The sequence below is a fragment of the Cibotium barometz genome, chromosome 36 (assembly GCF_041138505.1).
Source record: "Cibotium barometz isolate CiBa-2024 chromosome 36, ASM4113850v1, whole genome shotgun sequence".
Taxonomy (NCBI): Eukaryota; Viridiplantae; Streptophyta; class Polypodiopsida; order Cyatheales; family Cibotiaceae; genus Cibotium; species Cibotium barometz.
Genome location: NC_141081.1, coordinates 3679032 through 3751120, shown reverse-complemented (window position 1 = coordinate 3751120; position 72089 = coordinate 3679032). Strand labels below are relative to the sequence as shown.

Here is a 72089-nt window from a genome sequence, read left to right as displayed (position 1 = left end):
GAGAAGGAGGTAAGCCTTATATAGCCCCAAGATGAGCTGGCCGACTTGCTCCAGAAAAGTCTCACGACTGGACAAAAATAAACATGTGATAATGGGTGGCCAACCCTACAACCAAGGGCCTAAACATGAGGAAAAAATAAGGTGCTGCTCGGGATAAATCTGGGCACCCCTGATACACAACTTGGGCACACTACCAGGAGATAAGGGCCTAAACATGAGGAAAAAATAAGGTGCTGCCCGGGATAAATCTGGGCACCCCTGATACACAACTTGGGCACACTACCAGGAGATGAATAATGCTAACATCCCCTCTCAGATTCTGGGAGTGAAGCCGGTCCAAGGAGCTGGAAAAGGAAACCTCCAAAGCAAGTCGAAAAGTCGATTTGCTCCCGCCTCTGCCACTTGCTCCAAGAAACTGCTCCCGATCGAGAAGGCCAACAAAATCCAAAGAATGAACCACCAGATGTCCATATCTCCAACCCAATCTATATTACACCTGTCACACAATGTGCTCCCTCTTCAGCCCAAGAAAGGATGTCGTCCTCTCTACCTCCAAGAAAAAACTGCTCCTTAGAGAACACCGCCAAACTGTCTCCCTGTTGGCACCCCCTCCCCCAGCCACTCAGAATCATTTTTGATGCATTTATAATCAAGTTGAGTACATTGATTATGAGAAACAGTAATTTACAAGATAAAAATACCTTTGATCATGTGTAAAAATACATTATTTATTATCCAATGCATCAAAATTGCTCCTGAAGGGCTGGGGAAGCTGTTTTGGCACTACTCCCCCAGGCTCCCAGGGTCATTTCTGATGCATTCACAAAAACATTGATGGTACAAACTTTAAAAAAAATGATATACTTGATGAAAATAAGTTTGCAGCAAAAATTGTATTGTATTCATAATAAGAAATGATACATCATCTTTACAAAAGCTTTCTTACAATATTGAGCTTCCTTCTCTTGTTATTGGGTGTGAGAGTAGAAGGGAGTGAGCGCGAGAGAGGAGAGCAAGAACACACAATGGTGGGTGTGTAAAATGAGAGTGGAGTGTTACGTTCCACAACCCCTCATGTTTTATATTAGAAAGGTACAAAACCCTAAGTACAAGTATGTACACACATAAGGGTGTCATAGGGGTCTAGGCATAAATGGGCCTTTACCCCCAACAATCTCCCACTTAAAGGCCAATGTGCCTAAAAGTGATGTATAAAAAACAACAATGTACATGCCAAAAGAAAAGACAAATGGCCTATCCGACACCCATGAGTTTGATACAATGTGCATGCTTCTCTGAGGGCAGACTCTTTGTCGAGTTATCATCTGTGTGCACTTTGACAAGCTCAAGTAGCTTACCATCAAGCACTTCACGGATAAAATGATACTTCACATCAATGTGCTTAGTCTTGGCATGAAACACAGGGTTCCTAGCCAACATGATAGCACTTTGACTGTCACAGTGCAACACTGGAATCCCTCCTGAAATACCCAAAGCTCCCACTAGACGAGAAAGCCATAAAGCCTCCTTGCATGCCTCAGCGGCTGCAACATACTCTGCCTCAGTGGTAGACAAGGCAATGCATTTCTGCATACGAGAAATCCAAGAGATTGCACCACCAGTGAATGTAAAAACATAACCCATGGTAGACCGTCTGCTGTCTGCACAACCTACATAGTCTGCATCCACAAAACCTTGGATAGATGCATCTGACTTACAATAGCATATGCACACATCTTGAGTACCCTTCAAGTACCTCATTACACCCTGCACTGCATCCCAATGTTTTTTGCCAGGGTTGGCCATAAACCTGCTAATAACTCCCATTGCAAATGCAATATCTGGTCGTGTAGCAACCATAGCATACATAAGACTACCAACTGCGGAAGCATAAGGGATCTTGGCCATGGCAGCCCGCTCGTCATCTGACTTAGGGCTGTCATCCTATGAAAGTTTCACATATGGAGGTAAAGGAGTAGAGCGACTCTTCGCCTCATCCATGCTGAAACGTTTCAACACCTTCCCAATGTATTCTTTCTGAGACAAGTAGAGAGTTCTCTTACCCCTGTCCCTAAGAATACGCATGCCAAGTATATGATTGGCATTACCAAGATCTGTCATCTCAAAAGTCTTATGCAGCTCCTTCTTTAGTGCAACCAATTCCTGAGTGCAACTCCCTACAATAAGCATGTCATCCACATACAAAATGAGGATGAGAAGACTCCCATCTGAAGCCTTCTTGGTGTATAGGCAGTGATCCTCCTTACTTCTTTTGTACCCCTGAGAATTCATGAAAGCATCAAACTTATGATACCATTCCCTGGGTGCCTGCTTCAAGCCATAGAGACTGTTTTGGAGCTTACAGACGAGACCCTCTTTCCCTTTGACTGCAAAACCCTCTGGCTGCTGCATATAAATCTCCTCGTGGAGATCCCCGTGAAGAAAAGTTGTCTTCACGTTCATCTGGAATAAGTCCATATCATCATGTGCAACCAAAGCAAGAACAGCCCTCAATGTAGTCATTTTGATCACAGGTGAGAAGATCTCATCAAAATCAATCCCCTTCTCTTGCTTGAAACCCTTTGCAACCAACCATGCCTTATACTTAGGTGAGGAGTCTGCAAGTGCTACCTTAAGCTTGTAAACCCATTTGCACGGCAATACCTTCATCCCTGCAGGCAAAGACACCAAGTCCCATGTTGCATTCTTTTTCAGAGAGGCCATTTCAGATTGCATGGCTTTCTCCCACTTCAAATGATCATCCCTCTGCATAGCCTCCTTAAAGCATGAGGGCTCTCCACAATCTGTAAGCAATACAAAGTCAACCCCAGGAACAAACCTGTCTGGAGGATGAGTTGGTCGGGTAGATTTTCTGACCCATGGAGCACCTGGAGCTGGCTGTCCAGCCTACTCTTGTGGAAAAATAGATGGTTGTACCACCTCTTCCTGCTGTATTTCCATGTTCTGTTGCTCAATATTTTGTGGCTGAATTTGAGGCAACACTACTGCCACCTCTTGAGGTTCAACATGAGCCTCTTCTGCAGCATTTCGGGGCTGTTCCTGGGGCTGTATTTGCTGCTGTACAGCCCTTGGATTTTGCTGTCTATGATGCACATTATCTTCATCAATAACCCTTCTGACTTCCTGAGTCTTCAACGACATCTGAAGCTATAAGATGATACAAAGTGTCAATCTTCGGTCCTTTGGCATATACCATTTGACCCTTCTTGATTTTCCACTGTTTCCCACCAAAAGTAGTGTAGAAATCTGCATCATCAAGCTGCCCTGTACTTATCAAATTCTTTTTTAGCATAGGAACATGTCTGACATCCTTGAGCACAAAGTGATTACCATCTGCAAAAGCAAGCTGAATATCACCAATTCCAGTGATCTGACAAGCATGGTTGTCCCCCAAATAAACACATCCATAATTCCCACTGGAATACGTAACAAAACTCTCCTCAAAAGGAGTCACATGAAAGGATGCGCCTGAGTCAACAATCCAATCCAGCTTGTCTGCTAAATCACCGGCAATGAGTGAGTGTGCATTCACATTAGACACGAAAAGCACATCAAGGAATGATATAACCTCAGGAACATGAGGTTCAGGAACATAAGGTACAATAGCACCATCTGTCACTGCATTAAGCTCTTCTATCTTCACACTACTCTTGCCTTTGCCTTTTACATCTTTTGCATTTGCATCTTCACCTTTGCTCTCTACCTTGCCTGCCTTCTTGTCCGCTTTCCATTTGAAGCAAAACTTTTGAATGTGTCCCTTTTTGCCACAATAAAAGCATTCCATATCTTTCTTTGAGCGGGACTTGCTCCTTGACTTACCATTGTTGCCTCTTCCCCTTGATTGAGATCTCCCACGTGCATTCAAAGCACTAGAGGCTTTGCCACTTTGATTGTTCCTGCGGTTCATCTCCTCAGTGAGAAGAGAACAGTGTATGACAAGCCTGTAAAAGCAGGAGCACTGTTACTCACTCCTGTCTTGAAAGTATCCCAACTTTCGGGAAGCGTGCAAAGCAATAGAACAGCCTTCATATCCTCATCAATGTTCATCTTTTGAGCAATAAGTTTGCTCACAAGGCCGTTGAACTCATTGAGATGAGTTCCCATTGGTGTACCCTCTTTCATCTTCATTTCAAAGATCTTTTTCATCAAGTACACCCTGTTGCTTGCACTTTCCTTTGCATAAAGACTGCTTCAGCTTTGGCCAAACTCCACACGCGGTAGTCTCACCTGCCACATTGAAGTAGACATTCTTTGACACGGACAACAAAATTGTATACTTGGCAAGATCATCAAGTTCCAGCCATGCATCATCATCCATATCATTGGGTTGAACGCCTTGTAGCCTGATTGGCTTGATAAGCTTTTTGATGACCAACACACCATATATTTGCTCCTTCCAATAGTTGAAGTTCAATTGGCCCTCCAACTTTTCAATGGTGTAGCTCCCGCCTTGAGAAGTCTCAACTTGGGAGGATGAAGCCATTGCTTTAGTTGAAAGAAGACTCTTGCAAAAAAAGTCTCGCAAAATAGTACTCCCTGAGCGGAAGCACTCCCACTTAACGTGATCTGTCAAAGACCACTTTGCATCCACAAAACACCTTGCTGGAATTTCTGTCCAGCTCTGTATTTTACTGTTTTTCTTCACTTTTCCTCAACAAAGAGATGTCAAAACTGTCCCAAAACTGTCCTAAAACAGTAATGAACAGATCGGGCCTAATTTTTGGCACTTTCACCAAATTTTCAAAGCTCAACAGAGCTTCCAAGACTGTATATCTTCCCCCCAACTGAGTTACACAGTTCTAAAACGAAATTGGCCACCAAAAGCCCTTTGATTTCACCTCAAAAATAGAGGGATTTGGGAAGATTCCAGCAAGCATAAACTCCACCAACGCTTCTGAAGCAAAATTTCCAGAAAGCCCTTTGATTTGTGACTGCAATGTCACTCCAAATGCATTCCCGGGCACCAATTACAGCATGTCAAGTGCGCCAAAAGCATGTAAACCTCCAAAAGGCAAAAGTCCTTTGTTTCAACCGCCAAATGTAGCACAAAGGCCACACAATCCACTGCCGAAGTGACGATGTACCTGCGAACCACGACGCCCCGACCGACTATAGTCACAGAGGGAGTCGTAGAAAGAAATACCTCGAGTAAAATAGGCTCAAGGTGAGCACGGTAGAGAATAGAATGTCCGCCGAGAAAGAGGCACTCGGGCCTTCCCACGAGCAAAGAACTGCCGAAAATGGTGAGGAGAGACCAAAATAGAGCTGGCCTACTCCAAGAACACCGAGGGGCTGATCTAGATTGAAGTCTTGGTGGTGGGTTACATTGAGTTCCAGAGGAATGCAGAGCTGGACCCCGAGAAGCGTCTGTACCCTGGTGGCAAGTACTTCGACCCACTGGGTCTTGCTCTGCAGACCCCGAGAAAAAGGAAGCCCAAAACAGTTCTACCACTTCCCCGCGATAGTACGCACCTACGTCCACCCTCCAGACACAATTCCGGAGGCTGTTTCTGGCCTCCATCGACGTCCCGAACATTCTCCGACGCTGCCCCGGTATTTGGATAGTTGTTTGCCCCGCTGATTTCGCAGTCCGTTGAGCTCTTTTCGCAGCCCCGAGCTGCCCGAACTCTTTCTCGAAGTGCTGGAACTGTTTGGTACAGTTTTCAGGCTGAAAGAACCTCGAACGGAAGAAAGTGTCCGCGAGCGAAAGAGGCGACAGAGAGACGGAGAGGATGCGAGGGTGGGAGAGGATCTCACGCAGAGCCAAAGCTCTGATACCACATGTGAGAGTAGAAGGGAGTGAGCGCGAGAGAGAGTGAGAGCAAGAACACACTATGGTGGGTGTGTAAAATGAGAGTGGAGTGTTACATTCCACAACCCCTCATGTTTTATATTAGAAAGGTACAAAACCCTAAGTACAAGTATGTACACACATAAGGGTGTCATAGGGATCTAGGCATAAATGGGCCTTTACCCCCAACATTGGGCAGAGTGTGCTCAAGGAGTGATTGGGCTATTTCTTGAGGATCCTCTATGCCTATGCTTTTATCTATACCTATACGAGCAAGAAGCTTACCCCTAAATCCAGAACCAAAAACATCGAAGGCAAGGGATTTTTTAATTAGAACTATACATTTGGTGCTCTGTGCCATAGAGGCTACACATAGCACCTTAGAGAGGGCTTTCAAAAAGAAGAGAGTGAAGGCAGATTGAGGGGTGTAGTCCCTATGGATAATGGCGATGCCATCCACAGGAAGTCAACCAAGATAATGCGCCAACGCAACATCATGTCCATGGACCTTGGCCTGGTCTATGCTGCTACCGCTGCCTCTCCCAGCAAATGCGTCAATTTCAACCACCCTCTGCAATCAAAGGAAAAATCAAAATATTTTCCTATACATAATTACAAATGTTTCTAGGTTGTAAAAGGTCGATTATTACCTCTTGCTCAATGTCTTCTTTTGCCAAAGTGCTGGTGGGGCGGAGAGGTCAATGGAGGACTTAGCCTCACCCTTTTTTGGTGCTTTGGTCTCCTCCATTGCTCTAGCAGCAAGGGTATCCTTTTCAGCCTCTAGCTTGACTTGTAAGGTTGTGAATTCCTCCTCTGGAACTAGGGCTTGCTCCGCAGTCTCAATCACAGTTTCCTTGACCAAAGCAACTGTCTCTGCGATAGATTCTCCATGGGGTAATATAACACTATCTAGGTGAGGACCGAGGTTGGACGTATCAAGGTCCACCTCACATCGTGTGCATATAATGCCCAAGCATTCATCCATTCTCAAGCCAGCTGTCTTTTCAAGGTCATGAAGAAATAAGTATTCTTCACCTTCCACCACAATGGTGCTCAAGAGATTGATCTCAAGCTCTGGCAGCACCTTGCTCTCCTGGTGTGGGGAAGATGGCCTCGCATCTTCTACTACAGTGAGCTGTTCAACTGCAGATTGTGCACCCTCTAGAAAGTGCTCTAATGCAACATGCTCTTCTATACCAGCACTCGTTCCTACTACCTTCACTTCCTTGGCATCCCTCAAATACCCTGCCAACTACAATGCAGGCATCTCTACCTCCTCATCCGAATCCGCTGATGAGGAATGCAAAAGTGGTAAGCCACAAGAGGAAGCTAGTTCCTAAATTGCCCTTCCCCAACCTCTTCACCTTCTGCTTATTAAAGGTACAGTAAGCTCCTGCGGGGATGCAGATGTCGATGAAGCGTTCAAGGCACTGGATGTAGGGGCGGGCATATTGTTGAATGTACTTAAGCAGCTCAACAGGCACCCATCGATCATTGGGGCAATGGGGAAAGGAGATGGAGTGGGGAGCCAAGTATTGCTCCATGTATGCAATTTGCATCTCATAATGTTGGGGCGCAAGGGCGACTTTTCAATATCGATTTCACGAGAGAACATGACAAAGAGCTCGCTCTTGCCCGCCCACGGGGTGGTGGAGAGGAACAGAAGTTGTCAAAGTGGGTAGCCATGTGAATGCAAAGAGTTAGTGTGAGCTCGTACTTGGTTTCTATCGCGTGAAAATGAGAAAGAAGGCACCTTTGGCTATTTATAGTTAAAATTTAAAGTTTGGCCTTTTCACACTAGACCGCTAGACAAAAAATTTACAGTTTGCAAAAATATTAAGATTTTAATTAAATAAATATTGGTTAAAAAAGAGCCTGCTACAAAATTACAAGCATGTCATCTAATCTAAAATTGTTATAATGTCTTCATTTTTTGCCCCTCTTGTGACATTTGCTTCATGTTGATCTCCATCTCCTTGTTGACTTGAAAGCTTGTCATTGCCTTCACCTCGATCCTGAAACTCTTGCCCCTCACGTGCATCAGAACAGAGGCTATTTTCCCATATACTCAGTTCATCTTCAAGCTCTTCCACATGCCTACTATGTGTTGGTAGGGCTATGCACCTTGCTGCTGAAAATTCAAGGTCCCCCATTTACCATGATTCTGAGACCATGGTTGTCCCCTCCTTACACTTCCCAATCTGTAAAAATATAGAAAGTGACACAATAACTAGAAAGTGTAAGGGTTAACTCTAGACATGTAGTGGAATCAGATATATCTTTCTTCTCATCAACTTGAAACTTGGCTCTTCCACATTGTCAAAGCCCATGATGCTAAAGTGTTGACGTAGGTCTGCTAGGCTCCAATGCTTGCTTGCTGCCACTCGCTCAATCCATCCATTTTGCATCATCACAGCTACCTCAATAGGTATAATTTCTTCTTCTGAGGCTTGAAGTGGGATCCATGTCCCGTGCTTTTGCATCCATCTTTGGTAGTGCAGATGCATGTACAAAATAGAGCGTGCCTTCAAGAACCTGAAAGACACTGTAGAATCTACTACTTTGCACTTGTACACATCACCTTGATGTGACCCCTCATTAACCTCCCAACCCTCTCCTAGTAATCCTTGAATAAGGTCAGACCGTACCTCCTTACAAATATACATTATTTTTGTTTGGTGCATTGGCATGGAATTGAACATGTGCACAAAAACATGCAAAGGACAAAACCAAATTATCCCTACTGACCTAGATGCCTTTGAAAACTTGAGTGATGTCTTGATATCACTTACCATCTTAAACTTTAAGCATAAGATGGTCCAAGCATCAGGTTTAGGCCATTCGGGATTGTTAAGAGGGGGATTGGGGATCTCTTCTAGCTTGCCAAATAAACCTGGTTTTTTATCTACAAAATATGAGTGAGAAAAGAAAAAGATATTATTTTGTAGTACAAGATCACTTGGGCTTTGAGATACAAACATTGCCTCTCCAATGGATGCATGCATAGCATAGAAAACTCCAGGGAGGCTTTGTAGTGGTTGTTCCTCAACATAATTAGAGGGAAAAATATCTGTAGAGAGACATAAGAAAATGGAGAATCATAAGAAAATTTGAAACAAAAAATCCAATATTAGCATGTTGTTAAAGCTGTGTTTATGTTACACTGGAAACCTTGGTTGTTGGCCTTGAATGTACAGGTCTCCAAGGGTATACACATGTTGCACTATGGCAACCAGTCCTTCCTTCTTAGTATGCTTGAAGCCTTGTAGCCGCCCCTTCCAATGATGTAGCATATCCCCAGTTGACGCACTCGATGTGGTCCCTTAGAGCTTGGCTGCATGTAGACCCAAGCTCCAACCCTAAATCTTGTTGGAGCCCAAACTCCATTCTCATCTCTTGTGTTATGCAGCACAAGCTCTTCCACCTTCTCCCTAGGTCTTCTCACATTACTGGAAGAGGCCATGGTGGTAAGAAAAGAGAAGAAGGAAAAAGAAAAGCTTGTTTTACAACAGAAGAGTGGTGAGAGAAGAGAAAGTTTAGGGTTTTCAATGCAGCAAAATGGAAAGCTTAAAAGAGGGTTAGAGTTTAAGAATAGCATAGAAACATGGGACGGGGAACGAGGACGGGGACGGGGACGGGGAACGGGACGGGGACGGGGCAAAAGGCCGTCCCGGGGACGGTGGAAAAAACGGCAATCTGAAAACGATTGTTTTTTTGCAAATTTTTTTAACGCACTTGATTTACACTTAGAAACCAAGACATTAAGCACAAAATTGCACCAAAAAGAGGACAAATGCATAGTCGTATTAGCAAAAAACTATAATGGGGCACCGATGGCGTGATAAACAAAAGTGAGTGTACAATGATCAATCTAAACAAAAATGCCAAATGGCATAATGAAAGGCCCAAGGAGGGTGTACACTCAAGGCAAAATGACTAAGTGCCAAGATACAAGACTCAAGAGACTAGGCAAGAGGCTGAAAAGGGTGAAGATCAATCGTGACCTCCTCGGTGAAGTCCTCCATAGGCTGGTCCTCAAGTGGGAGGGGAGGGGGAGGTGGGGGGGACAATGCCTCGGGCACAACCTCAAGCTCCTCTAAAATCTCGGCCCTCTGCTGATCAGAGAGATGTGGGTCCTGCTGTGCCTGCTCCCATTCGGTGAAAGGATCTGCCTTCTTTGTCAAGCCCTTGCAAAGCATTCGCAAGTTGGCACTGACAAACACCAAATCATTTGCACGCTGTACACCAAGGCGGTTCCTCTTCTTAGAGGCAATGTGGCTATAAACTGACCAGAGTTGCTCTAGGCAACTGCTACTGCAAGCCTGTGAGAGTACGCGCATAGCAAATTCCTGCAACTTTGGAGTTTCCCCACCATAATCCTCCCACCAAAGTGCAGACCCTACCTTGAAGCAGTCCGCCTGTGCATCTGCCAAACCAAAAGCCCCCCGCTTCTCTCTATAAATCTGCAATTGGTCCTTGATTGTGCGGCGATCCTCCTCACTAGTGTAAAGGCGATCCAAGGTTTGTCGAAGGCCTTTGCTCACCTCTTTGTCCTTGTGTTGCCCTTTGCCTTGAAACTCAGGATCAACAATGTAGGCAGCAGCATGGAGGGGAGAGTGGTAGGCTTGCCACCTTTTCAAACATAGGGATTTGACCTGTTTATAGCGAGGCTTGACTTTGAACATTGCTTTTAGCTTCTCTGTCATGCGATCCATTGCCTCGTACACTTTGCCAATGCATGGTTGAGTGGAATCCACCACCCTAAGGAGATCAATAATCGGTTGCACCATCTCCACAAGCGCCTTGGCCTCCTCCCACCATGCCGCATCATCCGCCCTTTCCCTGCAAAATTTGCCGACCGTCGTGGAAGCCTCTGAAGTGCGTGCAAACTCATCACTGAGGAAGAGTCCCCTCAATGCCCCGCTACATGTACACAAGCGGCCTAGCATGAGAAAGTTGAATGCAAACCTCGTCTCGGAATACTTAAGAAGAGAGAGGCTTGACTTCTTGGAAAACTCGTGCTGCACCCTGTGATGGTTGAGGACAAAGGTCACTATTTTGTTGGCACCCTCAATGACAGGTGCAACCCAATCCAAGGCCCCTATGTCTTTGATAAGGTTGTTGAGGCAATGGGCCATGCAAAAGCACACGGTGATGCGAGGATAAGTTGCTTGGAGAATTGTCCCCGCCGCCCTATTTGCCGGTTCTCCATCCGCACATATGGCAATGACATTCTCCGCCCCCACCGTCTCTAGTGTTGTTGCCCACTCCGCAGCAAGTATCTCGGCACTCTTCCCCGTCCCGGAAGCTTCATGGGAGTCGACAAAGTATGTCTCCCCTCGTGAGTAGGCAACAACTCCATGGATGGAGCGCTTTCTAGTGTCACTCCACCCATCAACGACGAGGGTAACACCATTTTCAGCCCATTGCTCTTTCATGTGGTTGGCCGCCACCTCCATGCTTGCCTTCTCCTTGTCAAGGAGAGAGGTGCGGATGGTCTCCGAAGAGGGGGGAACATAAGAGGGTCCATACTCCGCTATCAATTTGCACATGGCCCGAAAGTATGGAGATCTATCCAAAACACCATATGCAAAACACAAACAAAATTCAGATTTTTACCATCATTTAGTCTTTTAAGTTTTAGTCTTTAAAGTTTAGAGCATGATATTTGAATTTTGAATAGTACATACTACATGAGCATAGTGCCAAGGACTTACCGTGCCGCCCGAAATGCTATGTGGTCATGAAAGAAGAATCGTGCCACCGCCATGTCAACCTCCTCTTTCAATTGAGGGTTCCAATTCTCATCAAGAGTACTTTGGCGTCCCCGGGAAGCGGATGCCTCTCTTGATGAACGAGGTACATGCGGCGTTGATGTCCTCACAAAGGATGTGGGGTCGACGGCCACTTGAGAATTGCGTTTTGCCAACTCGGCCGCCTCATAAACCACAAGCTTTTCAAGGAGCTCCTTCTTCTTCTCGGCCAAAACCTCCTTGCAAAATTGCACTTCGTTGCCGGGCTCATGCAAGAAGTGAGCACGCACTTTGTGGGCACCGCCGGTTCGCTTGTAGCCGCAAAGCTTACATACCCATGGTCTTGAACCACCCCCTTGACCGTATTGCAAGCACTCTACCTCATCCCACCAACTCCATCGATGTACGGCGGGCCTCCTTCTTCGTGATGGAGCGGGTGTTGAAGTGGTGGAGGCGGCGGCGGACCCGGGTTGAGGAGAGGAAGGGGTTTGAGAAGAGGATGCCATAGTGATAGAGACTAGAGTAGAGCTTGAGATGGATGGTAGAGCTTGAGAAAGAGTCAAGATGGAGAATTGGGATGGAGATGTTGGAGAAGGAGAGCTTGGACAATGGAGAGGGTGAGCTTGGAGAGGGAGAGCTTGGATGTTGAGAAGGAGCGCTTGAAGAGGGTGAGCTTGGAGAGGGAGAGCTTGGATGTTGAAGAAGGAGAGCTTGGAGAGGGAGAGCTTGAGCCTTGGGTCTTGGAGAGGGAGAGCTTGGAGAGGAGATGGCTTGAGGAGAGCATGGAGGTCTCTTATATAGAAGATGGGGAGCCATTTGGGAGAGAGAGACTCAAGGAAGAAGCCTTGGAGGAGTTGCGCATCACCAAACGGCTAGGAGAGATAGCCGTTGAAGCCCCGCCAACGGTCAAAAACTGCCGCCAACGGTCAGTTTGACCGTCCCCGTACGGACAGGGAACGCCGTTCCCGGAACGCGTTCCCGGCGTCCCCGTTTCGCAGTCTGGCTGCCGTCCCCGTCCCTCCGTCCCGCGGACGTCCCACCCCCCTCCCAGGCGTTCCCCGTCCCTAGGGTCCGTTCCCCCCGTCCCATGTCACTATGAAGAATAGGCTTCCTAAACCTAGGGTAGACTAAAGAGAGATAGAGTTTCTGCAGCAATGGAGAGGGAGGGAGATTGAGAGAGAGAAAGAAAGAAAGAAAGAAATCAATAGGCATAATTTCTTCTTCTGAGGCTTGACTGTGCTTTTGCATCCATCTTTGGTAGTGCAAATGCATGTACAAAATAGAGCGTGCCTTCAAGAACCTGAAAGACACTGTAGAATCTACTACTTTGCACTTGTACACATCACCTTGATGTGACCCCTCATTAACCTCCCAACCCTCTCCTAGTAATCCTTGAATAAGGTCAGACCGTACCTCCTTACAAATATACATTATTTTTGTTTGGTGCATTGGCATGGAATTGAACATGTGCACAAAAACATGTAAAGGACAAAACCAAATTATCCCTACTGACCTAGATGCCTTTGAAAACTTGAGTGATGTCTTGATATCACTTACCATCTTAAACTTTAAGCATAAGATGGTCCAAGCATCAGGTTTGGGCCATTCGGGATTGTTAAGAGGGGGATTGGGGATCTCTTCTAGCTTGCCAAATAAACCTGGTTTTTTATCTACAAAATATCAGTGAGAAAAGAAAAAGATATTGTTTTGTAGTACAAGATCACTTGGGCTTTGAGATACAAACATTGCCTCTCCAATGGATGCATGCATAGCATAGAAAACTCCAGTGAGGCTTTGTAGTGGTTGTTCCTCAACATAATTAGAGGGAAAAATATCTGTAGAGAGACATAAGAAAATGGAGAATCATAAGAAAATTTGAAACAAAAAATCCAATATTAGCATGTTATTAAAGCTGTGTTTATGTTACACTGGAAACCTTGGTCGTTGGCCTTGAATGTACAGGTCTCCAAGGGTATACACATGTTGCACTATGGCAACCAGTCCTTCCTTCTTAGTATGCTTGAAGCCTTGTAGCCGCCCCTTCCAATGATGTAGCATATCCCCAGTTGACGCACTCGATGTGGTCCCTTAGAGCTTGGCTGCATGTAGACCCAAGCCCCAACCCTGAATCTTGTTGGAGCCCAAACTCCATTCTCATCTCTTGTGTTATGCAGCACAAGCTCTTCCACCTTCTCCCTAGGTCTTCTCACATTACTGGAAGAGGCCATGGTGGTAAGAAAAGAGAAGAAGGGAAAAGAAAAGCTTGTTTTACAACAGAAGAGTGGTGAGAGGAGAGAAAGTTTAGGGTTTTCAATGCAGCAAAATGGAAAGCTTAAAAGAGGGTTAGAGTTTAAGAATAGGCTTCCTAAACCTAGGGTAGACTAAAGAGGGATAGAGTTTCTGCAGCAATGGAGAGGGAGGGAGATTGAGAGAGAGAAAGAAAGAAAGAAAGAAAAAAAGAAAGATATATTAACGTCTACGAGAGGCCAAAGTCAGCCTATGAGACAAAAAATAATACAACTGTGTTCTTCCGGTCATCGGAATAAAAGAAACAAAAGAGAAAGTGTGCATGTGTCTGGATACAACTGTGAATCATCATGGATCGGTGGAGCCCATATACAAACAATATAAGGGGGGTGGGGATGTGGATGGAGTGCTAAGGCAAGATGCATCTCTATATGCTGAAGGGGTAGTACAAGCATGCTATGCAGATCTATGTCTAACTCCATCCAGTGCCATAAGAGGGATATAAGATATCATACATCGCCGATGCTGAGGCTGTGAAAACATGTACCCTGAGTCTGAATGAAAGCGAGCTAGCCTCTCCTGTGTCTCCATCTGGTGTCTCATTCGGATAGCTGCTATCTCTCGGTGACGGAGTCGGGGTGCTCTATGTCCGGTCTATCTAGGTCTCCTCCTGGCTCTCAATTCCTCTGCTCTCTGTGCGGTCACCCCACGTGGTACATCAGCTGGCACTGGCATAGCTCTCTGGAAGAAATCTGTGAGTTGGGACTGTCTCCCACCCCTAGTGGGAGTGGGTGTCTGGAGGAGTCTCTCTCGAGAACTATGAAGCTCTAGTAGTAGTCTGCCAAGCTGTCGCGCTGGTCCGAGGCCTCCATCAACTGATGTAGTGAAGAGTGCTCCTCAAACAATCCTGCATATCTATCTCTGACCCCCTGGTGGACTCTACATCTACATACAAAGTGATCCTCAGTCTCCACCTCCTCGCGGCACAATCTGCATATCCGCTCAGCTCTAGGAACCCGTGCCGCTCTCCCAGCCTCTATCTCTAGCTGATGTGACGAGACTCGTAGCTGTCCAATAGCAACGCGAGAGCTGTGTGGCATGTATACATCCATGTACCGCGGTCGATGTATAAACCCATCCCCTGAGATGCTCATAAAGTGGTCTCTGTAATACAGCATCTTCGGTGGTAGTGGGCTCTCTGGTGCTGTCCATGTCTCCTGTATGTAGTGCTGCCATATGTCCTGTCTCATCACTCTATTCCTCTCATTGAGAGAGAGGTAACCCCGTGGAGCAAACTGATCATACTGAAAAGGTGGCAACCGCTCAATGTCTATACCATGATGTGAGAACCACTGTAGCATCTGTGCATACCAAGATCCAGTGTGTCGAGCCTCGGCCAGCTGTCTGGATGCCTCAAAAGCTCGGCGGGCTAATCTCTCCATGGGCATCTCCCTCATCCTGTATATAGAGGAGATTGTCTGGAACAATTCCTCCACTGCCATAGGTGGTGCAGCAAACTCAGCTCGAACAATGTCGTGCGGGACGGATGGTTTGCTGCGTATCATCCTCGAGAGCATCAAGATCTGTGGTCTCTCCAGCTGTACCCATGTGGAGGCTGCAAGACCTGGTGCCCAAACCGCTGATGCATACATCAAGGCTGGTGTCACTAATGTATCAAAGAGCCACCCCTTCGTGCAGGGTTCCTGAAAATGTGCCTGATGACACTAACGCTCAAGGCCAGCAAGAGCTGCATACCCCCGGGTCACTCTATCTCGGACTGCCTGAGCCATGGAGAAGCGTCCAGCTAAGCTAGTAAATGTGATGCCAAGGTAAACATAAGAGCTCACCACCTCGACCCGCCCTCCTGCTAATGTGAGAGTAGTGTGGCTCCTGACTGCGGGTGAAGTGTGGAAGATCATAACCTTGGTTTTCCCAAGGTTCACTGTTGTGAGCCCCTGCTGTGCGCAGAAGTCATCAAGAGCCACAAGGTGTCTTTGAAGCCCAACCTGCGTGTCGGATACCAAGACGATGTCATCAGCATAAAGCATAACATGGACAGTAATACCTGATAGCTCAACCCCAGAGCCTCCTCCCTGTGTGATGTAATCGACCACCTCATCAATATAGAGCCCAAAGAGCGTGGGGGAGAGCGGGCACCCCTGCTTCACACCAATGGTGCTAGCAACTGTGTCGGACAAGCCTCCTGGGCATCGGACTCTCCCAAAGACCTGCTCATATAGCAGGTATATACCCCACATCATGTCGGAAGGTATGCCTAGTGTCTGTAGTCGCCGAAAGAGGCGCTCTCTGGGCACAGTATCAAATGCCTTGCGGAAATCCACAAAGCAACAATAGAGCCGTTGCCTCCGTGCCTTGGCCTGATCAATCAGGCACCATGGTCGAGAAGGCTCAACGGAAGCCTGCCTGGCCTACTGCTCTCAATCCCCCAACCTCTGCATGAGTGCTCAGCTCTGCCTCCAAAATTGCCCCATATAGTTTGGCCAATATATGGCCAATCATGATGGTCCTGTAGTTCCCGGGGTCTAGTACATCTCCCGCTTTATGGATCGGCACAATAGTGTGCATCGTCCACTCAGCCGGAAACCCCTCTGACGACACAGCTCTGTTGAAGAGATGAGCAAGAAATGGTGACAATGTATCAATAGCATAGATGAGATGCTCTCCCTGTAATCCTCTATGATCTGTCGCCTGTCCATGTTGGAGTCGGCATATGGCCCTCCTAACCATAGGTGGGGTGAAGAAGGTGGAGACTGTGGAGCATGGCTCTGTGGGCTGTGGTATAGGGGGCTGTGCAGGCACATCATAAAGTCTCTCTGCATATGTCTGCCAGGTCTGAGGATCAGCAATAGGTGTGGGAGGACGGGGCTCTCTGAGTCTCCTCCAAGCAACAGCAGCATCTCTGCTCATGAGCATGTGATATGTGTACCAATACTGAGCATCCTCATAAGCTCGCCGCTTATGGCGGGTGAGAGTATGCATCCTCGTGCCTGCCTGCCTCCGGGTGATCTCCCCGCGAGCCCTCTGCACTCCGAGACTGCGATAAAGGTTTCTGCACTCATCATCATACCATCGGTTCTGGGGCATGCTCCCAGATGTAGGTGGCCATCCTGTCTGTATGTGGTATGGGAAACTCCTCGTGGCTGCGGAGTCATGTGAGAGCTGGGAGGTGAGCATGGCCATGGGTGCCGATGGATCTAAGGCAAATAGCTGATCATGAACATGATAGTCGTACACCTCGGCTAGGTCCTGAGTGAAGTGAAAAATAGTGCGTGGTGGCTGTATGATGGGTGGGTGGGTCTCCAATAAGCTCCTGAAAGTGAGGGATAGGTATGTATGATCCGCCCCAATGGGGCATAGTGGTACGGTGAAGTGAGACACCATATCTGCTGCCTCCCAGGATCCCATCACATAATCCACTGTACTACTGCCGCCCCCACTGGAAAGCAAGTCAACCCACCTGAATCTGGCCACTGAGTCATCCCGTTATAAACAACGAGATGGTGTCGGGCCCCAAGCTCCAGCAAATGTTGCCCATATCTAGTGCTGTTAGCTCCTCCATCAGCGGCGGAGAGAGGGAGGGAGATTGAGAGGGAGGGAGCTTGAGAAGGAGGGAGAGCTTGAGAGGGATGGAGTTTCTGCAGCAATGGAGAGCTTAGAAAAGGAAGAAAGAGGGAGAGGGAGCTTGAGACTGAGGGAGCTTGACAAGGAGGGAGAGCTTGAGAGGTATGGAGTTTCTGCACCAATGGAGAGCTTAGAAGAGGAAGAAAGAGGTTCAAAAAAAGCTTTCCAAACCTAGAGTATGTTGAGGGGAAGTTTGAGAGGGAAAACACACTTTTGGGAAAAAAATTTAAAAATTTTCAATTTTTAGGGTTTTTCATCTACGCGATTCTAGGTGGGGGGGACCTCTAAGTTTGGGCCCAAGAGGTAGGGGGACGAGTAGTAATTAGGCCCCATTAGCAAACCAAAGCCTAGGCTCCCTAGGGTCAAAGAAGTCAAAAATGTGCACCCAACCCTCTTCCTATTGATCCATTCCTAATCAAAAGTTAATCCAAGAGACCCTCTTTGGGTCCAAAAAAATCCCTAATGGGAAACAGGAAGTTTAAACCTACTCCAATCACGGGGTAAGGAACCAAAATTGGTTATGGGAAGACGTGAGAGAGAAATTCCAAACTTGGAACCCATAAATGAGGAGCCCCAAGCTGAGGAAGGGTTTACAACCATAGAAGAAGAGGATAACCTAGCAAGAGTGGCGAGCGAAGTGGAGGACCGTTTGTACACCAAAAAGGATATTGAGCAGATGATCAATCATACTACGTTCCTACAGGACATGGAACTTCTGATTCTGCAAAGGCATACGGAGGCGACTAATGATGAGCCACTCCAAGGTCACAGGACCATCCCATGGACCAGAGATACCTAGAAGAGCCAATATAAGAAGGGGACGAGGTCTAGGAAGGGGGGGGAGCAATTTCTCAAAGTCCAAGGATGGAACCAACCATTGACCTTAATGCAACCACAAGGATAGATCTACTAAATATAGCGGTGGAGATGGGCCGAGGAATGGTCAGAGAGCTAGGCACTGCTCTAGAATCCCGATCCTCCTAGATGAAGCCACATATCATTTCCAAACTCGTCCAAAAATTCTCTAGGGACAGATATCCTATCCAACATGTAGAGATTTTAAATCCACATGTGAAACCTGCGGGCCTGTCAGTGATGTGACAGCAGTGATTCATGCCTTCTCACTAACCTGGGAAGGAAAAGCACATCAATGGTTCCGAACTCTCAAGCTCGAGGATAAGGTTAACTTCACAAGACTCAAGAATGTTTTTGTGCCCAGCTTTGCCCGAAGTGGTGATAGATGGAGCCCTGTGGCACAACTATATAATATCAAACAAAAGGAAGTTAAGTCGATGAAAGACTATGTGTCTCGACTTAAGCACTTAAATTCAAGGTACAAACTACAGGAGAGGTTAACTGCTATTATGTCTCACCCTAACTCTCCTTGAAACACATCCAAAAAGATATTACCTAGTGAAACCGCAACTGTTTATGAGGATCTTTCCAATGGCCAAGCTCGTAACCCTTGAGGTCTATAAGCTCTACAACTCCTTGAGAAGCAATTCCACCTCGTCTCGCGAGCATTGTCACACCACCGCGTTGCACTACGGGTCCTCGTCCCTTCTCTCACCTCACTTCACTCACACACACTCACTAGCATGCATTAGGGAGAGAGATTACCAAGAGGATTAGCAAGAGCAAGACTCAATTGCACAATGGGAGAGTGTGTTGTATTATGAGAGAAATTCACTTATATATATGGCCATAAGTGTTCACACTCACTTAAACTAGGGCCGGCCGGGCACTTTAGGCTTATATGAGGCGTAATGCTATTACAATGACTGTTCTCATAATATATCCATGAAGTACATCACTTGGACTTCATCCTATCTTGCTACCACATGCTCTTGAAGCCGGAATTGCCATAAATACTTTGTCATACCATTACGGGTGCCCATCCAAGTTGTAGCTTTGGACACTATTGCTTCATATCATAAATGTATGACCCTTTGGTGTATCTATCGTGACTCCTTGATGTAAGATAATGGCGGTAGCTCTTGTTAATCCTAGAATTGGATTAACATTCCCCCCTTCCTGCTGATGGCGATCGCATCTGAGTGATCGCGTTGAAGACCTTTGTGTGGGGTGAATGAACAAGCTTTGTCGATGGCTTTGATGCTGAATGACGTTCAATGGTCTTTGTTCTCTAGAAGGAATAAGAAAATATAGTTAATGAATGAAGAGGTTAGTGGTGTATTGGGAATTCCTAACGAAGCGGGGGGTTTTGCGAATGATTGCATTTTTATATTTTGTGAGTTTTTTTTTTGGCGCGCTTTGTTTTTGGCAATCATCGGCAAGGTTACATGTGATTTTTATTAGTGGGGACACTAAGAGATGTTAATAATAGGAGAGAAGAGAGAGAAGGATCCGGAGGAACGTAGATTAAATCATCATAATGAGATAATGATTCTCAGTTCCTCATTTGATTCATTGAAGCGACATTCATCATTTGAAGTATTTGGCTTGTGATGATGTCCCTTTGTGTGGCATTATTCTTGTCAAATTTTGTTGAGTAGGACCTAATCCTGTCTTCTTCTATCCATGTGCTTTTTATGTTTTTATGTATATTTAAGTGCTCTTATGAAGTAGATTTACATGAAGTACGAAAATTGAGTCATATAGACTCTTATTGGACTGCTCTGTGTTTGAAGTAGCCACTTGTTGGTGAGGATTGAAAGAATTATGTCGACTTGTGAGGCTAATATAGAGATCTTCACTAGGGATTGAAAATCATTGAGTTGTGAAGATTGTGGCATCATTTGGAGAGGTTTGTAATTTGAAGAAAATTTCCAGGCGATGGGTTGTACCATTGACCTGGCTTTCGCTCACCATGGACTCCCCATTCAAAGATGTACTTGGAAGTTGTCGATGGTGAGGCTTTGGTGCAAATGTTCTCCGGTACATGAGTATGGATATGTACTCATGGAGCAACTGCTACATTAATTTAGCCAAAAGAATAGTAAGCAATAAGCTTAACAAATATATAGTGGCTATTGTGTGATATGGCTTAATCCATATGATGAGGCTTAAATCGTGCAAGTGTAGGTTCAATACTTCACGAAACCTGAACGGTTCACGAAACCTAACCAGTTCACGGAACCTCACTGTTTCACGGAACCTAACTTCACGGCCTGCAAATTCACGAAACCACTCTAACCTTGCACCTTCATGCCACAGCCTTCACTTAACACACCCTATGATTGCTCCTACACTAACACACTCCTCAATTCAGCTAACCGATTACCCATTAACCCAAAAAAAAAAAGAGAGAAGAAAAGATGGTAACAACCCTACCAGTCGTTCGGAAGACTGATGTACTGTTCATGTATAGATGTCGGCCTCACAGTCGGAAGCTCTCGAGACCCCAACTGCAACTCAAGACAGCACCACTGGATCCCTAGCAAGAGTAAGAAAAAGAGGCCAGTGCGGGTCCCGAAGTTGAACTTTTTGGGCCCTTACGCCCAGGCCTCACGGCCCATGGAAAGGTAGGCCTACATTACCACAGTCCAGAATGCCTCCAAATTCTGGAGGAGGCCGAAGTCAAAGCAAAGCTAGACAAGGTTGGTTTGGGGAAAATGGCACAGATACTCCCAAGAAGTATTGACATAGAACTCTGCGTCAAATACCTCAAGACCTAGACAAGGGTACCAAAAGGGGAACTATCACCAAGGCTGATGGCACTACTAAGCAACTCCTCATCACAGAAGAGCTCATACGGGATGCTCTGTAGCTCCCGACCGCAGTCAAGGTCCATGCCCACGCCATCGACACAAAATGCCTATGGACGCGATGCTCAAGAAAAGTTCTTATAACTCAAATGGGGTCGAGTACGAAAACATTCATGATGAGGCTACGGAAAAAGCTTGCAGGGCCATGTCCTTAATGATGCAGGTGAAGCCCGTGGACAGATATAACATTGTGCCCTTGAATATAATTGCAAAGGCACATGAGGAGAAAGAGGAGGATTGGGCCTACTATGTCCATAGAGAGACAGAGAACTACTTAAAGGCCCACCAATCCAAAATTCGTAACCCGTACCTACTCCACAAGTTCTAAATCACGTAGCAAAAAGGCCTCTCCCATAGCCTGAACCAATGGAGCACTTGCAGCTGGCACTGCTACCAGGACAACCCACACTAACAACTGAAGATACACAAGAGGGGCAGGTTGTCTTGATGGAGACCCGGGCAATCATGAAGAAAATCAAGAAGGGAAGAAAGAAGAAGACAGATAAGAAGATGAGGGGAGTAATTCCAAATACAGCTACTGAATCACAAAGATTAGAGGCCAAAGTGGCCAAGGAAATCTGAACATACCAAGAGGCATTACAAGAGACCGCTATCAGCTAAGCCACACAAGGCCCCTGCAACAATTTACTCCTCCAACAAGCCCGTCTCAAAACTGATATTTATAGATATATCCCCCCTCAAAGAATCAGCTCTGGCAAAGGCTGAAAGCTGACTCTTAGAATGCGGAAAGCTGAAGGTTGAAAGCTGACTATTGAACGTTGAAAGCCAAGAGTTGAAAGCTGCTAAAAACAAAAAGCCGAGCAGTGAAAGGCTGACGAAGCAAAACTGATGAATGTAGCCGAATAGCTAATCAAGCAAAACTGAACCTGAATGCTAAATGTGTGAATGTTGAATGAGGAAAGCCAAAGATTGTGAACTGCTAACCACACAAAGATGATGGATGCAGCTAACCAAGAAAAATCGAAAGATGCAAAAGTCCAATGCCGAAAGGAATGCTGAATGGCTGACCAAGAAAAATTGACGGGCGCAAAAGTCCGATGCCAAAAGTTGAAAGGCACAGTACTCAGATAGCAGCAAGAGTAGAAACAACAAAAATTGGCAGATACTAAAATTCGATGCCGAAAGCATCTGAAATGTGTGTGTAGTGATAGTGTGCAAGGATGCTCAGAATGTACGGCAATATAAATGAATGACATTAATGTACAGAAGGAGCTAAATGAAGTAATGAATCTCAGAGTATGTTCAAGGCATGCGCCTGCATATCTTTAGAATCCCATCTGCCAGCACAAAACAGGCCGAAAGCAGCCCCAATTGCTCACGACCAGAAAAAACATAGTCGGCCAGCACTGAAAAAAGTAGGGTAGCAACACGTCCAGTCCGCCAGCAGAAGACAACAGCCGACAGCAAAAAACAGCCCTTCCACATCCAGCGAAACTGGGAAAACACCATGGAAAGTGGGGAAAAATGGAGAGACACCTAACTGGGCGAGCACACCCACAACAGAGGCCCTAGTGTGTAATGTACAGACAGGAGATGACTGCTAACACCCCCTCTCAGCTCCTAGATGTGGAACCAGCCCCAGTAAGCTGGAGTACTGCCAAAGCATAGCCTCAGGTAAAGACTTCGTGAAGAGGTCCGCCGCATTGTCCTCCATCGAACAATAAACAAGCAACATTGTTTTGTTGTATAGGAGGAACAGGTGTAGGCAGTACACTTCCATTGGAACCACTCCCTAGTTCTGACACATGGATCCACTTGACATGTTGACAGCGGATGATGCAAGCCCAACAGGCCTTAAGTCAGCACTAGATACATACACCCACAAGTTCTTTGCCACTAGTACACATGCCTTATCATATATTCCCACATGGGATAGTTGGTGCCATCCAACTTGTCCTCAATGGAAAACATGCCAAACAAATCACTAGTGTTTTTGAACATTTTACATAGCATAATTGACACAAATAGTAGCTTCAAGTAACTCAAAGTACCTCAAGTGTCTGCTCAATGCATGTGCAAACTTACCAAATCAGCAATTTATAGGTCGGAAGATGTAGGCAAAATCGATGGGACACGGAATCGATGGGGTGGAATCAGCTAACGTGGAATTAATAAGTCAAAATCTCACATGGAAACAGCGGGTCAGAAGCTGATGTTGTAGAATCAGCAAATCGGAAGCTGATGTGATATCGGCAGGTCGGAATATAACGTGCCATCAGTAGGGCAGAAGTTGATGTGGAATCAGTAGGTCAAAAGTTGACGTGGCATTAGCAAGGCAAAATTTGATGTGACATCAGCATGTCGAAAGCTGATGTAGCATCAACAGGTTTAAAGCTGACGTGGAATCAACATGGCGGAATGGGCTAACATGGATTCTACAGAGGCAAAAGAGAGCGCTAAATCTACAAATCAGAATCAGGCGAAAGAGGCATACTAAATCTACAACCCAAATCCAAACACCAAAGGCCGTAGGCGGAATGCCGAATGTAGAAATTTAAAATCTCAGTGCCGAACGCAGAGTGCCAAAGAGGAAGGCCAAACGTAAAAAGCCGACTACTGAATGTGAAAAGCTGAACACTCTAGGCCGTCGACCACCCTTGGCTAAACTCCGCCAAGAAAGTAAACACGGCCAACTGCTAAATGCGAAAAGTTGAAGGCTAAAAGCTGACTATCGAATGCGGAAAGCTAAAGGTTGAAAGCTGACTATTGCACGTTGCAAGCCAAGAGTTGAAAGCTGCTAAAAGCAAAAAGCCAAGCAGTGAAAGGCTAACCGAGAAAAGCTGATGAATGCTGATCGGGCAAAACTGAACCTGAATGCTAAATGTGTGAATGTTGAATGAGAAAAGCCAAAGATTGTGAACTGCTGACCACGCAAAGATGATGGATGCAACTGACCAAGAAAAATCGAAGGATGCCGAAAGTTGAAAGCCAGTACTCAGACAGCAACAAGAGCAGAAACAACAAACATTGGCGAATACTAAAATCTGATGCCAAAAGTTCCTAAAAGGTGTGTGTAGTGATAGTGTGCAAGGATGCTCAGAATGTACGGCAGTATAAATGAATGACATTAATGTATAGAAGGGGCTAAATGAAGTAATGAATCTTAGAGCATGTTTAAGACATGAACCTGCATATCTTTAGAATCCCATATGAGTTGTTCTGTTGTAGGAGGAATAGGTGCAGGCAGTACACTTCCATTGGAACCACTCACTGGTTCCGACATGGATCCACTTGACATGTTGACAATGGATGCAGGCCCAACAGGCCTTAAGTCAACACTAGATACATACACCCACAAGTTATTTGCCACTAGTACACATGCCTTATCATATATGCCCACATGGGATAGTTGGTGCCATCCAACTTGTCCTCAATGGAAAACATTCCAAACAAATTACTAGTGTTTCCGGACATTTTACATAGCAGAGGAATATGCAAATTGAAGTATAACTGACACAAATAGTAGCTTCAAGTAACTCAAAGTACCTCAAATGTCTACTCACTTACCAAATCAGCAATTTGTAGGTCGGAAGATGTAGGCAGAATCGATGGACACGGAATCGATGGGGCGGAATCAGCTAATGTGGAATTAACAGGACAGAAGCTCATAGCAGGTCGGAAGCTGATGTAGAATCAGCAAATCGGAAGCTGATGTGGCATCGACAGGTCGGAATCTAGCGTGGCATCAGTAGGGCAAAAGCTGACGTGGAATCAGCAGGTCGAAAGTTGACATGGCATTAGCAAGGAAGAATCTGATGTGACATCAGCATGTCGGAAGCTAATGTAGCATCAGCAGGTTTAAAGCTGACGTGGAATCAGCATGGTGGAATGGGCTAACGTGGATTCTGCAAAGGTAGAAGCGACTAACACTAAATTTACAAATCAGAATCAAGCAAAAGAGGCACCCTAAATCTATAACCCAAATTCAAACACCGAAGGCCGAGCGGAATGCCGAATGTAGAAATCTAAAATCCGAGTGCCGAATGTAGAGTGCCAAAGAGGAAGGCCAAACACAAAAAGCCGACTGCTAAATGTGAAAAGCTGAACACTCTAGGTAGTCGACCACCCTTGGCTAAACTCGGCCAAGAAAGTAAACCTGACTAAGTGCTGAATGCGAAAAGCTGAAGGCTTAAAGCTGACTGTTGAATGCGGAAAGCTGAAAGTTGAAAGCTAACTATTGAATGTTGAAAGCCAAGAGTTGAAACCTACTAAAAGCAAAAAACCGAGTAGTGAAAGGCTGACCAAGCAAAACTGATGAATGTAGCTGAATAGCTGATCGAGCAAAACTGAACCTGAATGTGAATGTGTGAATGTTGAATGAGGAAAGCCAAAGATTGTGAACTGTTGACCATGCAAAGATGATGGATACAGCTGACCAAGAAAAATCGAAGGATGCAGAAGTCCAATACCGAAAGGAATGTTGAATGGGTAACTGAGAAAAATTGACGGGTGCAAAAGTCCGATGCGGAAAGTTGAAAGCCAGTATTCAGACATCAGCAATAGCAGAAACAACAAAAATTGGTGGATACTAAAATCCGATGCAAAAAGCTTCTGAAAGGTGTGTGTAGTGATAGTGTGCAAGGATGCTCAGAATGTACAGCAGTAAAAATGAATGACACTAATGTACAGAAGGAGGTAGAAACCCTAGATCTATGGAAAGTGCGAGAGCGCTTACCCAAAATGTACTGTGGCGAAGATTAATGACACCAGCGAAATACAGAAGGGCATGAGCATACCCAAGATGTACATCAACGTAGATTAATGAACCATGACAGAGAATACCGACGTAGAGCTATTGGCTTTAAAACCAAGCTTTGAAACTAGGCTCTAAAACACCACTTTGATACCAATGTTGGATAAGGGAGTAGAAGCTATGCACGCGCGCGTGCGCGTAGATAGTCACACAAACACTTGTATAGAGCTCAGAGAGCGAGAGAGATGAGATGTGATAACGAAAAGTACTCGATAGAATGATAATGAAAGTGTGGAGTACAAAGTACTAGGAGCTCTAGCCCTAGGGCTAACATGGCTAACACACTAGAGTGTGTTCACATGAGGAAAAAACCCCTACTAGCATAGGGTAAAAAGTGTTGGTGTGTAGGGCTATTCTCACCAGGATTTCCAAGGAAAACACACTCAATTTGGATGCCCCATCGATCTAGGTAGTGATAGAGGTAAGCACTTCGTCAATGAGATAATTGACACCTTGTTAGCTCTTTACCATATCTTACTCTTCATCTTATGCATACTACCCCAAGCCACTGGTGCGCAAGTGGCCAGCACTAACAAAGTGTTGTGCAAATTTTTACTTTAAGTGGCCAAGAAGCACTCTCACTAGTGAAACCAAGCCTTGTTAGGGGAACTTTGGGCCTATTGCTGCACTGCCCACAAAGCCACAACATAACACACCCATTTTTAGCATTGCTTTTGGCCTAGAGGTTGTGTTGCCTTTTGAATTTAATGGAGGATCTGCTAGAGTGGAAAAGCCTAAAGACCCAAGCTTGAAGTAGCCTATACGGCTTGACATATGTAGCTAGAAGTATTAGAAGAGACCCTTGTAGCTCGCCCGCATGGCTACCAAAGTGGAGAAATACCACCGCAATGCTTTGGCATGCCACCTTCCTGGCCATAGTTCAAAGAAAGTTACTTTACCTTGGTTTACAATTCTAAGTATCTTAAAAAGGCTAAAAAATTGGTGTATACCTAGTAAGGGACCTTCAAGGTGATGGAAATCCTTCCTATGGGTGCAGTGCAGTTAGTGACTCTTGCATTATTTTCATTGGTCAATGGGTGTGAAAAGGTATTGGCCCCAGGTAGAGTAAAGAGCAAGTCTTGGTGGTGTATAACTTCCTTTTTTATTGTTTTGGATAATTGCAATCTTGTTTATGTTTTTTTTCCTAATATTTCCCAAGCCACCATTAACTCAAGAGCTCGAGAATGTTTGGAGGCTCCAATGGCTCCGAGTGCCAGAGGTCTTGGGCCCTCCCTTTTTGGTCTCTTTTGTTGATTTTTCTTTTGCTTCCTTCACTAGGCCAGTTTTGAGCCCTAGAGCTTCAAAGCTCTAGCGCTCCGGAGGGCTAGGAGGCCATGTGGCTCCAATGCCCCGATAAGACTCTAGCCCCCCTTGCGTTTCACTTTTTGACTTGGGTTACACCCCACCCCCACCAACCCTTCCCCATCTCTCCCTTTTATTTCTCCCTTCTCTCCCTCAACATCCTCCTTATCTTTCCCTATCTCTTCCCACCAAATGCTCCCCTACACTTGCTCCCCCTCTCCCCTTTCCCCGTAGCCTAGCCCACAGTGTCATGTCCTCTTGCTCTCCCTTTTCTCCATAGCCTAACCCAGGTCCCGTGTGTCCTCTCCCCTTGTTCTCCCCTCCAGCCTCCCCTTTTTTCTTTCTTATCTTTCAATTTTCCATCTTCTTATCGATATTTTTTTTTATCCCTTTTCCCCCTTGTTTCTATTACAAAACACAATTTCAAAAAACAAAGAAAGAAAGAAAGAGAAAAAAAAAACAAAAAGCTAACCGACACCCCCCAATCCTTATCCCCTCACCCCACCCCACCAACACCCACCCACCCCCATCCCTTATCCCCTCACCCCTCCCTCTCTTTCTTACCCCAAAGATTTACAAACAACAAGAATGAAAAATTAAAACAAAATATTGAAAGTGCATTATATATTAAAAGAGAGAGGAGGAAAGAGCATGTACCTTTTCTTGAGAGAGAGGAGGAAGGAGCACTAACCTTTTCTTGAGAAAGAGAAGAAGTACATGTTCAAAAGGCGGCAACATTCAAAAGAAAGAGCTCTAAGAAAACCCTTCCGAATTTGATGCAGTGGTCTGAAATTGTTTTTCCCAGATGTTATATGTCGTGATGCTATATGTCGTGAAATGGCAACAGAAATATACTTTTTCTAGATTCGTTTGTAATTTCGCCATAATATTTTGCTACTAAGCCCTCACTATCTTGTAGTGTATATATGAGGTAGACCAAAGCTATAGATATGTTCAACACTTAAAGCGATATATATGTTTTTCAAATATTTAAGCCTTGATTTTGTGAGTCTTGATTATGAGGTAGACCAAAACTATAGATATGTTGTCGAGACTCAAAGCTATATATATATATATATGTGTGTTTTTCAAAGATTTAAAGCCTTGACTACTAAGAAATGATGACAATAAGTTGGTTTGATAGCTCACAACCTTCCTTTGCTATTTGCACTCTTGGGGTCATGCTTTGACTAATGTAAGATCAACTCCCATAGGAGAAGGTTAATTTGTAAGAAAAAAATATAATTCTCTCTTATAAGATAACGAAAAAGAATCATGCGCGAATATAACCTTAGTTTTTAGCCCTTTTGAGATTTTTTTATTTTTTTATTTTTTTATTTTTTTATTTTTTTTAGTGGTTGGGTGTAACTCATTGTAACTCATTGGTTGGATCAAGTCATTTTAATTGTTCACTAAATATCACCTACATATCTCTTACTTGCTTTATACAGACATTATGCTCAAATTCGTATGCCTTAAATGCCAAGTGGAATCCAACTAGTTGACTGAAAGAAAGTATTGAAATAAATTCACTTGGATAAATAGTGAACGGTGAGAAATTTAAACGTACCTTAATATGGAAGAAATTAGTGGGGTTTGGTACATTGAGAGACAAAATATTGGGGTTTGGCACATTGAGAAGCAAATTAGTGGGGTTTGGTACATTGAGAAGAAAAATAGTGGGGTTTGGTAAATTGAGAAGTAAATATCATCACAGTATATCTGAAGCAATATGCAAAGTATTGAAGGATATATCCCATCATTTTTTATTTGTAATCTTTTTACAAAATTTATTTTTAAAGAACGAGATAAAGATTACACCATAGTAGTGAGCATGAATCCCATAGGGATATTATAGCATTGCATTTTGATGTCTCTTCCTAGTTTGCATACACACAGTGTCAATGATCTAAAGGTTCGAGTTTATGGTCTCTGGATGAGAAAAAACTAGATTTTGGAGGTTGAGCCACATTCAAGGTATAAATTTTGGAAAGTAATGAATTTATCCTTTGTATAATATGTAAAGTAATCACTTCTTTTAGACAAAATTCTCCATGGTGAGGGATACATTCATAACATTTTTATTTAATATTACTAGAGTATGTGCTAAATATATTAGTGGAGTATATGCTAAATATATGTTTGGGAAGACTAAGACTAAGATCAAGGGGCAAATTTATGATCCAAAATTCTCCATGGTGAGGGATACATTCATAACATTTTTATTTAATATTAGGGGAGTATGTGCTAAATATATGTTTGGGAAGACTAAGACTAAGATCAAGGGGCAAATTTATGATCTAATAAGATTGAACTTTAATGGTATACTTGTTTATTGAATTCTCCACACATATTCTATCAAGACCTTTACGACACTTGGAGAAGATATTCTAATTCTCAAGCACAAAAATTAGAGCAAAGCATAGACTTGCATAAATATAAAGTTTAAACCTTAATAACCAAATTAAATAAATAAGAGAGCTAGAGAATAGGGAAGAGATCACCATCAACACAAGATTGATTTGAATCTCCCGTGGATGAGTGTGGCCCCTTATACTACTCGCCCATATTTATATGTATTAAAAGATTGCTTTTCAAAAAGAAAATTTCAAAAACAAAGCACAAGTGCCTTTGAGTTTTTGAGCATAAAAGCTCTTACAAAAATATAGCAAGTTATAAATATAAAGTCTTGGGCCTACCAAAAGTATAAAATACTAATTTGTATATACAAAGGTTTGAGGCCTTAGCCTTACAAAAATACTAATGTCAAAATATGAAACCATAATGGGTGTTCACGTCTTCAAAATATCTCATAGTGGTCCAACACATGTTCCACCCATGATTAACACACATAATCCATTACTCATTCATCGCCTACATCTAAAATAATATTAGTCAGCGCACATAGCTCATTAAACACATTAGTCCTTACTATATAATACTAGTGCACACAGCTGATTAAACACATTAATCCTGGAAAATGATATAAATAAAAGGTGCATCTAAAATAAAATAATGGGCATCTCCATAGAGGATCTGACTAACATATTTCTGATGGGTTCTATACATGTGGTCAATATGCTAGCACACATAATGTTATTCTTAACATATGCTTAAGGAAGCATTGGTAATCCATCTAAACTCATTCTTATGGGCTTTGAATATTCCCATGATATAAGGGAGAGTGAGACAACAAAAATTGATTCAAGGAACAAGTTGGTTTATGACATGTGAGAGTTTAGCATGGAACTTTCCCTATGAAGAGTTGTATGGGAAAGTCATTACCATTGAATCTTTCTTTAGCTTTCATCGTGATGATTTTTTTTAATAAACAAAGAGGGGTTATTTAAGGCTTTGTCTAAGCCACAAATAAATAAATTATCAAGAAGAAAAGTTAAGTTATTTTCTTACATTTGGATAGTCAAAAACCTATCTATAATTAAAAGGAGAAGGTGGAAAGAGATTATTGATCTTGGAAGTTATTAAACTTTTGAATTCAAATTCAAAAGTTTTTTTCATTTCACTTAGTTACAAGAAATAAAGAGAGGAGCACTTGATGCCAATTATAACAAAGAGAGATAGAGGCTTGATGTTTGTTGAACACACACACACACACACACACTTTTTATAGCCATTTTTAAGGTTATAACTTAGGCTTTGTGGATAACAAAAAATTAGACCTCACTTACATTGTGCTAGCAAAAATGTCACCTTGAGGGTGATAAAAAGGATCGGCTCATTTCAATTGTCAATGAAGATCGCCTATACATGTCTGCTACGCATTTCACACAGAGATATTATGCTCAAATTTGTATGCCTTCAAATCGTGTGTGTACATGCACATGCTTGTTCACTCATGCATTCATACACCTATACATGTGTGTGTGCGTGCATACGTGCGTGCATGCGTGCGTGCGTGTGTGTGTGTGTGTGTGTGTGCACGTACATGTATGCATGCCTCTGTGTGTACATACAAACATGCATGTGTATGTTCGGGCGTAGTGTGTAACGCGCATGTTTTTTCATGTGTGTCTTTTTTTTCTGTGAGTGTGCATGTGCATGTGCACGTGTGTGTGTGTACATGTATGCAGTACATGCGTGTGTGCATATATGCAAGCATGTGGCATATGTGCACGTGCATGTGCATGTGTGCATGCATGCATGAATGTGTGTGTGCATATGTGTACTAGAAAATAAATACAACCCCAAAGTGCCATAATTTAGTAAAATAATGGATTAAGAAAATTAATCAGCATGAAAAAGAGTAGGAAATATGATTAGTCAAATATTTTAATAGCAAGGAATAATAATATATACTTACTAGAAGTCTCCATTTTTTATAAGTAGAATAGTATGGATATTTAAGAATCAGGAAAAAAACAAGCTTTAATGTGTTGTATGAGGAGAACTCAATGTTTTTTATGTAAGGCATGGACTATGAGAAATAACCACTAGAGCTAAAAATCATCCACCCCCAACAGCATGCATGTCATGAGTTATGCATGCACTTCTTTAATTGTTATTTAGCTTATAAGTATACTTAGGAAGAAACTAAAGTTCATTAGGAGGAGTTATAGTATTAGAAACACATTTTTTAAGGGGATATGATATGTTACACACACACACGCATGCACACACACGTACATACAAACATGTGTGTGTGTGCGTGCACGCGCACGCATGTGCAAGCACACAGATATATATATATATATATATATATATATATATATATATATATATAGCATCTACTAAAGACAAAATGGGTCTATTAGACCAAAGTGATACAATAATGTTATCTCATCAAGGAACAAAAAGTAAAATAGAACAAATCAAAACTATCTCAGAGCACGAAACATGAAACATGAGAGGAGGCATCAACCCTCAATAGATGGTATACCACTCTCCATAATATCAAGCATGGGCTAATGAGTATGGCGATGGTGGCGATGGAGCATGTCTTTGATATAGAGTAGATGAGGGATTTTTTTTTATTTTTTAGTTTTTATTTTATTTGGGGGGGTAAACAAGAAGCAAGTATTTCCTAAATCCATGAATGCTCCAAGTGCTAATCCAAGCATAGGTGATAGGGTAGCTCTCATAGTCCAAGGGAGAGCCTCCATTTTATCATCTTGAATGATTAGGGATAATTAGTGTGTAAAAGTGAGACAAGTGGGAGAATTAGTTTGGAAGAGCTTCTATTGAGGGAAATTCTTCAAGTTTCGTAAAGTTCTATTTAACATAAAGGATCTACAATGAGGAATGTATGCCTTGCATACCCCCCCCCCTCGGGCCAAACACCCACACACACACCCATCTCCAAAGACCTCTCGTTGTCTTTGATGGTTTTAAGTATCAAGGGTGTGAGGTGCTCAAACGTGATTCACATTCTAGAGTTGCAAGAGCTTTTACACCATAGTAAAATTGACAAAGGTGGAAATTTGTTGAATGGAAAGGGATTCATGTCCTTGGAGAGGCGAAAATGATTTTATAAAATCCACCAAATATCAATGTCAACCTAAGGAGGCCTGACAACGTATTTACACCAAACTTCTGATACATTTATGCATATCATGCAGCTCAAGGTGGGACTAAGGTTGATATGATAGAATTTTAGATAACCTTAGTCCCCTTATTATTAGTTTATCTAAGGTGGAAAATTTTATATGTAGTAGCATCCAAGTAGATGAGGGATTTTGGGGCCTGCATGGGGGGAGTGAAGGGAGGGGGTGGTAAACAAGAAGCAAGTATTTCCTAAATCCATGAATGCTCCAAGTGCTAATCCAAGAATAGGTTATAGGGTAGCTCTCTTAGTCCAAGGGAGCCTCTATTTTATCCTCTTGAATGGTTAGGGATAATTAGTGTAAAAGTGAGACAAGTGGGAGAATTAGTTTGGAAGAGCTAATGAGGGAAATTCTTCAAGCTTCCTAAAGTTCTATTTGACATGAAGGATCTAGAATGAGGAATGTATACCTTGCATTATCCCCCCCTCGCCCCGGGGGCTAAACACACACATACCCACCTCTAAAGACCTCTCATTCTCTTTGATGGTTTTAAGTATCAAGGGTTTGAGGTGCTCACACATGAGTCAAATTGTAGAGTTGGAAGAGATTTTACACCACTGTAAAATTGACAAAGATGGAAATTTGTTGAATGGAAAGGGATTCATGTCCTTGGAGAGGAGGAAACGATTTTATAAAAACCACCAAACATCAATGTCAAACTAAGGAGGCTCGACAACATATTGACACCAAACATCTGATACATTTATGCATGTCGTGCAACTCAGGGTGGGACTAAGGTTGATATGATAGACTTTTAAATAACCATAGTCCCCTTATTATTAGTTTATCTAAGGTAAAAAATTTTATATGTAGTAGATCCAAGTGGTATCACTAAAAAATAATTTATGACCACATGTGAGTGCACCCTTCTTTAATCAGGTCTACTTACATCCCTTGCATTTAAATTTGTATGAATGCTTAAATTTGTATGCCTTAAATTTGTGTGTGTACATGCACATGCTTGTTCGCTCATGCATTAATACATATGTACATGTGTGTGTGTGTGTGTGTGTGTGTGTGCGCGCGCGCGCGCGTGCGTGTGTGCACGGCGCGCGTGCATGTGCACGTGCGCTCGCGCGTCTGTGTGCATACAAACATGCATGTGTGTACGCACCCGTAGTGTGCAACGCGCATGTTTTTTCATGTGTGCCTGTGTGCACGTGCACATGCGTGTGTGCATGTGTGCGCGTGTGTGCATGTGTGCGCGTGTGTGCGTGTGCATATATTCAAGCATGTGTGTATGCACACGTGTGCATGTGCATGTGCATGTGTGCATGCGGGTGTATGTGTGTGTGCGTGTGTGCACGTGCATGTGTGCATGTGTTTGTGTGCGCATGTGTAAATGGGATTAAGAGAATTGATTAGCATAAAAAAAGACTAGGAAATATGACTAGCCAAATATTTTAGTAGCAAGGAATATTAATAATAATAATCTGTACTTACTAGAAGTCTCCTTTTTTGAAAAGTAGAATAGTATGGATATTTAAGAATCATGAAAAAAATGAACTTTAACGTGTTGTATGAGGAGAACTCCATGTTTTTAATGCAAGGCATGGACTATGAGTAATAACCACTAGCTAAAAATCATCCATCCCCAACAAATATATTAGAGCATGCATGTCATGAGTTATGCATGCACTTCTTTAATTGTATCCTCATCACCATGATATAACGAAACTAAGACCTATATTACACAACAAAAAATATGTTGAACTTAATACAATAAAATTATACATTTAGGATATAGTTAGTGACTTATGACTTATAAGAAATACTAGTTCTAGATAACAAATATTCGACTAAAGCTTGAGTTGAAAAAGATCACAGGAAAATTTGAGTTAGCATATAAGAATATTTAAGAAGAAACTAAAGTTCATTAGGAGGGGTTATAGTATTAGACGCACTTTTTTGAAGGGGATATGATATATTACACACACACACACACTGTGTGTGTGTGTGTGTGTGTGTGTGTGTGTGTGTGTGTGTGCAGGCACACATGTATGCAAGATATATATATATATATATATATATATATATAAAGCATCTACTAAAGACCCAATGAGCCTACATGAGACCAAAGTGATACAATAATGTTATCTCATTATGGAATGCAAAATAAAATAGAACAAATCAAAACTATTTCACTAGAGTGATACAAAACAGTCCATTGAAATCTAATGATGGAATACCAAGAGCATGAAATATGAAATATGAGAGGAGCATCAACCCTCAATAGATGGTATACCACTCTCCAGAATATCAAGCATGGGCTAATGAGTATGGTTGAGAGGTCTGTCTCAACCACGTCAGGTGGAGAGTTAGGGAGTAGATGAGGGATTTGGAGGGGTGGGGGGGGGGAGGGAGGAGGGGGTGGTAAACAAGAAGCAAGTATTCCCTAAATGTATGAATGCTCCAAGTGCTAATCCAAGCATAGGTGATAGGATAGCTCTCATAGTCCAAGGAAGCCTCCATTTTATACAGTTATATCCTCAGTATATATGGGTAGTCACACGATCCTTGGAATTATAAGGTAAATACCATCATGTCTAGGCCTCAAGCAAGTCACGGATTCCATGCAATTGCGGTACTTCCATTTGAAGACCCAATTACTGATTTATGAATTTCATTTTGAATAACAATTAGTATAAAAGTGAGACAAGTAGGAGAATTAGTTTGGAAGAGCTTCTATTTTGGGGAAATTCTTCATGTTTCCTAAAGTTCTATTTGACATGAAGGATCTAGAATGAGGAATGTATGCCTGGCATACCATAATAGATCAAGGGAACATGGGCCTTGTAAAGGTCAAATTTGAGTACCCAAGCCATAATGCCAACTCCAACTTTGCTATAGTAACTCCTCCCTACCCCCTCCCACCCACCCAGGGCCAAACACCCACACACACCCACCCACCTCCAAAGGCCTTCCCTTGTCTTTGATGGTTTTAAGTATCAAGGGCGTGAGGTGCTCAAACCACATTGTAGAGTTGGAAGAGATTTTACAACCACATTAAAATTCACCAAGATGAAAATTTATTGGATGGAAAGGGATTCATGTCCTTGGATGGGAGGAAACGATCTTATAAAACCACCAAACATTAATGTCAAACTAAGGAGGCCCGGCACCATATTTACACCAAACATGTTATACATTTATGCATATCTTGCACAGTCGCTCAAGGTGGGACTAAGGTAAATATGAAAGAATTTTAGATAACCTTAGTGCCCTATCCAAGTGGTAGAAAATTTTATGTGAGTGCACGATATACCTTTCTTTAATCAGGTCTACTTACAACCCTTGCATTTACAAGATGTTCATCATCTATTATTATTGACTTACAATAGCAGTGTTCAATATTCATATGTATACATACACGAAATTATATTCACAATAAGCATTATACACACACCTTATCTTCACTTTCCCCTTTTGCCCTTCCATACACAAGATAAGAGCATGGGTGCAAACCTCTCATTGAGAGGTGGAGCTTCTTATCTAGATTATTATATAGATGTTACCTCTCCCACTTAAAGTTTTATCCATTGCTTAACTGTATTCTGTCAAATCAAAATGAACTCATGGCCTTGAAGGAGATGAACACCTTTTTAATTAAATGAGCAGATCCCGTGCAAGGTTATTTTACATTTTCTGTAGTGTGTGTGGATCAAAGTGGACTAAGGTGTTTATATGTTAGAATGTTTACATAACCTTAGGTAATATTTCCCCTTGTTAGTTTTTCAAGTGAAATCATGCAGTAACAACCAAGGGGGTGCCATTGAAAAACATGTATGATTTCATGTGTGCATGAGAAAATTTTTCGACTCGGTCTACTTATATGGGGGACACCACCTCATTTTCTCTCTCTCTCTCTCTCTCTCTCTCTCCCAAATTGGTGTATGCATACACGTACATGTATATGCACACCTTAATGGAAAGTTCAGGTTGTATATACCATTGGTGTGTGTGCACACGCCAATAAAAAGTCCAGGCTGCAATGTGTCTACACACAGCTTCAAATCATCAACTCATGCATAGTAAAGACTACATCAACAACCAAGAGATACAGGTTAATGTATAAAGATACATCACCTTAGAAGATAAATCTTCAAAGATCAACCATCCAATAGCTCTCTCTCTCTCTCTCTCTCTCTCTCTCTCTCTCTCTCACACACACACACACACACACACACACACACACACACACCCCTTAGAAGATAATCTTTACAGATAAACCATCCAATAGAGAGAATCATGAAAAGCTTATTTGATTCGTGCAAGCCTTTGACTGCACATGTATCACACTGGATTGTGATGTTCCCTCGTGAGAGCAAAAGGCCAAATAAAGTTGGGAGATGCACACGAAAACAAGGACAGATATTTTCCATCATAAGATCACAACTTTAAAATCTTTGACTCACTAACCAACTTCAGAATGACAATCTTTTGGCTTAAATTTTACATCTTACAGCACATACAGTTACAATATATGCTCCAGCTTGAATGAACAGCAGCACCCCATTCTAGATCTCAGATTGCAATGTTACCTGCTCCTAATCTGAAAGAGCACCCCAAGTGGAAGACCCAGTTTTACACCAACACGAGAGTGTATCTGGAGATGATACTAAACCAAATATCTTGGACTTAGCTTACAGCTCAGAGCCAAGGCTGAAAGAAGTTTCTTTGTTCTTATATATACATCGAACACCAGATATCAGGTGTCTCTGGAGGTCAGTTCTTATTTCTAGTGAACAATGTTGTAAAATAACCCTCACCAACGAGCCTTTTTGTTTTTTATTTACATCTGAAACCATGGCAGATAGAAAGCCATACTATTAAGATAAAAAGGAATGTGATGCCAAACACTGCCAGCTTTATTTTGAAGCCTTGCAACCACATCTTCCTCCGCAATTGTCTGCCTTGCCGTTGAAAGCTGTCTGCCTGCTCAGCAAGGCTCATTACAGTCAGTCTCAGAATATAACTGGACTATGCAATATTTGAGGAAGACAGACTGTGCATAATAAAAGCACAAAACTAGGTGCAGAGAAGCAGACCTGAAATCGAAGATTCTCAGTTTTGTCAACTAAAAGCTCAATTCTTTCACCTCGATCGAGAAGCTGTACAAACATTAAAAAATTAGAGACGAAGAACAAACCACAATTGAAAGACAACAAAAACCCATAAAACACGCTTCTTAACATCTGATTGGCGTGACATTCATGTGATACGCTATGTGCTGAAGTTATCACTGCATAGCTGAAAGGCTTGTAAGGGGAAGATCAGTACCCACTCAAGTGAAAGTTTATGCCTACATTTGAAAACCATAGAAGCCAAGTTCGCTATGTGCTGAAGTTATCATTGCACAGCTGAATTTCTTTATCGTACATTTTTCTTTGAAAGGCTTGCAAGGGGAAGATCAATACCCACTCAAGTGAAAGATTATACTTATATTTATAGATCATAGAAACCCAGTTGTATGTGGATAATCTGGACAAGGGAAGGCCCCCAAGCTTGCACTCGTAAAATAATTTCTGCTTGGGTAATTCAAATACTTCAAGAAGGAAGAGGCGAAAGAGGGAGGGAGGGGTTGGCGGGGGGGCAGGCTATTCCGCCCCAACATGGTGTCCCTTTCCAAATCTCTTTTCAAAGTGTTGTGGGTTTTGGCTGTGACCATTTGAACAAATGTTAAATCACATTAGTAGTCTAATATGCAAGTCCCTTGCTTCGGTTACACGAGTGTTGAAGGATCTGCCAAAAATTGATGAGCTTGAGGAAGTCTTACAGATGGTACAGATTGCCTTTTACAAGGAAAGGAAGCTAGCTGCTAAACCGTTGACCTAGCATCTATGGTAGGATGGTTCTTGAATTTTAAGGTATCACATCTACAATCAGTCAATGGGAGATTATCCAGTACAAGGACTTGCATGGCATCCTTACTAGCATATGTGAATGGTTTTAATGTCAAGCATGTATTGTCTTTGGATGCCTGCTTGATTTGTGTAAAGGTTGATCTAGTAGAACCGAAGATGCCCAGAACCACTAGATTGTGCACCTGAAACTGTAGGTTAACGGGTTTTCTCGCATGTCAACAGATGGTAAGTATTTCTAAACACTCGGTTTTACTAGCAGACATTACTTTGGTTCATAACACGTCTTGCAAGTTCATATTACATAAAAAAACGGGCAGGACAATAGCCTGAATTGGGCATCCCTTCGTAGGTGGGTGTGAACCACCCTTATTGATGAATGTGAAGGGCCTAGGAGGATTGTGGGCTACCCATGCCATTTGGCACCCCCTCTTCACACAAGCGTGTAAAGGGGTGCATGAGCTCCCACACCAACTGTAACTCGCGGCGGCTGTGCCCGGGGGACTAGGGCCTTTGACACACTTGTTGATACCATCAATGCATATTAAAACATTAAAACATGGCCACAGCCTTAACACATATCTATCATCACTTTGCATAAAACATAAAGCTGGACAAAACATCCACAAATGCTGAAAATGGAGCTTGCACGAGTGACACCACATAGAGGCCGGAATGGGCCAACCCCCCCCCCCTTGGAGTATTTTATTACCCAAGGAGAATAATATCATGTACAAGCTTTGAGGGCCTTACTCTCCCCACTGGAGATGCCGGATTATCCATATACAAATGCCATAACACAACCCAACACGAGGCAACCAAGCCGGAACATAGGCTGTAGAAATGCCGAGCCAATAATATAATCCATATACCTCCGTGTGGGTACTGATTCTTCCCCAAAAAACCACGGGTCTTCATGCAATAGAGCTGGTACAGCAAGTACAACTCTCCATTCAATCGGTACAGCAAGTACAATGGCTGGTACAATAGGTACAATGGCTAGTACAGCCGGTACGGTGGCTGGTACAATAGGTACAGCAAGTACAAATGCTAGTACAGCATGTACAATGACTAGTACAACATGTACACTGGCTGGTACAACCGGTACGATGGCTGGTGCAGCAAGTACAGCAAGTACAAATGCTGGTACAACAAGTACAATGGCTAGAAATCATAATAAATGATTGAATACCCTTGCCTTCAGTATTTCTTCGCGATGGAAGCCTCCAAAACAGTCCCCAACAGTCGGTATTCTTCACGGGCAGCCTTCAAGAGAGAGAGAAAGAGAGTAGCCATCATTAGGTCAGCCTGTATAACTGTGGTAGAGGCTAGTGTGCAGTAAGAGAGCCTCTATTAATGAAGAGAGAGGACTCCAATTTATAGATTTGGGCCTCCCATGAGCTAAAATGGCAAGAGAAGGCTACGGTGACAAGTGGAGAGCCACCGAATAGCTGAAGTGACAAGTGTGAGGCCACTCGTCTCACTTTGGTCCACTTTCTTGCCACATGTTCCAATCTAAGAGATGGGTCCTTCCATAATCTTTACCCCGAAAAATATCCCAACTGGTAGACATTCTGTCATAGGCACTTTGCCAACTGTTGGTATCTGCTCAATTCCACATGTAATGACGCGAACAGAATTTCCATCGAAGTCACGCCAAAAATAGCAACTCTCCTAAATTTTAGGAGTGTGGTCCTTTGTATTCTAGGATAATCTCCCATTCCCAAAGCTTGTACTTTCCAAATATTTAGACATCCTGGAGTCCACTAGACTTCTTTCATACTGGAAAATGTCCAGGCTGGTGACATCCTCCCCAACTTCTTAAGAGTTGTCCGCAACTTTAAGCTTGAAGCAATATATCCAAGATATAATCATGTCCCATAAGAGGGCGAGACAAGACAGTCTCAAAAATCCAATATAACTGAAGAATCCATGTCCCAAAGAAATGGGTGAGACTAAATAAGTCTCCATAATACCAATATCAAAATCATGTCCCAAAATAAATGGGCGAGAATTCCATGGAAGATATACTAGACACAGGCACAAGAGCCAATTGTGTCTCAATCACCAATATCAATGAGATAATCATATGCCAACGAAAATCACCAACCAGGTGCTAAGACACTTAAATAAGTACCATGCACAAGAAACTAGTGTCTCACATAGAAACATGTGCTATGCACACAAAGTGGTGTCATTCAAGAGCACAAACCATGGTGACAGAAAAGCTAGTTCTCCATAGTTCTAGCAATCCTTTCTCCCAATCCCAACAGTTTCCATGTTCTCCCATATAATCCCAACTCTAATCAACAAGCATGGTGTGGAAACAATGAAACACTCACTCCACAATCGCAACACGAATCCATGTGTATAGTGGAGTGTTCATTGAATTGCCCTCTCACAATCCCAACATGAATCCACATGCATGGTGAGATGAACAATGAACCTCTTGGCCTCTGTATGGGGAGATAGTGATTCTAATATGGCATAAAGATAAATAAATCCATGTCCCAAATAAATGGGCGAGACAAAACATTCCCATAAGTCCAGATATCATAATCCAAGCTCAAAGCACACAAACATGTGCCAATCCACATGACCCTTGGCGTACACATAAGTCCCTTGCCAACTAGGTATCATGTCCACTTTACCACTTGCACTCCATGTTGGTGCTCTGACCACACACCTTGGACGAGAGGTGGGCTCAAGTAACAAGATAAAACAATGACTCGCAGGCATAAATAGCCTGGTGTTCCATAAGCATTTCTGCTGCACATAGTTCATAGGCATTTCGGCCCACCAACTCACTCTACCCTCTTAAGTGCCCATGTTCCCTTCCATCTGCTCTCTATTGTTCCACCCACACATGGTAGAAACAATCTTCAAGAGAGCACGTAGGACAAGAGAACACTACACACGGTATGTTGTGCTTGTCACTATCCTTTGAAGTGCCCATGTTTCCTTCCATCTGCTCTCTATTGTTCCACCCTCACATGGTAGAAACAATCTTCAAGAGAGCACGTAGGACGAGAACACTACACAGGGTATGTGAACCATGAGTTTCATAAGTCCAATGTTTCCCAAATAAAGGGAGCCAAAAAGAATAATCCATAAACCTGAGAATGGATCCAAATCCCTAGAAAAGAAGTCCAGGAATCCATAGACCTAGATACCATAATCCTTGTATAACATAACTCTTACCACATACTCCGTGCTAACCACACACCTCGGAGTAGAGGTGGACTTTATTCATAAAAACATCATATCCATGAGATATCCAAAGATTTCTTCTCTATAAACTCGGACAGATTCATCCATAGAAATTGCTTGTGAAGCCCAATATCTATATAAATCTCGTCCAAGAAAGAAATCTCCATAGATATAATCCATCCCAATAAAGGGAGCCATGAAAAGAATTCATCCCATTAAAGGGAGCCAGAACCTGAAACCATCTCAAGGCAAACAACAACACCTTTCTCCTTGCATAGCTATACAAGGGTTAGTGAACATCAAAAACACTTCATAGCAAAAGCACTAATTTTGCAAACTCAAAGTATACTTAGCTTTTCTTTGCAGGTTGGTCATGAAGCCAGAAGAAATATCTCGTCACCATATTCTTAAGATATCCTAGGATATATCTCCATATTGATAATATAATCCACAATATCCATATGGAAAGAGTGCTAAACGTGTGCACATAAAGCCAACTCCATACTTGCAAGATAAATTTTGTGAATTCATAAATCCTTAGACCAGCTCATGCTTTTGCTTCATAGGCTCTGAAGTGGCTGCCATGCTTAATAGCAATGATGGTAAGTGTGGTCCCCACTTGAGATCTTTTCTCTTCCTTATTGATAGAAAGAAGCCTCTGCTTCCAAGAAAGCCTATGCTCTGATACCAATGTAACTCGCGGCGGCGGTGCCCCAGAGACTAGGGCCTTTGACACACTTGTTGATACCATCAATGCATATTAAAACATTAAAACATGGCCACAGCCTTAACACATATCCATCATCACTTTGCATAAAACATAAAGCTAGACAAAACATCCACAAATGCTGAAAATGGAGCTTGCACGAGTGATACCGCATAGAGGCCGGAATGGGCCGACCCCCCCTTGGAGTATTTTATTACCCAAGGAGAATAATATCATGTACAAGCTTTGAGGGCCTTACTCTTCCCACTGGAGATGCCGGATTATCCATATACAAATGCCATAACACAACCCAACACGAGGCAACCAAGCCGGAACATAGGTTGTAGAAATGTCGAGCCAATAATATAATCCATATACCTTCGTGTGGGTACTGATTCTTTCCCAAAAAACCACGGGTCTTCATGCAATAGAGCTGGTACAGCAAGTACAACTCTCCATTCAGTCGGTGCAACAGGTACAATGGCTGGTACAGCAAGTACAATGCCTGATACAGCCGGTGTGGTGGTTGGCACAGCAAGTACATCAAGTACAAATGCTGGTACAGCATATACAGTGACTAGTACAATAGGTACAATGATTGGTACAGCCAATACGGTGGCTGGTACAACAAGTACAACAAGTACAAATGCTAGTACAACAAGTACAATGGCTAGAAATCATAATAAATGATTGAATACCCTTGCCTTCAGTATTTCTTCACGATGGAAGCCTCCAAAATAGTCCCCAACAGCCGGTATTCTTCATGGGCAGCCTTCAAGAGAGAGAGAAAGAGAGTAGCCATCATTAGGGCAGCCTGTAACCATGGTAGAGGCTAGTGTGCAGCAAGAGAGCCTCTATTAATGAAGAGAGAGGACTCCAATTTATAGATTTGGGCCTCCCATGAGCTAAAATGGCAAGAGAAGGCTACAATGACAAGTGGAGAGCCACACAATAGCTGAAGTGACAAGTGTGAGGCCACTCGTCTCACTTTGGTCCACTTTCTTGCCACATGTCCCAATCTAAGAGATGGGTCCTTCCATAATCTTTACCTCTAAAAATATCCCAACCGGTAGACATTCTGTCATAGGCACTTTGCCAACTGTTGGTATCTGCTCAATTCCAGATGTAATGACACAAACAAAATTTCCATCGAAGTCAAGCCAAAAATAGCAACTCTCCTAAATTTTAGGAGTGTGGTCCATATTCTAGGATAATCCCCCATTCCCAAACCTTGTGCTTTCCAAATATTTAGACATCGTGGAGTCCACTAGACTTCTTTCATACCGGAAAATGTCCAGGCTGGTGACACCAACCCCCTTCACACTCACGACTACAACGAGGAGGAGGAGGAGGAGAGGGGCACGGGGAGGGGGGGTTAGGTATTTGATGTTATGTATGTTTCCTCTCTCTCTCTCTCTCTCTCTCTCTCTCTCTCTCTCTCTCTCTCTCTACCCACGATGCAAATCTGCACTTTCCTCCCTTTGATTGTCTATCTACTACTACCCAGATAACATCATGCATGTGATTGGTGCAAAGTAACCCAACAATAAACTCCATCGAGATACTATGCCACATGGCCTCTGGTATCTCTAATGGATGAAGTAAGACACCATGCCTAAGACACTCTGCCTTATTCACTTGGCATTGGCTACACTTCCTCACGTAGTCCTCCACATAGGACCGCATGTGGCCAATAATAGTATCTCTTGACTAACGCAAGAGTTCTGAAAATCCTCGGGTGCCCAACAGCGCTGAGGACATCATGACACTCGAAAAGTACCCTCCTTCGCAATTCATCAATGTCTAGCACACAGACCTTTTCATTTTTAACCAATGGAATACTGCAAGGCTATCCTCTCTTCGGCACCACGTGATTCTGGACTTCCCATATCTCGCGAGCTGTAGCCAGCTGCCATATATATGGTAGTGATGTGTACGAACACATCACTTCTTAGCGATGTGTTCACACACATCTAAGTGATGTGTTCATACACATCACTAAGAACCATCCTGGGCACTTTTTCCCTCTTTAGGAGGCACATGTGATATATATGGTAGTGATGTGTGCGAGCACACTTAGGACCAGCCGGCCCACTTTTTCTCCCCCGTGCATGTGAGCACCCTCTTAGGTGTCCTTATCTTTTGTACGGCACTCACTTCATTATCACATAATCCACATCGAGTTGTGTGCCTCTCTCTCTCTCTCTCTCTCTCTCTCTCTCTCTCTCTCTCTCTATACTGCTCACGACTGAGTTCACTCTGAGTGAGTGTGTGTGTGTGTGTGTGTGTGTGTGGATGCTGCTACAAACCCTACCCCCAACATTTGGTATGAGAGCAGGACCTAGGTTCTCCTTCCTGCCGTTGGCTATCAGAGCACACCGCTGCTCACATACCGTGCGTCATCATCTTCGTGTTGTGCCATATACTGTGGGCCGTCGATTTGTGCTGCTCGTCGCCTCCCTCCTATCCGTGCCTCCCACTTCGTGCTTGCAGCTCAACCTGTGGCACTAGTGTGCAGAGAACTGCCACCCCCCAGCACAACCAGCGGCACAACCAACCCCCCCCCCTCCTCCCAAGGGAGCTAAGCGACTCCACAGCCGCTCAACTCCCGCGGGGGGGGGGGGGGGGGGGGGGGGGGGCGGCGCACAAGCGGCAGTGTGCCGAGCTCAACCCTGTGCAGCCTTACCTAGGCACTCCTCATTTTCGCTCGGCTCCAACCAGAGTTTTTTTGGGGGGTTTTCCATATCTTTGCTTTTCTGCCGCCTCCAGTCTACTCCGGTCTCCAGGTTGACCTAACAGCAACCACCTCCAGTCTACTCTGACCTTGGTGTCGACCTGCAGCAAGCAACCTTCATCAACAACACTCTCTATCTTTACACTTCTCTACATTTTAGTGCGCTTGCAAGAGTTACTTGCAGTCACTGCTCCTTTGTGTTTGGGTCAGAAAGATTATTTGCAGGTCTATGCAACCATACAGGTTGCATTCAATGGCGTTGCACTTGCAGGAGTGTTGGGCCAGTTGCATTTGGTAAGGGTCAGATATTGCATATGTTAGTAGTAATGGCTGGCAGTGATGTATTTGGAATGATTCGTGCTAAGGATAAGTTGGATAGCACCAACTATCCATTGTGGTCATACATGTACTTTTTGCCAAGGCTTTTGGATCATGATGATTGGGCTTGAGGCACGCCCTGCCTAGCCAGCACACCAGCATGCTGCTATAGGTGTTTCAGAGAGTGATACTACGTCTACTTTGATGACAAATCCCCAATCCCCTCCTATTGCAGAACAAACTAGATGGGATGGCAAAGATGCCAATGCACATGCTTTGATAGCATTGTCTGTTAAGGGGCGAAAGTGCCACACAAGGCACACGGGCTATGCATGACAAGGGCCCGTGCAGGGCAACAACAGAGGTGGCGGCCGGCGAAGTACTGCTAACAAACCTGGATGTGCTGATCAGAATGGTGGAGGTAGGTGGCAGCGGTGCTAACGGGCAGCAAAATGTCATGAGCAGTAGCAGTTGACTGGCGTAGCCTGCTCTAATACCATGTTAAGTTTATGGTTGCAAGGTCCAAGCTAAGGAGGCTGCAAAATATCCAAGGTGTGTGTTGTAGAAAGAAAGTTATATTAACATCTTTAAAAGACCCAAAGGGTGACCAAAATGATGTACTTGGTGTCCATGAAATCTCGTCATGGATGAAATAAAAAAAAGCAACAGTAAACTAAAACTGGAAACTGAAAGTATCTCAAACTTTGAGATTATACAAGATGAAAAATCTAGATCCTAAGGGTATAATAAATGATGGGATATGGGAAAGCTGAATAAAAACAATCAATGAACCCTTACGTTAGGCAAGGTCCCATCCAAGATGCCCATCATGGGTGATACAAGATGGCTAGAGACGTCAACAGCCTGCTGTGAGGATGAGGCTGCTCGATGGCGGGCCAGGATCTCGTGAATCTAGGGCTGATAAGCTGGGGGTGATTGGGGTCTGATGGGACGAGGGCATTTGAAACCAGCCTCTCGTAGAAACCAAAGTGCGGTAGACTAGCAATCACCTATCCAATTCTAGTCCAGACAAATAACAAATAAACAAGAGCTAGAATGCTCCAAAACAAAAAGGAGAACGACACCTATTGGCCCCAAAGCTTGGCGCCCCTTTCAGTATTTCTTTATTCAATTTCAATGGAAAAGCTTAACTGAGTACAACAAAGCCAGTCAAGGAAAAGAAACCTGCATGTCCAATCTGGCAACCCTCAAGACCTCTTAGCATAGAGGATACACATACAGATGTGTGTCCCACGAAAGCAACACACTGCTGTCTCCTCTAATCAACCAAGACAATGCAACACGTAAGCCTTAAGCACGCATCTGGCTGTTCCATGATCATAGCCTTAAACTCAGCCAAAGAACAAATCCACCATCTAACTCTGTTTCCACCCTTCAAACTGCCACACCCCTCCTCTCACAAAGGGCCAAATGAAACAACTCTGAAGCAGACGTAAGGTAGTGGAAAGAGAGAGAAAGATATTCAGCAGATTCACTGCTGTCACTCAGTCCAATCCTCCTCAAAAACACCAGCTCTGAGACTATAGAGTATGCTGTCCTGAAATTGCAGCCACCCGCCTTTGCCCTCCAGAGCTCACACGAGGGGAAGAGAGAGAGAGAGAGAGAGAGAGAGAGAGAGAGAGAAGGATTCAGCCTGCACCAGCTGCCCTGTACAAATCTGCACCAGCTGACCTGCGCCTGTACCTGCTGGCCTGCACCACATGCACCAGTCACCCCGCAGCTGCCTGCGTCAGAAAACCTGCGGCAGCCACCTGTACCTGCTGGCCTGCACCACATGCACCAGTCGCCCTGCAGCCGCCTGCGTCAGAAAACCTGCGGCAGCCGCCTGTATGAAACTTCGCGTGCACCAGCTGGCTTGCACCGCCTGTACCTACCTGTACCAATCGCCTTGCAGCTGCTGTACTGTACGGCTTCCCTTCAGGCGACCTGTACGTCCTCTCCTCCACGCAGCCAACGGACCAGCTCTTTTCCAAAAGCAAGAGAGAGATGGAGAGGGAGGCGTGTACTCTAAAAGTGGAGTAGGCCCCCCTCCATAATTATCCTAGTGGCCCTTAAAGTTTTTAAAACTTTCTAAGGGCCACCCAAGGTTATAAACCTTATAAATTTAATCCCTTGGTACTCTTTCACACTTGGGGTTGTCCACACATGTTACCTTTTTGTCCGGACACCCAAGTATGAATCTTTAAAAATTTATCTTGCTCACCGACCACCATGCCCACACTTGTGTTGTTCCAATTTCACAGGGTCATGACATACCCCCCTCTTGAAAAATGGCAAGCGTCCTCGATTGCAATCTGGTGATACAGCAAGACATCCAAAGTGAAAAGTACAATATGGCAAGATTAGTGTCCCAATCTCTCTAAGCCATGCATATGTAGCAACATTCACTGCAAACCAGTTGTATACCACTGTGAACCATACACAACCACAACATCCAATGTGACTAGTACACATATACCATAGAAGTCCCATAAACAGATGTACTATCAGTTATCAGTACCTTCGGGTGAGACAAAAGCTGCACCAAGCGAACTCTAGATATCATCTGAGCCTGTGTGTATCAAGGGAGTGGAGGTGCTACCCCCCTCTTGAGCATCAGGCAATGCTCCAAACCCATGCTCTGCTGAACCTGAATGAGCCGTAACAAGAGTCGGCTCCAACTCAAAGGCATCAAGATAAAGTTGCAAAACCTAAGGTGAATCTGCTAAGTCACCCTCCTCCATCCACTTCGCATCCATCGGTGAATAGTTCTTGAACTTCACAAGAGAGCGACGGGGAACTTTACCTCGTACCTTTCTTTCCTTATGTGCCAGTATCTGCTCTGGAATAAGAACCTCATCAAGTTCAACTTCCGCCTGAGCCTCATCTAATACATCCTCAGGCACATCCCCACGAAAAGGTCTAAGTAGACTCACATGAAATGCATTGTGAATCCTCGAGTGATATGGTAGCTTCAAACGACAGGCCACCTCACCAATCTTTTCCAATACCTGAAAAGCTCCATAATAGCGCATGCTCAACTTAGGGAATAAGCGCTCTTTACCCTTCATCTTTTTGAGCCTAGTTTTCTCAAATCGCAAAAGAACCCAATCACCCAATGCAAACTCTAATGCTCGTCTGTGATGGTCTGCTGCTTTCTTTTGCTTTTGCTGAGTTTTCTGGAGTGCCAACTTAACTCTCCGATAACCTTCATCCATGTTCTCCACATACTGGTCAGCCTCAAAGATCTTATCCTGTGTGCAAAATAGGTGGTACCTTCTTCCCTCCTTCCACAATCTCAAAAGGCGCATTGCCCGTCGAGGTATGGACAATGTTGTTATAAGCAAACTCCACCAAAGGAAGATACTTTTCGCATTGTTGCTTGTGCTCTGACACATAACACTTAAGAAGATCTAACACTGTGGAATTAGCCTCTTCCGCTTGACCATCTGTTTGTGGATGAAACGATGATGAAAACTTGATAGCTATACCCATGTTGTCAAACAACCCTCTCCAAAATAAGCTCGTCATCCGTGGATCACGGTCACTAATGATAGACGAAGGCATGCCATGATACTTGAAGATGTTCGCCATGAACAACTTTACCATGTGATCAACTTTGATCGTCTTACGCACGGGAATGACATGAGCCTGCTTACTAAACCTACATATGAGAGTCCAAATGCCATCCCGTTTGTGTCCTCGAAAGATCAAATATAAAATCCATGGCAATGCTCTCCCATGGTCTATCTGGAATAGGTAAAGGCTGAAGTATCCCTGGTGTCTTTTGACGGTCAAACTTCACCTTCTGACATACGATGCATTGCCTAACAAAAGCATCAACATCTCTTCTCAAGGTCGGCCAATAAAAGAAAGCCTCAACTGCCTTTACCGTGGCGTCAATACCTCTATGACCTGCATACAGTGGAGCATGACTTTCAATCATAACCTTGAGTCGTAACTGCCTGGTAACACACAGTCTACCATGCATCGACAAAAAGCCATCCCTGAGAGTGTAATGATCATGCCGCTGACCCTCATACGTCTGATCATAGAGCCTTCCAAAATCCTCATCCTAGGCATACTGCTCTTTCATCTCATCAAGCTCATGATGATAAGCAAGTGAAACTGCTGAGACCTGTGGCTTGCGAGACAAAGCATCTGCCACATCTTTCTTTCTGCCTTCCACATGTACAATCTGAAAGTGGAACATAGACAAAAAGTTGGCCCATCTTATATGCTTCTCAGAAAGTTTAGTTTGCGTGAGGAAATAACGCAAGGTCCGATGATCTGTCTGCACAGTGAAATGAGCCCCAAGCAAATAGTGTTTCCATGTAGAAAGAGCATGAATTACAGCCAACATCTCTTTCTCATAAACCTGTAAATGCTTCTCGCCATTCTGTAATATACGACTCTCATAAGCTATCACATGTCCTTCTTGCATGAGAACTGCCCCAATGCTGTTCCCACATGCATCGCACTGGACAACAAAAGCCTTTCGGAGATTTGGTAATGCCAACATGGGATCCGAAGTAAGCTTTTCTTTAAGCTTTTTAAAGGCTATAATTTTCCTATAATACCAATACGGGATCCGAAGTAAGCTTTTCTTTAAGCTTTTTAAAGGCTGCAATTTCCTAATCAGCCCATCGAAACGGAGTTCCCTTCTTAGTTAAAGCATGAAGGGGCGAAGCAATCACAGCAAAATACCGTATGTACTGCCTGTAATAAGAACACAATCCTAAAAAGCTGCGTACATCATGCACGGACCTCAAATCTGGCCAATTGAGAATTGCTTCCACTTTCGAAGGATCCATACGGACTCCAGTTTTAGACACGATATGCCCCAAGAAGTGTATCTCTTCCAAGAAGAACTCACTCTTCTTGCCATTAATGACCAATCTATGTTTCCGACGCTCTTCAAACACAATGGCCAAATGCTTTCTATGCTCCTCCTCTGTGCATGAATGCACAATTATATCATCAAAGAATGTGCCCACAAACGCTCTATGAGGCCGGAAAATCCTGTCCATCATCTTGTTAAATGTGGCAAGAGCATTTGTCAAACCAAAGGACATAACCAAGAACTCATATAACCCAAAAGTGGTCCGAAATGCTGTCTTACACACATCCTCGGGTCTAATGCGTATCTAATGATACCCGCTTTCAAGTCTATCCGACTAAAGACTGTGGAGCCCTGTAAGCGGTCCAATATGTCATCGATCCTCGGAATAGGGAATCGATTCTTGATGGTGTTCTTGTTTAGCACCCTGTAATCTATACACATGCGCCAAGAACCATCTTTCTTTTGTACTAAGAGCACATGTAACACGTGGAAGCTCTGGGTAGTCTTCTTTCAGTCCTAAACACTCTTGGAAACCTTCTGATGCAAAAACGCACCATCTGATGCAAAGACGCAGGTGGAGAGAGAGTGAGAAGTGCTGGAAATTCAGCATATACTATGGTACAAAAAGGGTACATATCTTGCAGCCCTTGGCTGCCTCCTTGAAAAGGTGGTTAACCCTAAAATCTGTCCCCTATGGGACCTCTAATGATCCAATCCCCTAGTGGGAGAGAGTGCCTACAATGAGGAGCACCCTTTGCCTTTTATACCTCTCTTGGACTTCTTGGACTGCTGGTAAACTGGCCAGTCTTGGGCTTGCCACCATTGTGTTTCATTTCTGCACTCTGCGCAAGCGAGAGTGCGTCCTCAAAGGTGGCTGGCCTAAACATACGCACCTCCCATTGGATTTGCGTGTCCAGGCCATACAAAAACTGCCCTTTCTTGTCCGTATCAGATAAGCCTAATTGCAGACACAAGGTCGAAATTTTATTGGCAAACTGAAGGACTGGTTGCGCGTTTTGACGCGCTCCCCTGAACTCGTCTTCGAGTCGCTCAAGGTAGTGGGGCGGTAGAAACCGCTGCTTAAGGTCGCGGACGAACTCGTCCCACACACAAGCTACCATACCTGCTCTGGTGTGGGGATGAGCCCACTGAGTCCACCAAGGAATGGCCTCACCTTCCAAGTACCAACTAGCTAAGATCACTTTGTCAATATCTGTTTTCCTAACTGCGGCAAAGTAAGCTTCAAATTGATGTAACCATGAATAAAGAGTAGTGGGATCGAGTTTACCATTATACTTACTGAAATTCATTTTCTCGGGAAAATGATTCGAGGGCGCTGCCGGTGTCAATCTGGCGTCCAAAGCTCTGAGGTAACGCTTGTGTTCCACTCGTCGCATGGCGTCGTCTTCTTGTTGTCGAATCTCCAATGCACGCATCTGCATCTCAAGCAAGGAGCTTGGCTGCGGCTGTGACCCCGCGAGAGGGTCCCTGTGACGAGGATCTGGTATCTGGGATACGGAAGGAGAGGGAGGAGAAGATGGAAAACGCGACGCTGGAAAGCGAGAACGCTCCTCCAGAGCCAAAATCCGCGCCTTCTGCTCATCCGCATTATCTGCTGGAACATGTCTGTGACACTCAAGCCGGTTGCCCTAGCTGGGCTGCCTGGTGCACTCTGGTCCCATGGTTCTGGTTCTCTCTCGTCGCCGAAACTCGCCATAGCGGGAAAATGCAATTCCTTTCCGGAACGCAATCTGACCATCCACTATCGTTGTGGGAGACTTCCGGAGGCTTCCGGAGGCTAAAAACCAACCGTCCTTCAAGGGACAGGAGTCACTCCGAAAGGGGTAGTCCACCGGCGTCTAAAAATCAACCACACGAGCGAAAAAAATTTTCTGGTTTTCTTTGCTGAATCTTTGTCCTTGAAGTGAGCTCTGATACCACTGTAATATGCGGAAGAAAAGGTCTTTATTGGCTCTGGGTAGTCTTCTTTCAGCCCTAAACACTCTTGGAAACCTTCTGATGCAAAAACGCACCATCTGATGCAAAAACGCGGGTAGAGAGAGAGTAGAGAGAGAGAGTGAGAAGTGCTGGAAATTCAGTATATACTATGGTACAAAAAGGGTACATATCTTGGGCTGCCTCCTTGAAAAGGTGGTTAACCCTAAAATCTGTCCCCTATGGGACCTCTAATGATCCAATCCCCTAGTGGGAGAGAATGCCTACAATGAGGAGCACCCTTTGCCTTTTATACCTCTCTTGGACTTCTTGGACTGCTGGTAAACTAGCCGACTGCTGGTTGGCCAGTCATAAATGATTTACATGCCATTTAAATTCAGCCGACTGGTGTTCTTGCCTTGCCATCATGCGCCTACAGCCGCCTTGCTTTTTTGCTACAGCCGACAGCTCCTGTACTCAGCCGACTGCACCCTGGTGCTTCTCCAAGTCCAACCTGGCCACTTCTCTATCTTGTGCTCCACACTATGACTCTATCTGGTTCATACTATTTATCTGTTTGCCCCCTCTGGATCTAGCCCTGAGATTGTCCATGGCATCTATGATGCACATGACAGCACAGGTGAGCAAAAGGGTGATAAGCTAGGCTGGATCAACCCCTTTTTTAACAACTCCTGTACCTGGCTCATAATTTCCTCTTGTTGGGCTGCACTAACACGGTACGGTGGTCTATTTGGTGGGGTACTCCCCAGAATTAGATCAATAGTATGATCTTCTGGCCTTTCCGGAGGAAGTTCTCCTAGCAATGACTCGGAAAAACAATCCTGGAACTCACGTAAGAAATCAGTCATGTCTTTATCTAACATAGATAAATTATAGATAAATTAGATTTAGACTCATCATCTTTTGCATCCTTTACAAAAACCAAGTACGCGGAAAGATGCTTTTTCATTGCTAATGAAATGGCCGAAGCTGATACAATAGGAACAGATTCCCCTTTAAGCTTTACATCCAAAATATGCTCTTTCCCTCTATGAGTCAAAGTAATCTTCCTATTATACGTATCCACCACCGCATGTACTCTATGGCACCATGGCATACCCAACAAAACATCGCACCCATCAAGTGGCATGATGAAGAACTCCTCATTGTCCACACAACCCTGCACATGAAGCCTGAGCTTCCCAATAAAAGAGGTAACGGGTTCTGCATACCCAAGACAAGCCATATTAGCCTCATACAAAGGCTCCATCTCCTCTGCGCGGATCCCCAATCGGCCAGCCAAATCCGGTGAGATAAAGTTGGTTCTAGCACCTGTGTCAAAGAAAATCAAGGCATTCTGATCTCTCACTTTGCCCCATGCCCTGCACAACTCAGTCTCTTCACCACCTGGTTGTTCCCCAACAAGATCAAGAACTAATCCTACAGAAGGCTTTGGTTTCTTAGACTTGGACTCCCCTTTAGTGTCAGAGTCCTTTTGGGACTTTCGCTTGGGACAATTAAAAGACATATGTCTCTCCTCAATACAGAAAAAGCACTCCCGAGCATCCATCAAAGCCCGTCTCTCTTCAGGAGTTCTCTTGGGCATTGGTAACTTCTTATACCGCTTCACTGTAGACCCTTTTGCACCACGCGAAGCATGCCCTAACTTTTCAGATTTCTTGCTTGAGCTTTTACTTCCTTTAAATCCAGATGAGACTCCAGTGAGTAACGCATTTGCCGTCATAGCATTCTCTATCATCTGCGACATATTTGTTACTCGAGTCTTTATGCAATAGTCACGCACTTCCTTAGGCAGTCCACAACAATACTTCTCAACCTGCTCAGACAAAGGCACTGCAGATAAGAAGTAACTGGAAGTAAAGCTTCCCAAAACTTCTTATTATAATCCTCAAGATTTTCACACTTCGATGCATCCAACTTGTGCCATGCTGTCATTACATCCACTTCAAAAGTAGATGTGAGCCACACGGAAGAGAACACCTGTTTAAACTGTATCCAAGTAGATGGTGCTATGCCTTGCAAAAGAAGAGTGGACCACCACTGCAATGCATTGCCCTTGAGAAAAGTCGTAGCTTTTCTCACCTTAGAGGATTCCGTGTAACTTCCACCAGAAAAAGCAGCATCAAATTGCTATAAAAAGGTAAGTGCCTATAGCTTGTCTTTGGCCCCGCTGAACGTGCCAAATTTCACTGCAGCTCCCCCTTCCTTATAATCGTTCGCCTTACCCATAGGCGTTAGATTATCGTAAGGAAGTGGCTTCACAAGATTGCTACCCCCAGCATTCATGCCCATCATAGGGTCAACATTGCCAGTTCCCACACCTGGCATACCATACATTCCTCCCATGTTTCCAAACATACCACTATGCATACCAGACTGCATGCCCCCACACATTTCCGGGCTGCATGCCCCCATACATGTTTCCTTGCATTCCGGGCTGCATACCACCATACATATTCCCTTGCATTCAAGGCTGAAAATTAGCTCCAAAATTCCCTTGCATACCCATGCCTCCCTGAGGGTAACCCCCAGTCATAGATTGGAACACAGAGCCACCACCAAAACGGCCTGGATGCATAGACTGCTGCGGAATAGGTGGCTGTCCGAAAAAGGAACTCTGTGAGTTTGCACCATAAGTGTTTTGCATGTTCGGAAAATGTCCAAAAGAAGGATCGTGTGGGAAGGCACCACTATTGCCCTGAGGTGGGTTCCTAGAAAGCACTTTCTTCTTCTTCTTCTCAGGCTCAGAACGGGCTCTCATAAATTCAGCAAACTTCTCACTTTGAGTGAGCTACATAAACACATCCATTACCCCTGCCAAACGAGCTTTAAACTGAGCATCATCTTTCTCTTTACTAGGCATGTCTTCTGGCTGCGTTACATCCTCATATCGTGCATCTTCTACAGCCTGTTCTCCTGCAAGAATATCCTCAGATTCATTTCTGTCAGGAGAGGTCTCTTGCTCTTCCTCTTCATCATAAAAATATTCATCTTCTGGGTCTGGCATGCTGCTGAAATTTTCAGCAATAGCTTTCCTCGAGACAACCACGAGCTCACCCCCTTAAGAAAGTTGATGATGGGTCCCGGCAACGGAACCTTGAAACCAGCCTCTGGTAGAAACCAAAGTGCGGTAGACTAGCAATCACCTATCCAATTGTAGTCCAGACAAATAACAAATAAACAAGAGCTAGAATGCTCCAAAACAAAAAGAAGAACGACACCTATTGGCCCCAAAGCTTGGCGCCCCTCTCGGTATTTCTTTATTCAATTTCAATGGAAATGCTTAATTGAGTACAACAAAGCCAGTCAAGGAAAAGAAACCTGCATGTCCACTCTGGCAACCCTCAAGACCTCTTAGCATAGAGGATACACATACAGATCTGTGTCCCACAAAAGCAACACACTGTTGTCTCCTCTAATCAACCAAGACAACGCATTTCTGTCAGGAGAGGTCTCTTGCTCTTCCTCTTCATCATAAAAATATTCATCTTCTATGTCTGGCATGCTGCTGAAATTTTCAGCAATGGCTTTCCTCGAGACAACCACGAGCTCACCCCCTTAAGAAGGTTGATGATGGGTCCCGGCAACGGAACCTTGAAACCAGCCTCTGGTAGAAACCAAAGTGCAGTAGACTAGCAATCACCTATCCAATTGTAGTCCAGACAAATAATAAATAAACAAGAGCTAAAATGCTCCAAAACAAAAAGAAGAACGACACCTATTGGCCCCAAAGCTTGGCGCCCCTTACGGTATTTCTTTATTCAATTTCAATGGAAAAGCTTAACTGAGCACAACAAAGCCAGTCAAGGAAAAGAAACCTGCATGTCCACTCTGGCAACCCTCAAGACCTCTTAGCATAGAGGATACACATACAGATCTGTGTCCCACAAAAGCAACACACTGCTGTCTCCTCTAATCAACCAAGACAATGCATTTTTGTCAGGAGAGGTCTCTTGCTCTTTCTCTTCATCATAAAAATATTCATCTTCTGTGTCTGGCATGCTGCTGAAATTTTCAGCAATGGCTTTCTTCAAGACAACCACGAGCTCACCCCCTTAAGAAAGTTGATGATGGGTCCCGGCAACGGAACCTTGAAACCAGCCTCTGGTAGAAACCAAAGTGCGGTAGACTAGCAATCACCTATCCAATTGTAGTCCAGACAAATAACAAATAAACAAGAGCTAGAATGCTCCAAAACAAAAAGAAGAACGACACCGATTGGCCCCAAAGCTTGGCGCCCCTTTCGGTATTTCTTTATTCAATTTCAATGGAAAAGCTTAACTGAGTACAACAAAGCCAGTCAAGGAAAAGAAACCTGCATGTCCACTTTGGCAACCCTCAAGACCTCTTAGCAAAGAGGATACACATACAAATCTGGGTCCTACAAAAGCAACACACTGCTGTCTCCTCTAATCAACCAAGACAATGCATTTCTGTCAGGAGAGGTCTCTTGCTCTTCCTCTTCATCATAAAAATATTCATCCTCTGTGTCTGGCATGCTGCTGAAATTTTCAGCAATGGCTTTCCTCGAGACAACCACGAGCTCACTCCCTTAAGAAAGTTGATGATGGGTCTCGGCAACGGAACCTTGAAACCAGCCTCTGGTAGAAACCAAAGTGCGGTAGACTAGCAATCACCTATCCAATTGTAGTCCAGACAAATAACAAATAAACAAGAGCTAGAATGCTCCAAAACAAAAAGAAGAACGACACCTATTGGCCCCAAAAGCTTGGCGCCCCTTTCGGTATTTCTTTATTCAATTTCAATGGAAAAGCTTAACTGAGTACAACAAAGCCAGTCAAGGAAAAGAAACCTGCATGTCCACTCTGGCAAACCTCAAGACCTCTTAGCATAGAGGATACACATACAGATCTGTGTCCCACAAAAGCAACACACTATTGTCTCCTCTAATCAACCAAGACAATGCATTTCTGTCAGGAGAGGTCTCTTGCTCTTCCTCTTCATCATAAAAATATTCATCTTCTATGTCTGGCATGCTGCTGAAATTTTCAGCAATGGCTTTCCTCGAGACAACCACGAGCTTGTCAGAATATGCAGCGGAAATGACAACCAAACTTGGGTAGACAAGAGCAAGTAGACTGCAGAAAATAATCAGAACAAGAAACACAGAGAGATAGGTGTGTAAACTCTTCTCTATACACAAGATCCCGAAAAACTGAATGAAGAAGTTGTGGGGGCTGAGGGGCAATATATACATCTCCATGTGAGCAGTCGGCCAGCTTCAGATGGTGCCCACGACTGAGAAAATACCCACGACTGCTGAAAATAGCAGTCGGCCAGCTACAGATGCCTACGCCTGAGCAAAGCAAGTTGGCCAGCACTCCTACAGCCCACGACTGATGTAGATCCAGTCGGCCAGCAATAGGGTGCTCCTGGCATCACCTGGCAGCCCTCCAACCACTAGGAAAAAATGGGAAAAATAGGGAAAAAATACGGGGAGTGTGGAAAAATGATATACGGGTGGGCACACCCACAACAGAGGCCCTGGTGTATACAAATAGACAGGAGATGACTTCTAACACCCCCTCTCAGCTCCTGGCTGTGTAACCAACCCCAGGGAGCTGGAGTGCCGCCTGAGCGTAGCCTGAGGTAGAGACTTCGTGAAGAGGTCCGCCGCATTGTCCTCCGTCGAACAATAAAGGAGCAAGATGTCACCCGCCAAGATCTTCTCACGTACAAAGTGATACTGTATCTCTATATGCTTGGTCCGGGCATGGAAAACCGGGTTCCGAGCAATAGCTATACAATTCTGGTTATCACACTGGATGACTGTGGGCTCCCTCTGTGGAAACCCCATCTCGCCTAGCAGCCTCCGCAGCCATACAACCTCATAAGCAGCACCACAAGCAGCCCGATACTCTGCCTCTGTCGAAGAAAGGGCAATAGTTGGCTGCTTCTTGCTGCTCCAAGAAACTGCTCCTGAGCCGAGGGTAAAAGTGTATCCTGAAGTAGATCTCCTCGTGTCTGGATCTCCTCCCCAATCTGAGTCACTCCAACCTTGGAGCTTGACTCCATTCCCTCCTGTGTAAAAGAGTCCCAGATCCTTCGTACTCTGCAGATACCGCAAGATCCGCAATCCTGCGTCCCAATGAGTCTTCAATGGCATCTGCATAAACGAGCTCAACAGCCCCACGGAGAAGCTCAAGTCCAATCTGGTGTTCAGCAACCAGATCAATGAACCAACCAACTTCCGGTACTGCGAGGCATCAACTGGCTCACAAGGATCTGTAACGGTTAACTTTGTGTTCGGGTCCATCGGCGAAGTAATAGGCTTGCAGTTCTCCATCCCAAAGGCCTCAAGCAACTCATGAACATACCGCTGCTGAGAGACGAAAAACCCCCTCTGGGTCTGCCAGATCTCCAACCCCAAGAAGTGGAGTAAGCCTAAGTCGGTCATCTCAAACTCCTTTGACAAGGCAGCCTTCACTCCAATGTGCTCCACATGACCGCCGGTGAGAATGAGATCACCCACATAAAGGATGATGAGTGTGACCATGCCGCGTTCCCGAAAGAGATACAGCTTCGGATCTGCAACCGATCTCTGAAATCCAGTCCGAATAAAGAAGGAATCAATCTTCTGATTCCAAGCCCTGGGAGCCTGCTTAAGACCATACAAGGCCTTACGTAACCTGTAAACCATCCCTTCCGATCCTGGAACAATAAAGCCTGGAGGCTGCTCAACGTACACCTCCTCTTGCAGGTCACCATTAAGGAACGCAGATTTTACATCCATCTGGTACACGGGCCACCTCTGAGAAGAAGCAAGGGCAAGAACGGTCCGAATCGTGGTCATCCGCGCTGTCGGTGCAAAGGTATCCTCGTAGTCGATGCCTGGCCGTTGAGCATAACCCTTAGCCACGAGCCTGGCTTTGTGTTTGTCCACCGACCCATCAGCCGCGTACTTGGTCTTAAAGACCCATTTGACACCAATGACCGACCGCTTCGACGGCCTCGGTACCAACTCCCAAGTGTTTTTCTTCTCGATGGCATCAAGTTCCACCTGCATGGCTTCCCTCCAAGTATCCTGTGAAAGGGCTTCCTTTACAGAAGTGGGCTCTTTATCCCGCATGATACGAGACATCAGAGCATAGTTCACCTGAAGAAGCTCCACCGTGTTGCTTTTATCTCGGACTCGATGTGATCTTGGAGGGCCGTCCTCTGTGGTCCACTCAGAGGGTAGCTCCGTGACACCTGACTCCCGAAGGGTGTCTAACAACCACCTAGGTACTCGAACAGATCGTGGAGCCTCCTGTGGTCGCGGGGGCTCAACTCCAGCTGCGGGCTCAACCTCCTGTGATGACTGAGGTGGATCAACTGGAGTGGTAGACTGGGAATCATCATCAGACTCCTCTGGATCTCCAAGAAGTGGCGGCTCCTCGACAATGGATGCTGGAACATGCTCGTCAAAGACCACATCCCGGCTGACAACAATCTCGTTCCTCTCTGGATCATACAACCTATATCCCTTGGAAAGAGAGTTATACCCCACAAATACCAGCTTGCGGGACTTGGAGTCAAGCTTCCCCCTCTGCTTCTTCGGAATATGTACATACGCGTCACTCCCAAAGACACGGAAGTGCGAGACATCGGGTTTCATGCCAAAATATGCCTCAAATGGAGTCATATGGGGTACAGAAGTCGTCGAAGAGCGGTTAATGGTATGGACAGTTGTTGCCACAGCCTCACCCCAAAGTGGACAAGGAAGATCACGATGCTCCAGCATGGTCCTCGCCATCTCCACCACAGTCCTGTTCTTACGTTCAACAACTCCATTCTCCGAAGGCGATCCTGTATTGGCCAATTCCCTCTTGATGCCATGATCTGCACAAAACCGGAAAAATACAGTCGAGGAGAATTCACCTCCTTTGTCAGCCCTGAGAGTCTTGACCTGGAATCCAGACTCTTTCTCCACCATCACGTGCCAATCCTTGAACCGAGCAAAAGCCTGGTCCTTCTGTGAAAGAAAGTAGACCCACGTGAATCTGGTACAATCATCAACAAGCAGCATGAAGTAGAGAGATCCTCCCAAGAATGGTATCTGCTGTGGTCCACACAAGTCAGTGTGAATCAACTCCAACGGTTTCGAAGCCCGCCTGGAAGCCTGCTTCGGAAAGGATTCCCTGTGCTGCTTACCACGTATGCAAGAACTGCAGCGTCCTTGCCTATTTCCAACATCTGGCAAGCCAACCACCATCTGGTCCCGGAAGGCGCGCCGCAAAGCATCCACATTTAAGTGGCCAAAACGAAAGTGCCACAAATCTCCGACCTGAGAGCCTGTCAGTGAGGAGAGTGCAGAGAGCTTGTAGATGCCGTTCTCCACACCGCCTTCCCAAACAACTTTGCCTGTCTCACGGTCCCTTAGAGCAACTGAATGCTCCTCAAATTCCACCCGAAAGCCAGTCTTGCATACCTCATGCACTGACAAAAGATGAAAGCCCAGAGCAGGGACATAAAGAACACGGGAAGCATGCTTGCCCCCCTTGCCGTCGGGAATAATCTCCATCCGGCCCTCACTATGAATCGGAATAGTGGAGTTATCGCCAATAAAAATACGACCTGACTGCCGTTTCAGATCCAGGAAGAAGTCACGGGATGGCGTCATGTGCCTGGAAGCACCACTGTCGAGAATCCATTCCCGGGTATCCTTTGCGGTGAAGCCAACTGCCTCCTCGCTCGAAGATGATGAAGCATCAGAGTCCACCATCTCTAAGTGCACAAATGCCAGAGTCTTCACAGCTGAGGCTGAGGAATCAGCACTCTTCCCTGTCCGCTTAGGGCACTTCCTCCAGTAGTGGCCTTTCTCGCCACAATCATTACACGATCTTTCGGCCTTCAGCTTCTCTCGTTCTGGATCAGGCTTCTTCTCAGAAGACTTCTCCGGTGAAGCCTTCCCTTTGCCCTTGTTGGTATTACGGCCTATCGACCGTTGGCCAGTTAAGGCCTCTGAACCTCCGCCGTGAGGAGGGTTCGTAAAACGTTCCTCCTGGTCCAAGACCACTGGCACAAGCTCCTCCCAGGTAATGGTGCTGAGCCTGCCACTCGTGATCAACGAGGAATAGAAAGCGGAATACTGACCAGGCAAGTGGGAAAGTAACGTGATGGCCATATCTTCGGATGATATCTCTTTCCCAGCTTGAAGGACTTCCTGCTGAAGGGCCTGCAGCTTGTTAATGTGTTCCCGCATCGTCGAAGACTTTGCAGGGTTCATAACCCACATCTGCACTTCCAAGGATATCCGCTTCATGGGTGACACCCTCTTGTACAAAGAAGCCAAGTGCTCCCATATGCCTCTCGCCAGCGTCATGTGCTTCACATGGTTGATCACCTGTGGTGTGCAATTGAGGAATATAAACGACCGGACCCTGGCGTTGACACGGTCCCACATGTGTGCCTGTGCCTCTCGGTCCTTCCTCGTCGATAATAACTCCCCTTCCTCAGCTTCCGGCCGTGGCACCCCTATGATAATAAAATCAGCAAGGTCATATGACTCCAGAACTGACTCCATCATGACCTTCCAGATGCCATAATTGGACCCGTCCAACTGACGATCCACTGGGAACGTGGGGAGAGTCGAAATCTTCACGTGCTTCTCAGCCATCTCTAGTAAATCTGCCATCTAGGAGAGTAACCTGAAAGGGTGGGTGGGTGGGTGGGAAAAATCTGAAAATCTGAAAATCTGCAAGTGGCTGTCCAGCACCTTTGCCCGCCTTCCTCTTGCACCTTCTCTTCCCGTTCAGCCCGAAACAGTCCACCAATCAGCAACTTGTTGCTCCCCCTCTTGCTCAGAAAAACGCCCAAGATCTCCTAGAGCCTAGGGCTCTGATATCATGTCAGAATATGCAGCGGAAATGACAACCAAACTTGGGTATACAAGAGCAAGTAGACTGCAGAAAATAATCAGCACAAGAAACACAGAGAGATAGGTGTGTAAACTCTTCTCTATACACAAGATCCCGAAAAACTGAATGAAGAAGTGGTGGGGGCTGAGGGGCAATATATACATCTCCATGTGAGCAGTCGGCCAGCTTCAGATGGTGCCCACGACTGAGAAAATACCCACGACTGCTGAAAATAGCAGTCGGCCAGCTACAGATGCCTACGCCTGAGCAAAGCAAGTCGGCCAGCACTCCTACAGCCCACGACTGATGTAGATCCAGTCGGCCAGCAATAGGGTGCTCCTGGCATCACCTGGCAGCCCTCCAACCACTAGGAAAAAATGGAAAAAATAGGAAAAAAATACGGGGAGTGTGGAAAAATGATATACAGGCGGGCACACCCACAACAGAGGCCCTGGTGTATACAAATAGACAGGAGATGACTTCTAACATAGCTCACCCCCTTGAGAAAGTTGATGATGGGTCCCGGCAACGGAACCTTGAAACCAGCCTCTGGTAGAAACCAAAGTGCGGTAGACTAGCAATCACCTATCCAATTGTAGTCCAGACAAATAACAAATAAACAAGAGCTAGAATGCTCCAAAACAAAAAGAAGAACGACACCTATTGGCCCCAAAGCTTGGCGCCCCTTTCGGTATTTCTTTATTCAATTTCAATGGAAAAGCTTAACTGAGTACAACAAAGCCAGTCAAGGAAAAGAAACCTGCATGTCCACTCTGGCAACCCTCAAGACCTCTTAGCATAGAGGATACACATACAGATCTGTGTCCCACAAAAGCAACACACTGCTGTCTCCTCTAATCAACCAAGACAATGCATTTCTGTCAGGAGAGGTCTCTTGCTCTTCCTCTTCATCATAAAAATATTCATCTTCTGTGTCTGGCATGCTGCTGAAATTTTCAGCAATGGCTTTCCTCGAGACAACCACGAGCTCACCCCCTTAAGAAAGTTGATGATGGGTCCCGGCAACGGAACCTTGAAACCGGTAGAAACCAAAGTGCACTCAATCTCGTTGGCCAACCCTTGAGAAAGAGCTTTATGCTGTGATTCATGCTCTCAAGGTTTGGAGACATTATTTATATGGCTCCAAGTTTGTGGTATTGACTGATCATCAGTCAATCAAGTATGTGTGTGATGCGGATGATTTGAGAGGAAGGAAAGCTCGTTGGGCTGAGTTAATGCAAGATTTTGATTTTGAGATCCGTTATCAAAAAGGGTCCATGAATAGTGTTGCAGATGCGCTTAGTCGAATTAGAGAGGTGAATTCTTTGTCGTTCACTGAGATTTCTACTGACTTATTTCAGTCATTGAGAGGGCTTTGCAGGACAGATAGTTATTTTGGTCCATTTTGGCAGAAGATCCAGGACGGGAGCTCATTGATTGACCAAGACTCAATGACTGAGCAGTCTACCATTCAGGCTGCAGGAGGCCAGTGGTGGATGATTCGGAATGGTTTACTATTCCGTAATAACAAGATTTGTGTACCACAGATTCCGGACATTAGATCCAAGATTCTTAAGGAGTGTCACGACGCCCCTTCTGTTGGACACCCTGGGATACACACGACGCTATCGTTAGTGAAACACACTTTTTATTGGCCAAAGATGAAAGGGTATGTAGAAGATTATGTTCTCAAGTGTCAAATTTGTCAGGCAAATAAAGCTGAACGCTTTAGACAGGCTGGGTTGTTGCATCCTTTGCAAATCCCAAGTAATAAATGGGAAAGTATTTCCATGGATTTTATTACCGGATTGCCAAGAACACATCAAGGCCACGATTCTATTTGGGTTGTGGTAGATCGCTTGACAAAAATGGCTAGATTTTTACCGATCCGGAAGACTATTACAGCTACGCAATTAGCACGACAGTTATCGAGCAATTGTTTAGACTGTACGGGTTACCGCAGGACACAGTCAGTGACAGGGACTCTAAGTTTACGAGCGATTTTTGAAAACTTGTTTTTGAGAAGTTGGAAACAACTTTGAATTTAAGTTCCTCAAATCATCCTCAATCTGATGGCCAGACTGAAAGAGTGAATCAAATTTTGGAGGATATGCTTCGAGCATATGTATCCAAAAGACAGAGTTCATGGAAGGATTATCTTCCTATGTTAGAATTTGCATATAACAGTACTAAGCATACGAGTACAGGTTTTAGTCCTTTCATGCTTATGTATGGTTTTCAACCTAGATCACCTGTTACGGTAGGATTCTCAGGACTTCAGCATGATGCAGCACGTAATTTTTTGCAAGATATGCAAGAAATGTTACAAGTTGCGAAAGAATCTATTAGAAGTGCTCAAGACCGAGACAAATTTTATTCTAATAGACATCGTTCACCCAGAGACTTCTCTGAAGGAATGATGGTGTATTTGAGAGTTCCGAAAGATTCCGAGACTTTACGGACAGGTCGATCTCCAAAATTATCCCCTAGATACTGTGGACCATTTCGTATTACACAAAGGATTGGTTCAGTTGCATATGAATTGGATTTACCTTCTCATGTGAAAGTTCATCCTGTATTTCATGTCAGTAGACTTAAGGAAGTACTGGGTGGAACAGATCAGTTAGTTAGTCCTCAAGAAATTATAGATGTCAAGGACATGACATTTGTTCCGCACGAACCTGAAAAGATTCTTGAATTTCGTGAAAGAAGATTACGTAATACGCTTATCACGGAATACAAGATCAAGTGGAAGGATCGTGTTGAGGAGGATGCTACATGGGAGACATTGACTACTCTTCAGAAAGATTACCCTGGCTTTTTAGTGAGCTCTTAGAGGAAGGGAAGTATGTCATGTGCACAATGTGTATCTGTGTGCTACACGCACACAAGACTAGCTTCGAGGTTTGGGAAAGCTTGGAGCTAGGCAGGCTGATTGGCGAGCTGAGTTAGGGATAGACTAACGGGCGGGCACCCAAGTATGGACAGGCAGGCACCCAAGTGTGGACGCCTAATGACCGGCCAAGAGCCTATAAAAGGGTGGCCAAGGTTAGTCATTAGTCATATAGAGTCTCACGTGATTTGTGAGAGTTCTATGGTCTGGAGCCTGGATCTAGTGCAGACGTGCACCTGCTTTACGCAACCAGCAATCTCGAGGCCCGCGAGGGTAGCTTCGTGGCGGTATGGGACGTCGCGAGGTGGAGATTGGTCGGTACGTCAACCTAGTTAGCTCAGCTCGTGGCTCGGTGGGGACAGCCAAGACTATGGGCTTGCCCACCACGGCTTGTCATGGTTGGGAGGTGAGTCAAGCCTGCACCCCCATGTTGTTTGTTTGTTTGCAAGTTTCGAGTCTCATACCAGGAGCGTTCAACGAGGAGATCCGGTGGGGATTTGACACGTAGAGATCATTCAAGAAATAAAAATATACAACGGAGCGATACGTGGAGAGAGAGAGAGAGAGAGAGAGAGAGAGAGAGAGAGAGAGTATAGTACACAGGATTGGATCCCAATAACCCTCAAAAGGGCTCCCACCGGTAGGCGTATTTGCTTGTATTGTTGTATATGTAAATAGACTGACCTTCAGGGCTGTAAATTCCTATTTGTACTGACCATAGGACTTGCAGAATGCTGAAGACTTTGGGCTGACTGCTGGTCTCTAGTGTGGAGTATGGAGCACACATCACACTCATACATGGAATTTGTATATGCATCCATTCTCCTTTTGCATCGTGTGTAGTGTTTTCTCAAGTGAATCAAATATTAAGATCTCCTCGCCCACACTCGCGCATAAAAAGGGCCAGGGGGCAGCGGCGGGCGGGCGGGCGAGAGAGAGAGAGAGAGAGAGATGCTTGTGTCATGTTCCTGCCTGCAAATCTTCAGCCTTGAAGTATTTGCATGAGCACGGAGTGAATATGTGACTTCAATGTCAACTGGGTATTTGAAGTGATGATATAGTTGGTTTGATGACAAATATTTGCTGAAATAACAAAATCAAATAGCTGCAGGGCTGAGTTACAAAGACAATTCCCAGACTTCCTGGCCATAGAAAAAAACCATGGGTACAAACCTTCTCAATATTTTCGATAACAATTCCTCTCGCATCAGAGAGAGTCGATTTGACTCTAGCAATCCTGCTTAATTCCTCAGGATGATCAGTACAATACTGCATATGCTCTTTCAGTTTCGGCCTGCACAGATCCATCACAAAAATAAATACTGTCAAAACATCAATCCCTTCACGGTTACAGTAAAAGCATAAACCAGTAAGGTTCAAACAACTATCCCTACCCAAATTCTTTGTCAAGACTGTAGGCAACATCAAAATTGTCTTCGTATCCGAAATCTATGTCAAAATCATGGGTTGTGTTGCCTCGGCCCTCACCGTACTGTTTCTTGAAATCTTCTTTTACTCGCTCCAAGAAAGCATAGGGTGCTTCTCTGCCAACACTGTCGCTGGCAACCACTAGATATACTGTAGCAAACAAAGCAAGCGAAATAACCTAGGAATTCATTTCAGATGCCTTAGCAATGCAATAAAAAAACCCTAAAGTCCAAATTCAGATGTTACAAAGGCCAATTGCAGAAAGAAAACCCTAACAATCGACTTGAAAAACCCTAAGAGTCCAACAGTGAGATGGATTTCACGTATGCACGCTACGGAAAAAAATTAAAGAAATGCCAAAAACCCTAACAGTCCAAAATCAGAACATAGAAAACCCTAAAACAGGCCTGTTAAAGAGTAAAACTCGTAGCCTCACAAAAAACAATATATACAAAACCCAAAAAGCCACAGAAAATCTGGAAACATAGAAAACCCTAATACACAAAAAAAAACCCTAATAGCCACAGAAACGCCGAACATAGAAAACCATTATCGATCAGATAAACGCAAAACCCTAATTGCAACATGCAGAGAAATCATAATAGACACTGCGGTGCAGGGTAAGGCAAGTTACCAAATCCATCGTCGACAAGATAGTTGAAAGAGTGACCGTCGCAGGCGTAGGTGTGCCTGCTGTTGAACGGCGGCAGCTTCTCCAGGCATTGGATGGCGATGGTGCTAAAGTTGCCGGAGAAGGCCGTGTGCTCGGCCAGCACCACGGATCCTTTAGCCACGAAGCTGTAGATAAGCGAGTTTGTCCCCATCGCAGCGCCTGATCGATCAGAATACACCCAGAGACGTAACAAATGCAGAGTGTTTATTAATTACTAGTATTGTACCCGTGCATTGCTGCGGCCGACCAAGGTTCCATAAAAAAAACTATTCCCTCTCTACAACCATCTCTCTCACACACATGCACATGCACATGCACATGCCTCTCTCTGTCATGTACACACTCTCAAATGTTGAAACTCTCTCTCTCTCACATGCACACACATATACACACCCGCTCTCTCTCTCTCTCTCTCTCTCTCTCTCTCTCTCACACACACACACTCCCACACATAGAAGTGCTCTCTCTCTCTCTTTCTCTCTCTCTCTCTCACTCACACACGCGTGCATGCACACATACACACACACTCTCTCTCTCTCTCTCTCACACACACGTGCATGCACACATACACACACACTCTCTCTCTCTCTCACGTACACATACACATGTAAATATATAGTATATACAATATTATGTTTTAGATACATACACCTATACATAGACAGATGTACATATATACATGTATTTAAAAATATAAATACAAACATCGACATAATTTAATTAATTTTGATTAAATTTTAATGTGCGGAGATGGGTGATAAGTTGTGGTTACTTTTAAATATATAGATAGATATATCATACACACTGAAAGATCCTTGCCCTCTCCGCGATACAAATTCGGGGGTGCGAGCAACGAGAGTAGCCCTTCTTGCGCGGGGCAGGGTCCCTCACTCGGGGCCTCACCCACACGGATATCCGGACAAGAGACTAATCCCTCGGTTCTTCCAAAACCAAACCCAGAAAAACTTCCCTTGCCCGAAAAGCATAGGCAATTCCTCCCCACGGGTATTTTTACTATAGCGTAGTCAAGAGCTTTAACTAACTGAACTGATCCGACCGAACACGTAAGTCCCATGGTCAGATCAAGGAAAAGACTTGCACTTGGATCATATAGAGACCAACGCTTTTTCCCTCATTGAGAGGCACAGCCATTGATTCTTTTCCATAGAACAATTTCTATCCGGAATTTACTTCATCTATCGTACCATAACGGAATTGAGTCTCATTTTAGGGATCCATCAGTCCAGCCTAACCCCATCCAATCCCATGGGTTAGCTAATTGCCCAACCATTGTAGTGATGGGATCCAATTAGAAATTTGGTTAGGTTTTGTCCCGGGTACCAGGAAAAAGAGTTCCCAGGTCCCCTAGCCGGATATTCATGCAAACTTAAAGCTAGTCACACCACTTACACACCCAATATGAAATTACCTTTTTCACAGATTCAGCTAACTTTAAAACAATCTTATAATGAAACCATAGTATCACTGATCATAATCCTCCAAAATATCCGGTTGAATTCTCATTTCCAATCATTCCTTCATCGGTGTACCTATGGCATCATTGGTAATAACTATAACGCTCACCACCTATCCACTTAGGGGCCTTTTTGATAGTTCCTAGCTCATAGTACTCGGTAATATATTCACTTTATAAAAATCAAAATAGAATCTCCGTTGAAGATCAGCAAGATCAACCAACGAATCCATATATAAGAGCCATGGACTCATCCATTGAGGACCAGCAAGGTCAATCAACCAGATCCATGCCCGGTTTCAGAAAACAGCTCTTACTCCTTGTTCCAATATCTTCCTCGTCGATGCACATGTGGGTATCTTTGGTGACCCAGAGCCCGAGCACCATATAGTCAGCACCCTCTAGGATTCTTCGCAGGTCACTTAGCGCTTCACTCTAGGCCACTTCCTTGGTCCCTCATCCACTGTACCGAAAGCTCACCATTTAAATCGAACCGAGGCTGATCAAGACCTTGGCCGACCTTGCTACGCGAGACGTCCTCTGTTGACTCTCCATCAGCTGTTGCAACTTTATCAGTTAGGTCTCCACGACCTCATTCACAAGACAGTCAAAATGCTTCCCCAACATTCTTGACATAAAACAGTCATTTAAAAACAGGTCATAAATACAGTTTCTATAATGAACTCTCGTCTTTCCACATTGTTCCACATCAATCCACATTACTTAATCCACATTCATTCCATATGTATTCCCATTCTCATCACATCATTTTCCATCTCATCACATCTTTCTTCATTTATCCTCATTAGATCTCATCTACTCGCATCTACCCATATCCACATCTCATCACATCATATTCATTCACATCTCATATCATCCATTCACATCTATCCCAATTTACATCACATTCATTTCACATCACATCTCATTCATTCACATCCCGATTCACATCACATCACATCTCATCCATTCACATCCCATATTATTCATTCACATCCCGATTCACATGTCATCACATCTCATTCATATCCTAATTCAAATGACATCACATCTTATTCATTCACATCCCGATTCTCATCACATCACATCTATTCACGTCCATCACATTCATTTACATCCATCACATCACATTCATTCATATCCATCACATTCATTCTCATCACCATCCCATCCGATACATTCTATTCACATTACATCACATCACATCTATTTACATCATGTCTCATTCATACACATCTCATCTCATTCATACACATCTCATCTCATTCATCCACATCCATCCAATCGTTCACATACACGACTACACACATCTATCCATACACATCCACATCCACATCCATTCTTTCACATACACATCCACATCCCTTCTTTCGCATACATATCCACATCCATTCTTTTACATACACATCCACATCCATTCCTTCACATACACATCCCACATCCCCATCCCTTCTTTCGCATACATCCACATCCATTCTTTCACATACACATTCACATCCCTTCTTTCGCATACATATCCACATCTCATCTCATTCATCCACATCCATCCAATCGTTCACATACACGACTACACACATTTATCCATACACATCCACATCCACATCCATTCTTTCACATACACATCCACATCCCTTCTTTCGCATACATATCCACATCCATTCTTTTACATACACATCCACATCCATTCCTTCACATACACATCCACATCCCCATCTCTTCTTTCGCATACATCCACATCCATTCTTTCACATACACATCCACATCCATTCTTTCACATACACATTCACATCCCTTCTTTCGCATACATATCCACATCTATTTTTTTACATACACATCCACATCTACATCCACATCCACATTAATGTACTTTCCATCTCACCCTTTCACATATCCTCTCATCTCATTCTCATTTCATCATTCACATCCACATCCATTTTCATTACATCATATCTTATCGCATCCCATTTACATCTTATCACATCCATTCATATCCTATCGCATCCCATTTACATCTTATCACATCCCAATTACATTTATATCTTATCACATCCCAATTACATCTTATCACATCCGTTCCACATTCTCTTCCCATTTAGTAGTTTTAACTACCTTGATACTGATAATGGGACTTTTTCTAAATTTCTGCCAATTGCTTGGCCTAGATAAAGGTTCTTTTTCTCGACGACTATTTCCATATTCCTTCTTAATTCCTCAATTGAGTTATATTCAATATTCCTCTTTTGAATAAAAGAATTCATGGGATTCACAAAAATCAATTCTACCCATATTTCCACTTTTGATGAATAATCATAAATTGAATTATGCAAAAAATTCATCTTCTTCCCATTTGATTTCATGGATATCAAATACCATGGGAATTCCTCTTTTATCATCAAATATTTCTCATAAAATAAATTCATCTAAAATAAAATACCCATTAATTCAATATGCTAGGAATTTCTCTTTTCCCATCTAAATGATTGAATTCCAATTGTCATAGGAATTCTTTTTTTACCATTTAACTATTTCTCATAGATAAAATAAATTTATCTAAAATTTATATTTAAATTTAAATAAAATATCCAATAATTCCAATATGCTAGGAATTTCTCTTTTCCCATCTAAATGATTGAATTCCAAATGTCATAGGAATTCCTCTTTTAAATAAAATATCCAATAATTCCAATATGCTAGGAATTTCTCTTTTCCCATGAATTCCAAATGTCATAGGAATTCCTCTTTTATCATTAAATATAATTACCATAATTTTTTTTATTTCTTATTTATTTAATTACACAAACTTAAAAATTAGTTTTCCATTGAATGTGACAAAACCCATTCTTTTAGCCTGGGATATTCAATCCTAGAATATGATAGGAAGTCCTCTTTTCACGTTATGCATAAGAATGAATTATGTATCAATTTCTTAAAAATTTTGCCATAACTCTGCTGCTATTATACTGGCAATTTTCAATTTTTATGAAAAGAATAAGACATAGTAAAATAATTAAGATAGTATAACTATCTTTTAGCATTAAATTATCCCATAACATTACCATATTTTTCAAGCATATAAGTATAAAAACCATTTTCTTAAACCTCTAGCTTCACAAGCCTAGAGTTTGATTTGTGAATAGAGAATTTCTCCATGAGAAGCATTAATTGAATATAGAATAGGTCATAGAAATGACCATTCTTTGGGGGAGAGCGAGATATGCTAAAAAACATTTTAATTTAAGCATAAATGGAAACTTTATAAGATTTATCACTAAAATTCATTAGAGAGCTTCAATTGCATTAAAGAGTCATTCAAT

The 72089-nt window shown here is 43.9% G+C and overlaps 1 protein-coding gene across 1 annotated transcript; it reads right to left on the bottom strand.

The window, feature by feature from the left end:
- Nucleotides 1–37177: 37177 nt before the first annotated feature.
- LOC147617413 (vesicle-associated membrane protein 727-like) lies at nt 37178–67652 on the bottom strand. The gene is made up of 5 exons (XM_086775668.1): nt 67263–67652; nt 66595–66778; nt 66374–66494; nt 37868–37930; nt 37178–37754 (listed from the first exon to the last, which is right to left on the bottom strand). Exons 1-5 carry the CDS (start codon nt 67450–67452, stop codon nt 37608–37610), a joined length of 705 nt encoding a protein of 234 aa, XP_086631794.1. The 5' UTR covers nt 67453–67652; the 3' UTR covers nt 37178–37607.
- Between the last annotated feature and the right edge of the window lie 4437 nt (nt 67653–72089).

Coding starts and splice junctions, on each gene's coding strand:
- LOC147617413 (XM_086775668.1), bottom strand. CDS start 67,452: ATGGGGACAAACTCGCTTATCTACAGCTTCGTGGCTAAAGGATCCGTG. Junction 66,495..66,594: donor AGTCTTGACAAAGAATTTGG/GTAGGGATAGTT, acceptor GGATCTGTGCAG/GCCGAAACTGAAAGAGCATA. Junction 37,931..66,373: donor TTATCGAAAATATTGAGAAG/GTTTGTACCCAT, acceptor ATGTTTGTACAG/CTTCTCGATCGAGGTGAAAG.